Source organism: Paralichthys olivaceus, chromosome 11 (assembly GCF_024713975.1).
Source record: "Paralichthys olivaceus isolate ysfri-2021 chromosome 11, ASM2471397v2, whole genome shotgun sequence".
In the NCBI taxonomy this organism is placed as follows: Eukaryota; Metazoa; Chordata; class Actinopteri; order Pleuronectiformes; family Paralichthyidae; genus Paralichthys; species Paralichthys olivaceus.
Window position 1 is genome coordinate 14,235,060 of NC_091103.1, and position 61,328 is coordinate 14,296,387.

The 61,328-nt window shown below is 39.9% G+C and overlaps 4 protein-coding genes across 6 annotated transcripts in view; 1 reads left to right on the plus strand and 3 right to left on the minus strand.

The window, feature by feature from the left end:
- Nucleotides 1-10,437, plus strand: part of LOC109648207 (trafficking regulator of GLUT4 1) — a 13,672-nt gene extending 3,235 nt beyond the window's left edge. The window contains exons 2-3 of the mRNA XM_069534193.1: nucleotides 9,142-9,268; nucleotides 9,853-10,437. Coding sequence (XP_069390294.1) covers nucleotides 9,142-9,268; nucleotides 9,853-9,863 — 138 coding nt within the window. The 3' untranslated portion in view covers nucleotides 9,864-10,437. The remainder of the gene's footprint in view (nucleotides 1-9,141; nucleotides 9,269-9,852) is intronic.
- A 4,085-nt stretch (nucleotides 10,438-14,522) lies between these two features.
- gosr1 (golgi SNAP receptor complex member 1) lies at nucleotides 14,523-33,978 on the minus strand. Of its 3 annotated transcripts, none has more exons than XR_011244515.1 (9): nucleotides 33,890-33,978; nucleotides 33,134-33,245; nucleotides 32,536-32,623; nucleotides 31,900-32,007; nucleotides 31,725-31,816; nucleotides 25,714-25,788; nucleotides 19,274-19,303; nucleotides 15,710-17,536; nucleotides 14,523-15,159 (listed from the first exon to the last, which is right to left on the minus strand). XR_011244515.1 is itself a non-coding variant. In XM_020087898.2 (9 exons), exons 1-9 carry the CDS (start codon nucleotides 33,921-33,923, stop codon nucleotides 15,035-15,037), a joined length of 747 nt encoding a protein of 248 aa, XP_019943457.1. In that variant the 5' UTR covers nucleotides 33,924-33,978; the 3' UTR covers nucleotides 14,523-15,034. The 3 variants fall into 3 exon arrangements, 1 of the variants encoding a protein (XP_019943457.1); XR_011244516.1 differs by having other exon boundaries at nucleotides 15,710-17,583; XM_020087898.2 differs by having other exon boundaries at nucleotides 15,710-15,792.
- Nucleotides 33,979-35,741: 1,763 nt separating this feature from the next.
- cpda (carboxypeptidase D, a) lies at nucleotides 35,742-54,236 on the minus strand. Its single transcript, XM_020088332.2, has 21 exons — nucleotides 53,440-54,236; nucleotides 51,835-52,082; nucleotides 48,639-48,781; nucleotides 48,327-48,496; nucleotides 47,440-47,852; nucleotides 46,853-47,044; nucleotides 46,375-46,542; nucleotides 45,800-45,909; nucleotides 45,521-45,623; nucleotides 45,050-45,192; nucleotides 44,790-44,959; nucleotides 44,385-44,687; nucleotides 44,065-44,260; nucleotides 43,680-43,815; nucleotides 43,400-43,546; nucleotides 42,566-42,664; nucleotides 42,413-42,477; nucleotides 42,063-42,194; nucleotides 41,567-41,752; nucleotides 38,839-38,941; nucleotides 35,742-38,170 (listed from the first exon to the last, which is right to left on the minus strand). Exons 1-21 carry the CDS (start codon nucleotides 54,093-54,095, stop codon nucleotides 37,944-37,946), a joined length of 4,110 nt encoding a protein of 1,369 aa, XP_019943891.2. The 5' UTR covers nucleotides 54,096-54,236; the 3' UTR covers nucleotides 35,742-37,943.
- A 2,447-nt stretch (nucleotides 54,237-56,683) lies between these two features.
- cryba1a (crystallin, beta A1a) lies at nucleotides 56,684-59,982 on the minus strand. The gene is made up of 6 exons (XM_020088180.2): nucleotides 59,891-59,982; nucleotides 59,353-59,419; nucleotides 59,077-59,195; nucleotides 58,692-58,833; nucleotides 57,955-58,097; nucleotides 56,684-57,211 (listed from the first exon to the last, which is right to left on the minus strand). Exons 2-6 carry the CDS (start codon nucleotides 59,389-59,391, stop codon nucleotides 57,064-57,066), a joined length of 591 nt encoding a protein of 196 aa, XP_019943739.1. The 5' UTR covers nucleotides 59,392-59,419; nucleotides 59,891-59,982; the 3' UTR covers nucleotides 56,684-57,063.
- Between the last annotated feature and the right edge of the window lie 1,346 nt (nucleotides 59,983-61,328).

Sequence of the window (61,328 nt, forward strand, 5' to 3'; positions counted from 1 at the left end):
TTAAACACTGTCTAAATTCTGCATATTTATAACTATATGTATATGTGTATATATATATATATATAAATACATGACACGACCTCAGACAAAATATTAGGTCTAATTTGGTTGCCACCATCCCTACAGCTAAGTGCTCAACTGTTATATTAACAGAGGTACTCAGAGATGAAATTAGTTTTTCATTGTGAGCCTTTTTTTTTTAAAATTGGAGAGAATCAAAAGCCAAAGGAACGAGATAAAAGGCTGTGAGCTGAACATCCAAGTGTAAAATTACTTTTTCGCTTATAGATCATCAAGTTCTGCACCAACCAAAACAAAATGGAACATTGTGTCTCGTAATAACGTGCCTGCACCTCTATATGTAGCCGAGCAGAGGTGTTGCAACAGGGTAGGCAAAGCTAGGATGATCAGTTTTGCACAGGAGACTGCAGCAATACCATGGTTGGAAATCCCTAGCGAGGCCCCATGCATCTAGTTGGCCGATGGCAGCTCACTCTCTATTGAGAGGGCCATTTGTGTTTTATTTGGGACACTGCGCAGCAGCCGACACATCTACAGAGAAACAAGGCAGAGGCAAAACAGTGAAGCTATTAGTTCTGTAATATCATTCCTGTGGATGCGACACACCAAAGGGAATATCAGGCAGTGTCAGCCTGTACCTCACAGAGCCATCATCGTGATCCCACTGACATTCACCAGTCAGCCACTTGGTAATGGTGCGGAGATCTCGAGCATGTGTGTGTGTGTGAGTGTGTGAGAGCGAGAGAGAGAGAGAGAGAGAGAGGCTTTGACAGAGGGCATAAGAAAGAGGAGTGAAGGAGGGAGAAACTGGAGCCGGCCACTAACTCAATAAAAGGCGAGAGAAGTCAATTTAGTTTCTCTGCAGAGGGCAGATCGCAGCAGTTAGGTAGCTCTGTGGCAGCGCTCGACATCCTCCCTCTTTCCTGAGGGTATGGAAATGGGATATGGCCCTTCCAAAGAAGATCAAAACATCTCTTGCAACAAGGGCAGATGAGCGTGAGAGAAAGAAAATGGCCATAAAGTAGTTCCTCTCACTGGATTAGAAAGGAATTGAATCGGATACTGCAGTGATCCCGGATAAGTGCGAGTGAGTCAGAGCAGGAAAACAGAGGTTTACACCCGCTGTGGACAAATGAATCAAAAGTAATGTAGTTGATACAGCACGATTCAGCCCCAAAGATCCCTGCTAAGTGCTAATAATCTCCATGCCCATGTGAAATGGATACTTCTGGAAAGTCGAATAGAGAAAAGAGAAACTGTTCGACTGCTGTTAAAACTGTGTTAATGCTGATGTGCTGGTCAGAGGAAACAGTCCAGACTCCAGGAGACTGAAAACAGAAAGAGAAAAACATTTTTATCATAAACAGTTGTTTTATATGAAATGCTTCAGTAGTATATGTATTGTTAGTTGTGTCTATCCTTGATGAGTGTGTGAATCTGCATCCACCTCAGATTTAGTTATCTAAGCGTATACAGACATCCTCTTCCCCTCCAATTAAAAAAAATCTTTGTCCAGATGTGGACAGGAAAACAAATATAACCTCATACAAGCATGCCGGGCCAGGAGGTGGCGATAAGGTCTACATCAACTATTCGTCAAATACCAGAAAAGAACAGGTGAGGCACAATCACCTGAATAATCAGGTGAGGCCTGTGAATGCTGGTGATACTTCATTTAGATGCAAACTTGTAATAAGACATATCAGAGCTAATCAAACATACAGAAAACGGTATATAGCTGCCATTGTTGTTGATGTTTCTGGCTTATTTTCATTACACAAAGCAACATGGGCATGTCCAATATAAGCTTTAACATCAACATAATTTGACATGTACACATGGATACACAAAAAACATTAAAGTCCCCCCTATGAAGATAAAGATTTTTTTTTCTACTTTAACACTATGGCTGAAAAAAATGGATCCAGACAACCAGGGTTTGTGATGTCACAAACTTAAGAAACCAATCTTGCACACTTTGTGGGCGGGGCTTAGTAGCACTAAAATACTCAATTGTAGGTGAGGTGTGAGGGAGGGGGGATGGGGTGTATTAACTTAACTCCGCTTTCATCATCCCAGCAGCAGCATGCAGCTAATCTGAGCAACAAAAGCTATGATAAATACCCCACACACACTACCTGCCCAGCAACAGACAGACAGAAAAGGGTACCACGAAGCATTTAGCTCAAGAGCCATTTTGTGATAAGTTGTGAATATTGGTATTGATCAGATGTAAAGGACATGTTTGACATTGTAACTTGAGGAGGGAATAGTGGCCACAACAATCTGTTCATGTTAATGCAGCTTAAGTTGCTTACATCTAACTTCAAACTGACATAAATTACATGTTTTTTCATTCTTACTATCCTGTTCACCTCCACATTACAATATCTGCATTTCACAAATGCACAGAAATATATCTAACTCGATGAGGCACCACTGCAGGAAACAAACAAAGAAAGGAAATATAAGAATGGTAGCTAATGCAATGTATAGTGTATAATAGGTATTGGTAATGAACAGCCTCTTTTGAAGCCTCATTGAGCCTCATAAAAAAGGTCTTCAAAGCATCTTTCCCTACTAGCACATGGCTAACAACAGGAGCCGCCAAACGTTACATCCATCATCATCCACCGCCCCAGCCTCCACTTCCAGCAGCAGGACCACCGAAAACCCAACTTCCAGCTGGCTGCCGCCACAGATCCCTGACAGATGCTCTGGTGGGGAAGGCTTGCGGCTGGCAAATGCTGAGACTGTGCAGTCAATTATGAGGATTGGAGAGGCCAGGGTAATAGGTTTTCACTGCCTTCACCAGCCTATCCCAGTAATGGGGAGGCCCAAACTGCAGGAGCGTTATTGCACGCTCGGCAGATTTGTCTGTGAAATATGGTCTCGCAGGGCTGCACTGGATGGATGACTGTGTATGTGTGTGTGTTTGTGTGAATGCGTGTGTGTGCGTAGGTAAATGACTTCTTATTTGCAATCTAATACCGCAGACATAGAGGGAGAGCTTCATACGGCTGTTGCCAATTTTATGAAGCTTATCGCAGTCTTCCAGCCAAACTGCTCGAATTAAAAGAGAAAACAGGATAATGTATTAATACTCATATCAAACGAGCATAACTAATGTTTTACTCATTTAATTGTTCATCCAACTGAAGACATGGAAAGCCAACATAGGCCCTTTTGTTACTATGGCAAAAAAAGGAGCTGACACGAAGCTTGGATTTTGATATTTTGATGTTGAAAATTGTATCAATAAAACCCAGATAGTTTTTAAGGCACACTCACCACATTGTTGTTATTTTTCTACCACATTCTGGTTTAACCTTAAGATCATTTGCTGCATAGATGTTAACCTGTAGCACATAGTAGTGTCGTGCAAGAGCGTATAAATCCTGGTTGCCCTCATTTCAGTGGGGTTTTCGTCACTTTGCTTGTGGCGTATAGGAATAGCAAACCACTCTGTCGGACCGTCGATCACTTAAAGTTAGACTGAAGTAGTAATTTGATCACATAGACCGTATGATAGCTCCCAAAAAGTGAAGCTGAAACTTATTTATCGCCACCTGGTGGCTGGCTCCAGTTCAGGTCATAAACCCTGCCTCCTCCATGTTAGTGGATGGGACATGGACCAAATTAAAAATTCAAAGTACACATTAAATACATTTTTCTCAATGTGTTTTCTGTTATTCTAGATAGATCTTATCACACAGATGATTGTTTATTTTTCCAGTTTGGCTTAAATTAGTTAGTTCATCATATCCATATGATTACCATTTAAATTGCTTCTCATATTTATGTCCCCATCAGGACGATCTGAGAACCTGACTAGCACCACCATCACAGTTTCAAAGCTAATAGCATTTCCTTAAACCTCAGCTGCACTTTATTTTTAACGCTTATTCACCATACTTCCTGTATCTGATTTTTTTCAGGGGAACATCATGTTGAAGATGTTCTGACTAAGTAATTTTGTTATGACTAACAACTTTAATAGCAGCATGCTCTGATAACCTTCTGTGATTTGAGCTGTGAGCCACACTGTAAACCATACCCTGCATTATCTAAATGAGCCTGTTGTTCACTTATCAGTGATGAGCTAAATGGAATAATGGCCTGTGCCATTACGGCTTCATGTTTTTTGTTTTTCGAACACTTAGTTAGCTTACTTCAACTGTGGTTCATCAACTAACCAAGGTATAAATACAACTGAAATCTATGAGCTGCCCCGGCAGCTAAAACGCATTTTATAGCTGCAAGAATGAGAGTGGTGGCATCATGGGCCTGACAGATTTGACCAGCTGAGCGCAGAGAGTGGTTTGCAATTTTAATGGAGAGTCAAGTGTAACAAGACTTGAGTCTGAAAAGCCCTGCTAGCGGCCCCTAGAGGCTGTGAGGTTCATGGCACCCAAACAAACTTAAATGGAATACAAGAATCCGACCAACAGCCAAGTGCTCTCTTATAGTAGTTGAGAAATTACAAATTATCCACAGCCCTACTTTTTTTAAATGAAGGTTCATAAGGTAACAAGTAAAGTGAAATCAATCACTTGAAGAGGGTGAAATAAAATGAAATGGAAATAAAATGAATGTTATGCAGGGAACAATTGGTGCAAACAGAAGCATTTTAATTTGATCAAAATGGCGACTAGTCTCACAGACGTACAGTAGCTACACACACAGCTCCTGGTTGTACTGTCCCTCTCTGCCAGGCTGCTGCTGGCTCTCCATTATTAATCACAACAGAGAAAGGGAGCACTTACTGACTTACTAGCCTCCACCTTCCACTGCTGGAAACTATGGAGAGATAGTAATGTGTGTGCGTGTGTGTGTGTGTCTGTTTGTACGGTACGACAATGAACACTCCCATTCAGAAAGAAAATATGAACGAACTGTGAATCAATATAGACACTCATCAGTCCTCCAACATGCACACACACTTGAAGCCCCTGAGGAAAACATTGAACAGTGTTGGATGAACGCTGGCCCTTTCTTTTTCTTTTTCTTTATTTATGATTTATTTATTCATCGTTTTTCTATGAGCGGGCTAAGCAGGCTGTGTTTTCTGAAAGGGGCCTCCATTGATTAAAGGTGCTGATGTTACTCTTCTCTGTGATTTGAGGCCAGATCAATAAAAGGCTCCAATGGGATGGTGTTTTCACTTTGCAGTCCTGGAAGTATAAGAAGCTGAAGCCTGTCCCTGCGCATGTGTGTGTGAGGGATAAATCGAAATCACGTGGATTGATTTTCGATTTCGTCGTTTAAGTCACACTGACGTACAAGAGCTGATGTGAAATATTTCAATTCTATATCTGATTTTTATTCTTAGAATTAGCCATTTAAAGATGGTTAACTGTGACCATAAAGCGACAACTGCAACAATACTCCACAGGCTGTGGCATTCAAACAGTGATGGATTGCTATTAACAAAAGTGTGACAAGAAATAATTCCCCACACCAGCATACCAAGCTACCAGCCAGGGCTGTTGACTCAAGGCAGTTCAGGTCCATGGATTCATGCTGTTCAGACCAAATTCTGACCTGATTCATCAGATCAGGTTCATTTTTTTCAACCCTGTTTTTGAGTCTGTGTCACTGCAGCTTTAAACCTGACACGGTCTTGTGTTGTTGTTGGCTTTGATTCTGTTTATTCTATGATTTTATTTTGCTCAACACAGTTATAAAGAGTGGTAATCTGAGTCACTGTAGCTTTAGCTCCAACTAGGGACTTGTTGTGGATTTTTCCACTATACTGAGTAAAACTGTTGTCCATGCAAATGTCATAAAATGCTTCTAAAGATGGACGACATGACAGCTCCCAAAAGAGAAGCCAAAACATCCTGATGACAACCTGGTGGCTGGCTGCAATATAGGTTAAAAAAAAAACCTGGCTCCTCCATGTTAGTGTGTGGGACATGGACCAAACTAAAAAGTCATAGTACAAGGTCAGTAGCTTTGTCTCAAATTTTAGGTAGTTCTCATCACACTGATGTTCATTTTTAATAAGTAACTTGTTACAATGTTAAAATGTCATTATTGACAATATTGGTTGAGCGCATGTTTTGGCTGGACCTCAATACCACGGTTCCTTCCCCTGATCACTAAAGCACAGACTCTTGCTCCGAATGACATTATCAGCTCAAGATGGCGATGTCCAAGAAATTTTGGCTTCATTTCTGGGTAGGGGGAGGAAGATGAGACGCGTCATTCATCGTTATTTACAGTCTAAAAAAGTCCCAGGAGATCAATCGACCACCAATAATCTAGTATTGCAATATCAGTTTATTAACTGCTCCTTTAACATAGTTCCCCAGGCAAGAGCACCTGTTTCAGTGGAACACCCCAGAGCTGCTAGGTCCTCCTCCACTATGTACAACAGAGACATTCTGGAGACAGAGAGGCTCATGGGAGCCAGGATGAAGTAACAAGTCAGGGAGGATGGAGGGAGGTCTCTCTCTCTCTCTCTCTCTCTCTGCAGTGTAATCTTATCTGATATTGAGGCAACCCTAACTCTGTGTCCTCAGCATCGACTGACTGAGTGAGGCAAGGCACACACACTTACACACACACACACACTACACATTGTGATTTAATACATAGAGTGTCTTGGATTATGTAACGATTGATTTAGTCAGCTGTGATCAAGTAATCACTTGTTGTTGCTCAGACAGTTGCTCTGGTTGAATAAAACACGCTCAGCACCACAGACAGCTCCTTAAACTTAATCAGCCTTCAAAGGTTAAAGAGGTCACATGACGAGCGTCAGACCATCACCTTAATGCAGCGTCTTTGTTTGATCTCTCTGCTGTAGCTCTCGGTTTAACACAGTGTCAGTGATGCTTTTCAGATTGTATTCCCTCTGAGTCTGACCACTCCACAGTGTCAAACCCACCCTGCAGGGATGCTGACCCAGTCTGTGTTCATTAGATGGCAGACAGTATTTATACTCAAGCAGACGGGGTACAACTTAACCTGCTTTCAATCTTTTTTCCCCCAAGTGCTTTACGGTTGTGTATCTGATTAAAACAAACTCCACATGCAGTCCTGTGGCATTCAAATGCTAATTGTTCAGTTGCTTGATATGTGTTACGTAAACAAAAGCAGCACCACCCAACCTGCCACCGGCCTGCAGTGTTGTCATGCTGCATGAACATTGTAACACATCTCCAGCAGCCAGTGTTTTTTTGCTTTTCCTCAGTGCAACCTGTTATTGTTGTAACGCAGCTCTGTTCAGTCAGTAGCTGTTATTCTGCAGTCGTGTTAACGTCTGCACATTTTTTCTCTCTTTTAAACTAACCCACTAATAATATGATGATCCATTGATCATCATGACTGAGATGACACACACAAAAAACCCAAAATGTTCTGGTTCCATGTTAGACCAGTTTGTTGGACTGTCTCAGACAGAACAAATTATGTCATCAGCTAATGAGAATTGAATTGATCCATAATTTGCAATTATTATCCATATTGTTTCATCACCAAGCTCTAATGTAGAATGACGGATTATATCAAATAATTGTTATCTGAACCTCAATGAGCTTCTCAGTGTTTTGAAACACTGGCTTTTGACTGGATGTTGTCAGGGTGGACATTTCGAATTCGATGAAACTGTAGATGAAGAAAAGCAGAACCTGCATTAAATTAATGTATAAATTACATACATTCTCTAGATGTTAAAAACAAGGTTCTAGTATTTCCTCTCCTACATTTTCACCTATTCAGTATGTTTTGACAACAGGGATAATACTTTTAATCCTAAATTATGTTGTCAGTTTATTTTAAATTAAGGCATCCCTATTGTCCTCTATAGCTTTGTACTGTACACACTAAGTGCACTCTATCATATATTATTTAATAAACTACCTGAAATAAGTTTTGTAAAATAAATAATTGCGTTGTAAAATATGAAATAATGAGGAAATGTCTGGCAGGAAAACATCAGATGTTATGTCTGTGTATTTGATTGTTTCAGCCTACTTATATCTTTGTGAGGACCATTTACAGTAAATACTTTATAGACTGAGGGCATCCTCATATTTTGATCGCTGCGAGTGTTGTGATTGCTTGTATGCAGCATGTGTGTGAGAGATTCACCCACGAAAAGCTGAAGATACAATATTTGTTTCAGTGATTTGTCATTTTAGAGACTCTCACACATGAAAACATTTACACACATGCATCATTCTGTCTGTATATCAGCGGCCTACATAACACATTATACAAACAACATTGAGTTGATATACAGCCTCTTCACACGGCTGCACCCACATCGTCCATCCACCTGCTTCTAGAACATCACGTCCTTCCATCAATCCCAGTCCGACAAACTCATATAGACAATTTCACCGTTAACAGCTAGGAATAAATTATTGTCTGCTTTTTATCCCATGCGACTCAACTATTGATTAATGGAAAACCACATAATAAATATTTCAACTGTCAAGATGTTTACTTCCTCTTTACATGTTCACTGTTTGTCACATAAATATGAAGGTTGTGTTGCTGGTCACTGGTCCTGATAAACTGAAGCTCAGTGGAGAGTTGTATTTCATGCTGTGGATATGTCATATATGAACATCACTACTTTGAAAGACAGAAAAGGTGGAAGTAACACTTATAACCCACACTGAATAGATATGGTGATAAATAAATTGATAAATTAACTAAAAAGTGTTTCTAATTTTATATAATATTTTTTTATATCAGGTCCAACAGCTTAATTCATTAGGATATGAAGTAGAACATATCAAGCTGTGCCTGTCGGGTTTTTCTTTCTGACTTTGTTGGAGAAACAGCTGTTTGTGTGAAATCCACATCAGGGGGCCGATTCAGGGTTTGTTTTTTTCACATCCTTTGACAAAGATAGAAATAAGACATTTCACAACATCTTTACTGATTTCTCAGAGAATAATTCATGAATTTTAATGAAAAAAATCAAGTATATTGCGAGAAGGCCTCAAACATTCTCGACAGGAAAAATGAACCCCCTTAATTTAAAGGTTTATTTGGAAACTCACAATCTACATTTGATGACTTGCAACATAATGCTTAATGCTTAACATTAAGATGGAAATGTGTCTCTCACTAATACCTGGTGCATTTCTGTTCCTCCAGTCCAGAAACAGTCTCCAGGCGGGCGACATGGACGGTGCCAGGAGGCTGGGTCGACTGGCTCGTCTGCTCAGCATCGTCTCCATCATCCTGGGCGTGCTCATCGTCATTGTCTACATCTCCGTTGCAGGTATGGAAACAAAGACAAGCAGGACAGATTTAAAGATGCAGTGTCATCAGTGATGTCAACTCACCAAACTAATTTTGTAATAACGTCTGAAAATGTCTCATATACAGTATTCTGTGCAGAATCGCTAACTTCTAATATCAACTTTATGCTCATAATAACTTATAAATATATGCAAAGAGATATCAGTTGAAAATGATGTGTGATACGTGTGTTTGCTCACAGAGACACACACACACACACAGGGCTTAAACAACAAGTGTTCAACAACGGAGTATACTTCCTGCATTACGATTACAACGTGATATATGACACTGCAGCACAAGAATGAGATGTGTGTATTTCTATGTCCAAACTCAGCATATTTCCATGTGTGTGTTAGAGTATGTGTATACTGATTTAGCACTGCACCAACTGTTGTGAATGGGCTGACTGTGCAGCAAGGGCAGCTACCCGACGGCTCACAGCCTCGACACCAGACCTTCACCAGTCAAAACATGAGCTCAAGGGTGAATTTAATTTGTCTTTTTTTGTCCAACATGACTTTTTATGACAGCGCCATCTCTCTGCTCGTCTCTGTCTTACAGCGACCCAATGACATGGAGAACCTGAGGGAGAGAGGAACCCGTGAAACCGTGAAAACCAAACCACGGATGCAACAAGAAAAAAAAAACCATTCCTAACATTATGCTATATTATTATTACATCAAGACCGCCCTCAGAAAGTGAAAAAAAACACACAACAGGCGTCATTAGGTATCGCAGCAAGTAAACAAATTTTAATAAAACAATCACTCAGAGATGCATGCTTAAGAATTCAGTAACATTTGCTTGACAAAAATAACCTAAAACCTGATGTTAAAAAGTTCAGGTTAGAAAACAGAAGGGGAGAAAATGCAGATGAAATTGTGGTTACAAGAATAAAAGTTTCATTTTTGGAATAATGGACTTCTTGAAATGAAGCAGATGATTCGCGTATGAGGAGAGAGTGAATGAAGACTTTTTCTACGTGCAGGATGGGGCTCCTTTGGAAAACAGACTCTGGTTTTGGACGTCAGACTTTGGACAGCTGCATTTATCCCCATATATTCCTTACTGAACCTCTTGCATTCAAAGCATATAAAGCTACAAATATTTGAAATATGGGATATATGAACATATATATATATATATAAATAAAGATGTACATTTTATAAAAATGTTTGTATGCCAAGTGGTGCTGGGTTTAAGACTGTCGCAATGGCTGCTTCGTTGGTACTTGGATTATCAGTGGAAACTCAAGGGGTCGATTAATTAAAGGGGACAGGGAACACATTTTTTTATATTTATTATAATTTTTTTTTTTTAACTTAAACAAATGAGACCAACTGCATGCCTGAATGTAGATAACCAATCTTCTGCCTTCGTTTTGACTGTTGTTAGTCGTCTCTGTCATTATGAAGGAGTCAGGGAGGCTGACAGGTTTGCACATGGAGGAGTTATTTGTGTACATTGTGAGTCCAGCCACTGTAGAATACATATTCCAACCCTCTGAACTTCTCCTCCTGAACCTTGCCTTGCTCCGGCAGAGACAGAAACAGATGCCGAACCTCCCACCATCTTTTAATTCCTTCTTTTTCTGTCTCACGCCCCCATTCTTCACCTTCAAACCTAAGTGGCTGCTTTAGTTCTGTCTCTTCTCCTTTATCTTCTCAAACTCTTTTTCTACCCTTCCACACACATCGCTCCCAATTCCCATTCTTACATTGTTATACATTGACTGTTAAATACCAATGTTTCACTGAATGTCTTTCTCTCTGCTCCTTGTATTGGTATGCAATGTATTTATATGGGAAAATATATATGCAATATGTACGCATGCTACGGGCCAAACCGGCTCACACATTTATTTTTTGTAAATGAGCAAGTCTGAGTTTGCCCAAGTAACAAAAAGCATTTAAAGAAACTCTCTTTAAAAAATTGAAGCACGACAGATCGCCTGTAATCGTCAATTTTATCAGAGACATCGCTGTGTTACGCCCCCTAGTGGACACACAGGACTGTTGTATTGACTCATCACAGGCTAATGCTGCAAGCACAGGTAATGCCACTGTGTAAGATCACGTAGTGCAGTTAAAGCCACAGCTTTTTTCGGGGAATTAATGCTTGTTTTTTTTTCTTACATGTGTAAAATCTAAATCAGGAATCATTTGGACTGAGTCCCTTTAATGTGACGTGATGACCATGTGTTGAGTTCCAGTTGTTCTTTCTTTAAGGGCTCGTACAAGTGACGCAAGAGAAAAACACCAGCTAATTAAGGACAGATGGGAAATGAAATTTGTCAGACTATGCAGCTAAAGTGATTCTGAATCTAAACATCATTAACATCAAAGCTGAACAACTCCAACAAGTATTAACTCAATATAGCACAATGTTTTGTGCAAAATGGGTTTACAGTATATCAAATGTCCATTCCAATTCATAGTTGTACATAAAATAATTACATTCTGTGTCCAAACATCTGAAAGCAGCAAAATCCAAAGATTCCTCATGTTTACGAAAAATGCAAGAAAAAAAAAAGAAAACGTCACATTACATTGCTACCAAATGACAACATATCTGTCATCACTGGAGATCACGCCACATGTGGTAGTGTCAATATTCAAATTGTCCATCTGTGACACTGGTGGTCAGGAGTCAACTGTCCATAGCCTATAAGCACTGCTCTGTCAGTAAAACAGTTCAAAACGTACATCTCATTTTGTATACGACTGTGTTTCTTTTGCAGTGTACTGTATGTGCCAGCTTTCATCTCTGTAGTGTACATTTTGCATGTCTGGAATAAATGTTACCATGCATGGCCCAAGTGTTGCCTCTTGACAATACTGTTTATGAGGAGGACGGAAATATGCAGAACTTAGTTTACAGGAGTTGCAGCCGTGTTAGCTGCTCGAAGTCGACAACAACACACAGCGGTGATTTGAAATTAATAATGATAATAAATATAAAAATTTTGCTATGTCATCTAAGTTTAACATTGTCCATTTAGATCTGAATACAACATACAGCTGAGGATGAGGGGAATGTCAAGTCCTGCAGGTGTTACATTTTTACCTGATAGGTAGGGGACGTAGGTGATGCTACAGGAAAAAAAATGGCAATCCGATTGATAGTAGTTGAAATCCCAGAATGACGTGACGTCTTCCCAAGAGTGACAGCGCCCCACCTCCTCCATGTTAGTGGACGAAACATGAACCAACCTAAAAAGTCAAATACCTTATTCATGTTAGGTAGTTCGTGTCACATTGCGTTAATTGTTCCTGCAAGTTTGGTTTTGATTAGTTATTTGATGCTAAATGAAGCAACAGCTGTGACTGACTCATGACTGGTTGTGTATCGGTGGGACCTGCTGTTCCATCTCCCGATCACTACTTCAGACTCTCCAGATGTGTAGGATGGCAGTGTCCATTTCAAGGACACTTTAGCTTTTTAATTCTGGATAGTGAGAGGAAGCAGAGAGTATCATCCCCATTTATATAGCCTATGGTTTTATATTTCTGGCAGCTGGCACGAGAGGTAAACTTGAGGCATCACCACAGACGGAAGGCTTCAGTCCACTGTGGATCATGCATGAACAAAATTTCAAGGCCATCCATCTGATAGTTGTTAAGATCTTTCAGTCTGGACCAAAATGATGGATTTGAATAACATACTTTCAGAGTCACGTGTGGGTTAAGGTTCGCCTGATGGTGAGGCCTCTTTTTAAACACCTGAAAAAGAAAATTATAAATAAATCATGCAGACTGTGGGTGATAATTGACCATGGTGATGATCCAAAAGAGGCAGAAACATCAAAAGTGCAATTTCCAACACTTACCTTACACATATTGAGGGAATAGACACAAACACAGCTGTAAGATGTGATTCTAGGAATACATTTGTAGATTTAACTTCTTTTATTAAGACTGAATGAAAGGTACTGATTTTGCTCCACGTTAAGGCTGCAGTGGATTGCACAATGATGACATAGAGCTGTTGCTTTTATTATCTAAACCCAGGATGTAGCTGTATAAACAGCAAGTCCTGATACACAATTGTGCCTCTGAGCACAGACACATCATTGATCAGGGCCGCCACAGGTACAGATGGGCGAGGAAAAAATTAATTCAATGAAGAATTCATGTCAGATTCTTTTACAGCCCCCTCCCTTCACACACACCACAGAGTGTAGTGGCCTGATGCAGCTCTGAAAACATGGCTGTGTGAGGGAACCTTAGTACAAACTATTAAAGGTAAAGTCTCTGACTGCTTTGGTTATAAACTGTTTTTCAAAGAGGTAATGGTGCCAGCCAGCAAGGAGACGTCCGATGCTTGAGTGTCAACCGAACAGCTACGATACACTTTAAAAAACAAACAAAACAAGGGGCATGAAAACTTTCAACGCTGGCGACGCTGATCATGGAAATCACGTGTAAACCAGTGTCTCAATTGAGTGAGGCCTTTGCAGCCCAGGCAGCCCACAACGACCGCCTACTTCGTGGGCAGCGTAGACTGTGTTCATCGAATTGGGACACAGTTTACAACTTTTATGTGATTTCAGGGGGAAGTGATAGAGGCTGTCATCAGACATCATCCCTGCTGTTCACTTGAAAAAAACAGGGCTTTAAATAGCCGTCTGATTTTCTTCACAGACACAAAGCACCAGACCGTCTTGTCTCAGAATAACCAGACTCGACTCGACCTTTCAAAGTGAGAGGACCGGGTGCTTAGTTCTGCTTCGGTGCTGTTCAGTTTGAGCAGCTGAAATATTCAGGAGCTGAATGTATCAGCACCTCTGCTGTCTACAGACATGTCTGAAACAAATGTAGTCCTCAACACACACAGGGGTTTCCTCCTGAAGCAAGTGAGATATTCTGGGAAACTGAAAGTGCTGTGAAACAGAAAAAGAACTCCTTTAACAATGTCAGATTAATTAAGTGGTTTCATTTGTGAGCAAAGCATCAAACAGAGGGAATGAGGACAAGAGACCAAATTTATCCTCTTCAGTGGATTCAAGTGAGACAAAAACACATTGATGGTTCTCACACAGCTGCCTGGATTTCACATTTCTACACAATATACCAATAGTCAGACTTTAACCTAGAGTTTAACCCTGTCCTCTCCCAAACCACTGAAATAAACAGAATAAGGCTTCAGAATGTTTTTCAAAAATTTAAATGTAGTAGAGAGCTGCTGTGCCCTCGTCACAGTTTATCTGACTCAAGAATGAGAGGCTCGATTCACATTTCAAATGATATATTTTGAAAAATTAAATGATTTATATGTATTAGTGTCACACACTATACTTGCACATAATGATATGAATAATTTATTAATTCACATTTTACAGCCCACAGTGAACTATCAATCCCACTCCATCAATTAAAAACGATCGATCAACTAAAATTCCTTCCACCAGTGAAAAAGAATTATGCATCACACACAGTCTCTTCACACTTTCAATGCCACAGACTCTCTCTCCAAGTGACTTATCAATAAAATTCTTCATAATCTAGTCTCGTTTGTATTTTTGGTCGCCGTTCCTGTTCCCGTTCTTGTTGGCAGAAGAGCATCCCAACCACCAGCCCCCACATCTGTCCCACTGCTAAATACAAGTTCAGTAGTTCATGCTGGTCAGATCTGTTCCTGTCCCAGACCTGGACCTAGAGAGTGTCTTTCTGCTCCGCGGGGTCCCACGCTATAAAGAGCCTATCGGTCCTGCTTCCTCAAAGATTTCACTGGCCCCAGCTTTCAGTGAAAAGCGTAGAGGAGAAGGAGAATGGTGCAGAGGCCGATCACTGAGCCGAGGATGAGGGAGTCCCGTCTCTTCCGCAGGTTGATTCGCTGGATGAGGTTGTTAATGGTGGGGAAACGGTCTTGGAGAGTCAAAAGTTAAGGAAGATGATGAAAATGTATATTTCTACTTAATATGAATTTGGAATTAGAATACACAGAACATAGACACCTTTTACAAAGTGGACACTGATTTGATAAACAAGAGTAGCACGACATCTTAGAACAAAGAATGCTGTTCATCATAAACTGTTTATAAAAACGGAACACATGACAGCTCCCCAAAAACCAAGCCAAAGCATCTTGATGGCCCCCTGGTGGCTGGCTGCAGGATACGCCATAAACCCACCTCCTCCATGTCAGTGGATGTAAGATGGGCAAAATTAAAGTTATAACACATTTCAAATACATTTTTCTTACAAGATGATTTCTGTCATTTTAGGTAGAACCTGTTAAGAAGTCATCAGCACAAGATGGCAGCTCTCATATTTTGGCTTCATTTCTGGGTAGTAGGAGAAAGTGAAGACGTCTTTATATACAGTCTATGGTTTCATATAGATCTCAATCTGGTGCATGCTTTCTTCAAGTTGGTTCCCCACAACATGCACACACTCTAAGCATCATGAAGGATACTGGCCAATGTGTTGACCCTGCTTTGAATGGATTTCAGCATCCCCCTTTGGGAGGTCATGTTCTCCTTGGTCGCCATGGCAATACTAAAAAAGACAGAATGAAACGAGTTGAGAGGTGACAATCCTAATAGTCAATAGTACCGTAAAGTACCTTTGGTTGCAAATGAGCCAACAACTTAATGGAAATTTAATTACACCAGGGGATGTTACAGGAGAAATGAGCATCAGTTCAAAGGGTCAGATGTGCGTTAAACTGTCACTGAGGACACAGTCACTTCAAATAATCAGTGCTTTTGGACAATATTCATTTTTCATATGTTGCAGCCTTGTGCTAAAACAAAAGAACATAATTTCCCCTCATCCATCGAAATGAAATACCCCATAACTACAGTGAAAACAGAAATTAAGACATTTAGGCATACTGAAAAATCACATTGACTTCGGGAAATAATTTCAGACCCTTTGCAGACACTTGGTTCTCTTGTGACCTTATAATCCTCCTGTACTGATTAAAATGGGTACTGAAAGACTACTTGCTTTGTGTATGGGAATCATCATGTACTCCTGCAGCTTTATGTGCACAGGTGTAAAAGGTAAAGAATTGCTGTGATATTGTACCATCATCTCTAACTGGGGCCTCAGCAACTTTTAGAGCAGGAAAGTTCAACCGGGCAGTTGGCAGGAAAAGTTTAAGGCTCTGTGGTATCTATTACACTAAATAATCAATAGGAGTTATTGAGCCCACTTTTGAGCCCATCACTTCGACAGAGGGATCAGGGTATTTGACTTGAGGGAAATTCAATCCAACAACCATTCCACATCCATCTGATCTACATGTATCTATCTAGAACATCTGAGGCTTTAAATCATGATTTACAGTTAGATGTATCAGGTGATAACAATAATCTAACGTTAACACGTAATACAAACAACATCTTGATAGCTTATTGAGATTTATTTCTTTAAACAACTGTTGCCAAGATGTATACTGAAATTAGAAGTAGTTCTAAAGATGAATTCTAATATATTTATGAATCTTTTAACACATGAATCTGTATCTATGGTAAGGACACTGGACAATCTCCTATACATCCACAAAATATTGATGCTCAACAAACAGTTGATGTAACAGATGTTTTCTTCGCTGCACACAGGATTATGTAACACCTGAACAGCAGGGTGACAACCACAGGGGACAAACTCCTCCCATCCCGGAGTGACAGAGCCCCACAGGAGGCAGATCAAAACAAGTAAATGAAAACACTTCGGGGTGTTCACTCTTCTGGATGATGAAGTTGATGAGCAACAGTCGAGTGTGTGTTTAATGGGCTACCTTAGGGACATAACTAACTAAAGACGAGTTAACTGGGGACTGTTTGTCCAATTGGGGCCAAGTCCCTGATTTTTGGGTCATTGGTTAAAGTTGGGTTAAAGATCAGTGGTGGGTATGTTTTGAGTAAACTTTTCAGGAAATAAATACCAGTCTATGAAAAGTCCCCCAAAAAGACCAGTGATGATGTGTGGTTTTTCTGTCAAATTTTTTTTTTTGGGACCAAATTACAGAATTAAAACCAGTCAATTGGGGACAGCTCCTCCAATCAGTAACAAACTGGTTTCTGGGTTGTGTGTGTATGTGTGCACTCGGTGGATGTCAGAATCTGCAGTGTGTAAGTGTGAGTGTGTGGAGGGTGGGTTGAGCGAGTGAGGTAATGGCATCTCCTGCGGGTGGAGGTTGCTGAGGGGACAATCCGCAGTCTTGGCCTGGATCAGTCTTTTGGGGATCATGTTCTCCTCAGTCAGGAAGAAAGGCTCTGCTGACTCCAACAACCTGGAAGAGCCTTTATCTCAGTGTGAACCAGCTCACGAGAATCAGAGCTGGAGAATAGAGATTCACTTCACACAGTTATAAGTGATAAGTCACTGATCGCTGCTTAAAAATGAACTGGAGAAGAAGGCTCAAGTTGTCAAAGAGCCTGTTGAGTGAAGTCAGTTTGTAATTATCATTTAAATCTAAAAATCACAAATTACAGGGTTTCTGCCAGTTTCAAAAAGTTAAATTTAGAACTTTTAAAGACCCATATAAGACCCTAACAAATGAAATGAATACCTTTGTCAAGTACAAAAAATGTGAAGGAATATCACAGTCCCAGAATTATTCACACTCCCCACATAATTGAATAGCAGGTGAAGTAACCTAAACCGTGAAAACACCATGTTATCTAACAAATTACAGGCTATCCATAGTTTTAGCCAAGTGTAGCGGTTCAGTGTTGATCTTGTTTAAGCTAATATTGGTATTGTTGAGACAGAACCACAACACATGGAGATAGTATAATCGATGCATGCTGCCAAAACATTTCTCTTAAAAATACAAATTATTTTAGAGCATACCTATTTAACATGTATTTTAATGTAGTCAAGACTTTTATGTCATTTTTAGACTTTTTACAGATACATTTAAGAGAAAAATCACAGCTAAAAAACCCCATCAGAGTAATGAGACAGACAATTTGCATAGCTTGTTTGTATAATCAATCTAAATAGAGTAAAGTACATTTTAGAAAAGTTATTCGGTATAGTAGCATCAGATGGCTGCTCAAGACAGTCCTCAGGGTACCATTGTTTTTATAGGGGCTGAAAATGTAAAAGGGAATTGATGGGGGGATGGAGGAGGTAACAATCTCAAACGAAGGACGTTAAACATGAAAGCAGCATCAATAAGGTGAAAAGAAGTACTGTGTCATCCAGGGTCGAGCGAGTCCTGTTCATTTGATGCACAGATTCAATTAAGTGACCAGCAGTTGGCGCAGTTACAAGCTTTTGATGTGAATGAAACTCGGGTAGTTGAATCATCAGTTCACAGAATGAGCGATGGCATTGACAAGTGAAGCGATAAAATTCAAGGTCCAAAACAAGACACATTAAAAACCCCAATTATAACTCCAGAGAAGGAAGCCAGTGACAGACATATAATGTTTGATGATAATAGGATGAATATAAAGGTTGGATAATATTTCAGATTCTGGATTGATTCTAAAATAATTCAGTGGTTATATATACTGTCCTGACTGCAACAGGAAATCATTTTCAGTTTGTTTGATCAGTAGTGCTGGCTGACTAGTTTGTCATTTCTTTATCAGCGGGGGCTGAGCCTCAAGGACACAGTTAGATTACAGATGTTATTATAGCAAACTGACGCAAAGAGATAATTTCTCTGAAATGAATTTGAAATATTTATAATAATGGAAGAAAACATAAACACAATACTAGGATTGAATTATCCAGGAAAAGAAGAGAAAAAAAAAAAAGTATTTTTAATTTAGAAAATTCCTGTTTTTCCTATTCATTTATAATGGCTATTGAAGGATGACATAAAATGGCAATTTTTTAACAGGTGTCAAATCCTTCAATCCAGATATCTAGGCCATGTTAGCTCCATGAGGATGTACACTGAATGTTTTGAGTCGAGTTCAGCAGGTAGAATAGACAATGAGGAAGGGTTGAGGGCTGTCACATGCAAATATATATATATCTTCCAATATGTGCAGGACAAGGCAGGTCTTACCTTATTGTGTCATCCATCAGTCTGTCTGAGCTATAGGTAGTGAGAGGAGGAGGGGGAAAAGAGAGAAGGAGGCTGGTTAGTTACTGATCTGAGGCAGGGTAGTAAAGTAAACCTGAGGGCAGTGGTCAATATCAGTTTCAGATTTGTAGTGATCAATACAGAGTTAACTAGCCCAGCGTTCTGATCACATTACTTGGGGAAACTGATCCAAACACAAAAGTCAATGTTGGTTCTGCATCTCAATCCTATCAAGCAGTAGCATTACATCAGTGTGGTCTCTGTGTGTATGTGCTACTCGTCCCTTTTAAAATCTTGCGTGAGTTATTTAACAACTAAAACAATATGTTAAAAACACAGCCTTTTAATTGCTGCACAAACTCTTTGGCTATCAGCATGAATTGTGTATCAATCTGAATTCATGCCATTTGTCACACAGAAAAAAAACTCAACAAACAGGCCCTGTTAATTTCTAGCATTAACACACAATGATCTATCACAAGTGAATATCTCGGAGCATCCGAGACACATTGAGAACACATTTGAGATCCAATCTCTCAAACAACATTCAGACATGGTCTGAGCCACACATATGCAGGTTGTGCAAAACATACAAAAAAGACAACTCAGTTGACATCTCCTGACGACAAATTTATAATGAAATAAAAATATTTTTGACACTTCCTGGTGATTCCCATATGTTGATTTATTTGTGGCGACACACCACAATATTCTAAATACACTAAATTCAGATTTAGTTTTTACCATTTGAAAATGCACAGTTTTTTTCAATTTTACACTTGTGCTTTGAGGTACTATGTTATAAAAAGAGGATATCTGTAATAATATCCAGCCTCACTTACATATGTACATGTGAGGGACAAAGAAACACATCACAAAACAATGTTGTCCCTTACAACACGGATATGAACTAAATAAAAAAATATTTAGGTTAATTTACAGACTTCAGATAATGTCACAAAAGTTATTTCAGGGCTATTGGCATTAGATTGCACTGCTGTATCTAATAAAGTGACCACTGATTGTGTATTACCTTCCACAGTCTGTGGTGTGTATGAACAGTTGAAAGGATAAAGGAGAAAGGTTTGGCAGTTGAATTTGGGGTTTTTGTGAAGCTTCTGCATGAAACATTGTGACTCTTTATTAATTGGTTTGTTTAGTATTCTCCTCATGGGAGTCTGGACTAAATAAACCCACAGAGGATTCCACCACTGAGATTCTGTATCTTAATCTTTTGCATAACGATCAAACAGGGAGTGTCAGATGTTTGCTTCTGACCAACAGCTAATACTGGAAGAGAGAGAGAGAGAGACAGAGACACACACACACACACACACACACACACACACCTTATGATGTAACACCAGTTTTGTGTCTCAGGTTGCTCATAGATAACAATGCTCTCAGCAGTTTCTTCGCTAATTGGAATCAATTTAGATAATGTTCCAAAGAAAAACCAAACCAAACAAACTAAATTGCAGGGATTGTATTTCGCATTCTCATTGTCATGCTCAATATGTGGTTTCTGTCCAGCCAATAGTGTTCTTATGTAGCCAACAAAAGGAAGAAGGGGGGAGAGGGGGGGGGGGGGGGTTCTCAATGCCTATCACTCTTTTTATTTATTAGATAACATGTTAAAAATGTCAAGAAAGATAGATGAGTGTCTCTTTACGTTTAATGGTTTGACTCCTCCCTGCCCTGCAACCGTCAGGGGAAAACATAACATTAAGCACTACATATGCACATGCATTGTTGGCAAGGATGTGAGCTAATCCAGCAGTTTATAGTAATCTGAAAGCCCTCAGAGTAAGGCTGTACAATATGATGATAGAAAAACATCTATTGTTTCATATTATGCTCTAGCACTTACTTTTCACATTCTATACAGCAATATTTTTCTTAATTTTGTTAGTGATATATGGTTTTCCACATGAAACAGATGTAGGCAGGAAAGCAACAGGAAGGCAACACAAAAAACATGGAGTGAATGTGACACAGAAGCAAATGTATGTATTTGTTGAATGTAAACTTTGGTCAGCATTTAGTTACCAAGGATTATAGGAAAGATATGAAGAATAGAGCACTACTTATATAATGGGAGTGTTGCGAGACTGAGACTGTGGACACTGCGAGGGACACTGGACAACCTACTGTTCTTGGATCACAGCTCACAGCTTGGCGGCCGTTTGTAAAAGCGTATCTGGTCTTTGTCACACAGAAACTGAAACGTTTACAGGAATAAAATCATTTGGTGAAACTGGCAGAAAATTCACAATGAGGACTGGCAGGCAGGATTGGTACAAATGGATTGTGGGAGAATGTGGGTGCAGCAAAGAACAATATAAATGGGTAATTGTGATGTACAAAAATAATAAATATATATTTTCCTATAATAAGGCTCATTCTAATAGTACCCTAACAACGGCTGTGTTGAATGTTGAAAGAATAGAATAACACTGTGGTGGACTGACATATAACTGAAAGAGAAAACAAAACCTTTAACTGTCTGTCTGCCAACATTGTTCACCTTATAAATCATGAGCTGAGCAGTGAAAAGAAGAGCGGCTGTGAGCTGAGGTGAGCCCTGATTCATGGAGGTTTTACACACAGGGTGGGGATGGGGGAAATGATTTATGTTTTGTTCCCTCCCTCCATCATCAAGCCTCAGCAGAAGCAGTGTCACGTTCATGTATATTTGCACCAGTGGGTTCCTGCCTTTTCTCCTGGTCAGTGGTGTTTTTGCTGCAGTCATTAAATTGCTAATTAGCTCCAAGCTAATTGCCTTTCCCAATATGATGAATAAAGCCACCCTGCCCACAAGCTTCCTTGCTTTTTCGTTCCATTCCATTTGTTGCTCACATGCATGCAGCCATTTTCTGTTTGCTTTCGCTACGACTAATGGCAAAATGTCTGCATTGGTGTTATGCAAGTAGCACTCCAAGTAACAAATGACTTCTAAGTTTTCTGCTGACTTATCATTTATTACACAATTTAATTGGTATTGTGAAAGAAAACCCCTGAGAGTAATGCTCTGTCGGGTTGGCTGTATGAACAATTTGAGGCAATCCACCACGTAAACTGAAACATTAATAACTTGGTCATGAAAGCAGAAAAACCCTTACAGACAGCAAACCGTGTCAGTAAAAAGCAGATGAGATTCTTATTCTTTTCTTTAGAGTAAAGCTGCTTTTCACCAACCTTCATGGATAATTAAGCACAAGATAGAAGACTTCTTCCCTAGAGATGCAAAAAAATGGACTGTGGTGAATAGACAATCGGTAACAACTAGTGAACTGGGAATTGGACGTGTACCATTTCAAAGAAGAAAAGCAGATATTTGAAAACCTGCCACTTTCATCCTGATCACAATCATCACAATTGTAAAACCAGAGTTAGCAAACAACTGATCGCAACAACATTCAGGTAATCAAAGCCACAAAAGTAACAGGAGAACAAAAACCTGCATGACAACATTGTTTAGGTAAGGTTCATATTTGCCCAGTCAAATTAAATTGAATAGCATGTGTTGTAATCGACAAGAGCTATTCCTCCATTTTGGTTTTGACAGTTCTGCTGTTAGGGCTGTCATACAACTGCGACTGGACAGCAGGGACAAAACACTACGGTGATTTCGAACATTTTGCTGCTCAATCAGCGAATATAAATATATAAATGACCAGCAAAACACTTTAAAGCCACTGAAGTAAATTACAAGAAGGCACCTTCCTTCACTGGATCTAGATGATCATAATGTCTCGATCTCAATCTTGATAATGCCCTCTAAGGAAAATGCAGTTCAATAGATCATTATAGATTGCCACATATGAGCAGTGAACATGGTTAATGCAATCAACTAAAGTTGTGCCACTCAAAGTACTATAAAGTTCTGACCTCTTTGTCAGCTGGCTTAGTGGCTGACATTTTTCTTCTTAATCGGCAAGGAGTGAAGCAGAGAAATGATTCAGATCTAAAATGGCCAAACACTTTTCATATTATGTAAACTTCTAACTGAACCGCTAAATCTTCCGAACTGAGACCAAACTTTGGTCAGTCTGAAAGCTCAGGGCAGCACTTCACCCTGACAAACCCTGATGAACCCTGTTGGCAATCAACTGGATGTGACAGGCATGTTCTCCACAGCAACTGCTGATGTTCATTTGTTTGTCTTGATGACAAATAAAAACATAGAGCCAACACACCACGATATGCAAGGAAATACATGTATATGTCAATGTGAGGTGCAAATTCCCTTCACTTCACTGTTTGACAGGAAGTCCTTATCTAGGTGGCCACTGCCATTAGAGCTGGTCCAGCATGAACATTTAATGGACTTTCCCCTCCCTCCGTCCCTCCCTCCCTCCCTCTAGTTTATTTATGAACACTGACCTTTATGGCCTTAAGAGATGGAAAAATAGATACTGGTATGTACGGAGAGAAAGAGATTTCACTGCGAAAACAGCATCAACAACACTTATGGTCGCTCTAAAAGCTAAACCGCGTCAAGTTAAAGTTAACATTAGGGATATAACGATTCTAAAAATCCATGGATCGATTCAGATCTTGATTTTAAATTGTAACTCTTGTATCTCGTCATATCCAACAAGACAGCTTTCAAATCTAATATGTAGGGAACTCTGACCACACAATGTTCATCAGTGGCAGCAAAGACTACGGTGGAGGCTTCTTGAAAAATTAATCCCGGCATCTGTCTGATTAGGTTCTGCTGAGAATGAAAGCAAGTTGGCAAACAGGCCACCCACCACAGTCATTTGTAGATTGACTGGCAGTGTCTTCTTTTTTTTGTTTGTTCAGAAATGATTAGTCTTAGGTGATCGGTCTGATCAGTCTGGCAATGCTGGTACCATCACTTGCCAAAATATTTGACACGCACGCACGCACGCAATCACGCACGCACGCACGCACACCCACCAAAGAGCATTTTAGCCAAAATCTCTCAAGTAGTCAAGTCAGACTTCAGACCACTGCTCTGACCACTAACACATTTGAGCGCTTTTCTCCTCAGGGCGTCTTTCCTGATTTATGGCTGTAAGAGGATCAATCAGGGTAACTTGATCTTTATCTCCAATCCCCTCTATCTCCTCCCATCTTTGTCATTGTTCTGGGGAAGCCCTTTAATATGTTTTTGTTTGTAATGAGATAATTTCATTATCAATATCCTGTTTAACTCTGCTGGAGTGGCACGAGAGCTTAACAGCTGGTGCAGCTTCCTGCAACAATGTTCTCACTTCATGTTTGGTTTGAACAGGAGCGTTTCACCAAACCAAACTGACCAAACTCCCAAAAAAAACATGAAACATGACAGTGTCTTCAACCAAGCCTAAAATTATGAAGGTTTTGGCAAAAAGGTATTGTGTCATGGGGCCTCATTAGAGGTTTCGATCCATGGCAATATTCTAGTCTCTGGCTGGTTAAAGATCAAGGTGGCTGTTACATCAAAGAAGAAAAAGAATTTCCCTTTTGAATGCTGTATGTCAGAAACACCTCCAGGGAATAGTTTAATATTTGCTACAAATTTTTACTTGGACTCACGGATGAACTGATAAGACTTTAGTGGTAAAAAGTCAATGACACTGTGAACATCTTTGGTACAAAGGCTCAAAGATGAACTGATTTTTTTAACATTTTAAATATTTCTCTGGGACTGGGAGTTATTTTATTAGACTGAGTTGTTTTTTTGTACTTTCCAGGTGTTCGTGTTGTTGAGTAAGCTCTATACAGTGCATGTATATATTTATACATACCAGGTATGTCCATATTATAAGCTGGGCTCCTCAAACCTGTGCAATGTTTTTGTTGTGCAAGTGTATGTACTGCTGACATTTAATTTTACTTTCCACATGGGGTGCTTCTCACACACACAGGTACACACAGATTTTGCAAACTTTCCCGTCTCATGCTGTTCTGCGGTGCTTGAGAGTCAGCCAAATAACAGAAGGACACTAATTAGGTTGCTGGCAGATCATGGTTTGTCATACTGTGTCAGTATGAATAAGTATACCAAACTTTTTGCCACATAAAAAGCAAAGCCATGTCATAGAGAATAAAATAAAATTGAAGACCCCACCACCCCAATTCTGCCCCATCTGATACTTTCTGATAAGCAAAGCACAACTGAGTTTAGTTTTAACTACTAATGAAACCACTTAGATACAATCAACTCTATTTTCTCTATGCTAAATTATACATCAACCTCTAGATAAAAGAATGCAATGTAATGAAAACGTCTCCCATCTGTTTGAAAGTAGAAGCATACAGAGATGAAGTACTGAGGAGTGGGAGAGCTTCAAAAGCCACAGCAATGGTTTCTACAGTTACCAGCTTTGTTTTCCTGATGTGAATTTTAAACCTGGAATATTGATACATTCAAAATCTTAAACTTGGCAAAGTTACTGGAGTCTTACTTTCTCAGGTGTTCATGCTCCTTTAGAAACAGCTCTGTTCTTCTGTTGTTGACCCCGGAGCCGCTCTTATAGGTCCTGGAAAGGGAAAGCAGATACATTATTATAAATTAAAAATTCCTTCGGAAAGATTAGAAATACCCACAGAAAGGACAAATATCTTGAGGTGATCTTTTATTTTAACGTCTGTTATCCTACTGAACAAACAAATGTGTATGTATGTGCTTTACTACGTGGGCAAAGGTTTACACTACAGGCTCAATCATTTGCTGAATTCATTGCATTTACTGTCACATTCACTTTTTTCCCCATTTTATCAAACCAGGTGCTCTGCCTTCTAGCTAAAGTTAAGAAAAAGATTAAAGAAAGTGATCAAACAACATTTGGTTTTAGGGGAATGTGACAGCAAAGAGAAACAATAAGAGAACAGCACTTTTTTTTTTTTACATCCAGACAATGACGCAAGTTATGTCATTGAAGTCAAAAACATTGCATAGATCCAGACTTCACAGCCACAGCTCAGACAGCTCCAACTACAGTCTTCTGACAGATTGAGCTGACAGTTGTTAAACATGGTTGAGTCCTTTTGATGAGGAGCCAAAACTCTGACACGTCTGTTCACAAAAACTCTTGATGTGGATGTAAATATATCAATACCCTGAAGAACATTTATTCAAAGCTGTACTTGAGTATAATTTTGAGTTTACTGGAGTATCATACTTAATACTTCCATTCCATTCAAACTACACTGTAGAAGAAATGATTGCTCCCTCTACTCCCCTACAGTTACTGGACATCTTTACTTTCTTGTTAGTTGAAAGATGAAACTTTTACAAAATGAATAATACAGCAAGCTTTTAAAATACAACACACTGTTTAAGAACTTTTTTGGTGTTTTCCAAAAAAGCAGTGTACTGTCAGAGTCACATTTCAGAGGGCTCCAAGTTGCTCATGGCTTTTTCCCTTCAACCTTCAACCTTCTCACATGATTTTATTTTGTGTTCAAAGTATCCAACATTCCAATCCAAAAATTATAAAACTGACAACAGATTTGTGTTTCAAAACTTCTTTGTTCCTCCCCTATTAATAATTTCACCAGCCTTTAGATTTATCTTGGCAAAACTATACTTTAATATTTTAATTAGCTCCACCTCTAGAAGCCTCTATCATATGGCAGACCGCCCCAATGTGACAGCAATCCCTGTACTTGCTTTACAGTAAAAGCCTCCTGTGGTTCACCAGTGGAAAGCTTTTAATGTGAAGCAGCAGCAGGAAATATTCAGTTTGCATTAGGAGTAACTTAACACAGCAAATACAGCACCAGAATGGCTGCTGTCGAGCAGAACAGAAAACAGCACAAGCAGTGTGTGTTAGTTGAGAGTAAGAAGAGGTGGTAGAGGAGAACGAACAGCAAGAGCTGCCAACATAGTGAAAATAGAATAAAGCAAAAGTTATTTTTAGTCACCTGCATGACCACATATGTTGAACCTATGAGCAAAAGTATGTCTTGGATGGGCAGAGTCATCTTGTTATTGAGCAGAGTCATAGCAAGACAGCCAAGTTCTCCCCTGTTATGTGGCAGCAAGGAAAATGAAAAAATAAAAAAAATAAAAATCACAGCTCAGCATGTTACAATCCTGGCTAAAAATGCCATACTGAGCTTGGACCGACCTCAACAGGCTGGGTTACTCACTCTCTGGTCTTCTAACCCTCCCTTTAACTCATCAACTACCCACTTCAACTGAAGGATTTAAACAGCCATAAATAATTAACATGGAGAGTATAGGAGCAGAACCACTGACTCAACAAAGAACCATTAAGTTACCCGTTATTCAGTGTAAAATAATGTTTAAAAAAATGTTAGCGTCTGAATTACATTTTGTAAATGGGCACCACATCTGAAAGATGTTTCAGAATGAGAGTGTGAGGGTTTTAAAGTGGTTGATAAAACATTGATTGCATTATCTTTGTAAGAGACCACTGATTCTATCCACAAATTGACAGCACCACACAACCCCAGGTTAGTAAAAGAGATCTGAGCGATTTGCTAGCAAAGCAGTCAAAGTTAATGGATGGCTTGTTATACCACTCACAGAGTAAACACATCACGCCACCCAGTCTCTTTCACTCTTTCATGCAACTCTAGCTCTCAGCATCCATGAGCAGCTGACTCCCAGCTCTCTCCTGGGTTTCTGGTCATTTAACAGCCCCACCCTGGTGCTGGGAGAGAATGAGATAGAGAACAGGGAGGAGGAGGGGGACCTGTGTAAGAAAAGAGTCTGCACACACATATACCACAAACATCCTACCCCGCCCAGATAACTCGAAGCGGTCCAAGAGCAAATGTGCCTACTTCATACCCAGTGCACCATTCAGAGCCACTGAATGGAAATACTATATTCAGTGCACACACAGCACACTCCACAGTGGCTGCCTTCAGCCCGGGCTGCATGGCTGTCCCATCGCCAGGGCTGATGCTTTTGTGGGGCTAGAATTGCCTGTAGTGACAGCTTCCTCACTCTATAGCAGTGCTGTTTAAAAGGGCACCAAAGACAATCACATGGTTAGCTGTCATTTTTGTTGCAGGCATTTTAAAATGAGAGCATGAGCAGAGGGAGATTTAGGTCTGAGCTCAACTCAGCTCCATATAACTGTTATAAATGGCACAAGAAATGTATACGTGCATGTGTGTGTGTGTGAATATGTTTCGTTGACAGGGCCTGCAAGCTCTCTCAAATCTTGTAGCCCATTGCAAATTAAGGCATTTGCACAAATTAGACTATGTGCACTATTTCTTTTAATTGGTGTGGATTTTTGTGTGTGTGCATTGTAAACAACTTTAATACGCATAAACATCTACAATGAACAGCTTCCTGGCCATGTCTACTTCATGCCCAAGATCTCTACTGCCCTCTACCTGACGAAAAGGAGAAAATGCTCAGCCCTGACAGACATACATCCCTTTATCAATGACATATTTCAAAACTGGGTGTGGGTGGACACACATTTGAACTGGCCATCATATTTTGCTTTTCAAACACAATATATTCTGTAGTGTAATATAATGGACACTAGTATACGGAATTATATTGTTATGCTGCTGTTATGATGGAGGTCCTTACTACACTGCTCAAGCCAAAAACTGACCGGTCTCAGACTTAATAATCAAATAGTGAATAGTGTTTGGGTACATATTGTTTTTCAGAAGAAACTGTCTCAAGTAAATCATGACTCAACTCATTGCACTGTCCCGTAACAGCAGCCATTGTAATTCTCTCACCTATGAGCTCAGATGCTTCTCTCATTAGCAGCCCCCAGGCACATTAGTCATCGTTAGGCTGAGCACAGGGTCAACAACACTGGCTCATTTCTATGCATTACAATCATCAGCACTGAGCTTATTAGAGGGGTCAGTGGAACTCCTCAGCGGGGTTACTTAATGAGAGGATTGAATGAACCGTTGCATGTAGTGCTGACCTCATGGGATGTTACTGAGGAGATGCAAAGTTCAAATGTGTTTGCTTGGGTGCAGCGTGACTTTGAATTATCAAAAGATAAAGTCTGTTGTGTAAAAGAAAAGATGGTTAAAAACATAAAGGAACTTAAAGGTTATATTTATATGTGGATTAGGAATTCATTTGCTCATACATGTCTTTCACAAACTATATTCACCAACTTACAGATTCATGCCTCTGCATAAGAGTCAAGATATAGGAAAAATGGTCCATTCTTCCCTTCTGTTCCTGACTCTAGTGTTTTATGACTCTAGTGTGTGTGTGTGAATCTGACCTTAAACCATTTCCAAATAAATGGATTTGATTCATCATTTTATCCCATACATTTTCTTACAATCAGCATATGCTTCAGTTATGGCCAAAATGTCATGTTGAGAGGTAACAGTGACCTTGACCTTAGAAGACAAAATTACAATCAGTTCATCTTTGAGTGAATAACACATAATGCCTCCTGTTGCTGGCACAAATATGCATGATAAATACTGAGACAACAACATTATCATTCTTAAAACGTGGTGTTAATGGGATCCTACTTACTATTATACTAATAACAAGAACTAGAATTGGACTCAGTAAAGATCACAACTCCGCCAAGGCTCGACAGTCCCCTCATGAAACCACATTTTAATGCACTAGATCCAGATTTGTATTTGGATCAGCACCAAACTGCACACAAACATAAATATCTGCCCCCTAAGCATGTTCTACCATGACTTATACCACATCCTACCACTAAGTTTCATGGTAATCAGTCCAGTAACAAAAAAGAAAGAAAAAAAAAAAGGACAGAAGAACACAGATGAAAAAATATTCTCCTCGGCGGATGTAACAATTTTAGAATATAGGACAATAATACCAGTAGTACTACATTAAATAGATAATAGTCTAAAGAGGCACTTTAGTCAACGTGGGGAAAGGAGCCGCGTTTATATCCCGAAAATCTTCCATGTGCAAATTCATCGATGACCACATGTAAAAATAGATTTTTAACGGTAAAAAAAACGATGAAAATTTAATTCAGTAAATCAAGCCTTACAAGCTACCATGAAACAAACACACTTGGGGCTCAGCTCCATTTTAATTTTGCATTATGTGAGTCTAATCGGAAATAATGATCTAATACAGTGACTGTGAGGTCTGTGGAACGTGTGTGCCTGCATGAGGCAGCCGCATACCATTTGCATAAAGGATGGATGGAGGGGGATCAATAGGAATCCTGCAGTCCTCACCGTTAACTCTCCACTGCGTCTTATAGATCAATAAGCCATTACAAAAAAACGACAAGAGTCATGGTCTGGGGGAGCTTCCATCTTCCATCTCATTTCAATACACTGACTCACAACTGAGCCAATCTGAGGAGAGCACACACTTTCTCAATACAAGGCCAGAGAGCCCATAACTCTTCTCCAGTTTTAATAACCAACATTTTTCAAGAGTGTGCCAAGTGGAAGTCAAGGTTCAACTGTCCCTCTAAGGAATAAGGTTTACAACACAACAGCACTATGAATAATACTTTACAGTTTTTATTCTTCCATGGCCGCTAACAGCTTTTTACTGACCGTCATGAGATGCAGTGCCTAAACTGAATAAACAGAAAACTATGCTGACAGTGTTCTTATAATCTGGATCATATTGGCTTCAATACAAGACAATATTTTTTCTAAATGGAGAAAACATTTAAAAATGGAGGTTGTCTTATATTTCACAAGCAAAGAATTATGTATAAATTCATTACAAAAGATATTCTTTTCGAACAGAGCGACTACCAGTGGAACTATTGTCTTTTGTAGTGATGCATTATGGGTCATTTGTAGCCGTAAAGTTGCAACCTTTGGTACATTTTTTCAAATCTGTCTAGAGAGTCTGTCTGTGTTTGGTCACTCCACTTTAAACCAAAGGTTGGTGTATTATGTTCTGCTGCCACAAAGGAAATAAATTCGTGACAAGTGAAAGGACTTTTTAGTGTCTCCTGACATCTTTACTACAGAAATTAAGTGAAGAGGGAAGCTGTCAAACAGCCAAGAATTTACTCAAACTGTTACAGCTTTACACAAAAAGAGTAAAATGTTAAAAATGTAAACCTTTAGAGAAAATACTGATGTAAAAGTAACTCAGTTGTCTAGACTAGTGGCAGCTCTCTCTACAGCTGTCTAACTGGCACGCTGTCAAACACTGTTACAATATCATATGGTTCAGGGTGGATCAGAAAACTGCATTCAAATCTATTCCCTTTCATTCTTGCTTTAGCAGTTTGCTCATTAATTCACAAAAATGCGGAGATGACTTAAGGGCATATCACTCACTTCATCAGTGAACATACTTGTTTCACTTTTCTTCTTACCAATGTGAGTGAACACAACACAACACAACACAACACAACACAACACAACACAACACAACACAACAACCTGTGTTCTATTGTACTTTTACCAGTCAGTACATATTATACATCTTACAACATATTCCATACTACACATGCTGGTGTGAGTGAGTACTTACTCGATGTCTTTCCTGACGGACCCGAGCAGGTCTTCTCTCTCTCGTATGGCCAAGAAGTTTCCTTTGGTTTTGTGGAATTCATGTGTGTAATCCTGAGAGTTAAACAATCATGAAAATGAAGAGTATTGAAAATAGAAGGATTATAGAAACATTTTAATGGAATCTGAGGCCAAACCTGTAGGATGTCTCTGTGTCTCTGTAGCGTGTGCATGAGTGCGGCATTGAGAGAAGACGTTCCTGGGGCATTGGTGTACTCTGCCATCTTGTCATTCACTGCAGTTAACTGACAGAGAGATGCAGAATAAATGGGTAGCCACACCAATGGAAAAGATACATGCAGAACAGTCAGCAGACAAGGTTAAAAAAAACAAAACAAACAGAAACATGAATCTGAATACAACATGGAGCAAAACATCATAAAACTGTGCATGTTAGGTTACATTTTTTCACAATTTGAATGTAATGTCTATATCATAGGAATGTCTTTCATGTTCAATATTTAAAGTATGGAACACGGTACAAAAAACACATCCTTTTGGAGTCCAAACTAGATGATTTCTCTATTAAAACACAGCCATTGTTTAGACTTAATATTTTCTATTTGCATCATTGCCTTAAGAAATTATAGGATGAACGGAAGAATGTAGAGTTTTAAGTTGAACTCAAACGTATTTAATCATTCTGTGTCCAATATTAAGCCACATAAAGAAGCAGAGTCAGCTGTTTGCTTTTTGCTCGTTGAAAGACAAGAACCCTGACATAAATCCAGTGCTGTCGCTTACCATCCACTGGCCCATGAGAATTTACTTACTTTGGCCAGCAGCTGTTCAATCTCCACTGACATGGTTTCAAACATCCTGTCCTGGGTAGAGTTGTTCAGCAGTGGGGTGGTGTCTGACCTTGAAGAGTCGAATCAAAGAAAGAAAAATAATTAGAAAAGCTGTTTATATGAACTCATTTCAATTGAGATAAGTATAATCTCTTCGGGATGTTCTGGGTTGACCCTGGGTCTGAAGTAAATGATATACAGATGACAGATTTTAAAGAATCAAAGTTTGAATGTGCTACAGCTCAAAGTTTCATCTTTACAGCTTGTGTGAATAGTGTCTTAGTTGTAAAAAAATCAACGTGTGATAGTGTTATGATATTAAGATCTACATCTGAAAGTTATCCCTCATTATCTCACTTTACAACTCTTAACTGTGAAAGCAAACTTCCACCACTATCTCCAAACCCTGTCCCTTCATGATCTTTGAGATTCTTCATTAAATGTTGGAATAATATTTGTGTCATTAAAAAAAAACAAAATATATTGGAACATCTCATGCCCTGTATGACTGTGAATGTAAACTGACTTAAATCTTAAACTGCTGTAAACTCTGCAGGTGTGACAGAAGACTTAATCTCACGTGTCTGATCTGCGTCCATCCCTGGAGCTGCTGTAGCTGGTGCACAGTTTACTGAAGGAGACCAACTTCAGGTCAAGTTCATTCTCCAACTGTCGGGCCTGCTTTCGCAGGTCTGAAACACACACACACACACACACACACACAAAACAATTTAACACTCACTGGAGGAAAGTAACCATGTGCATTTACTCAATTTTAATGTTATGCAACTTAATACTTAAACTCTGCAACAATTCAGTGGAGAATATTGTATTTCTCTCCTCTATATGTATTTTGTCGCTGTAGTTGCTAGTTACTTTGGATATCATAATTTACGACAACTATGTTTGGTGTCACATTAAGGATTTTATAGTAGAAGATGTGATCTTTCTTCTAAGGATGTGTGCTAAAACAATATCAATCAGTCATTGCAACATAATTGTCATCAATAGCAACATAACGACGGTTTAATATATGAATGGATATATAACTTGTGCATTGTGTTCATTCACATCTAATGATTTAACTCAACTTGTACCGAGCTGCTTCACGCTGTGAAGAGGCCACACTGATTCAACCAGTAACTTACGCGGCGACGTGTTAGCCACCGTTAGCTTAGCCCGCCGTTGTAGATGTGTACGCGTTTAAACCTTTGACCTATGAGACTAACATGGCGGCAGCTGCGCTCACGAACACACTGTTAACAACATGAAAAGTCTCCCGGGCGGTGTTGTAGAGGGTGTCGTGAGTGATATGAGTCTCGTGTGGCTCTCATACCTTCCCAGTAGTTGCTGCTTCCTAGTCCTGCCATCTTTGTTGTTCTGCGACGTCACTAACTTCCGGGATGTGTCACGTGTCAGTAGAAGACGGTGCATTTTGAATAATGGTTTTGTCGCCCTCAGCTGAGTCTGTCAGGTAGTACACCACCTGAACTCTACCTGTACCCTCAACTGAGGCTGTCAGGCAGAACACCACGCAGACTGCATGCACCAGTGCTAAAGATAGAAGTAAGTATTTCCTACACAATTCTGTCACTGAATGATCTCTTAGAATACAGCTCTCACTGTTTCATTGTCAAGCTAAGATAAGCTAAAAGATGTGAAAAACAAAAAGGATCAAACAACTTTCAGTGTCATTTGAACAATTGCATGAGTATCAGTAGCCTTGATTGAGTTAATTGACTTATGTAGCTTCTGCACACTTTTGTTCTCCTACAGGGAAACGTTCAGAATAGGCATGTGCACAGTGAAATAGAAACAATATTCAGACAGTTCAGGTATAACCAGTACACAGTATTGTCCTGTAGTAATTATAAAGTGCAGTAGTGCAAAGATTTAATGCGACAAACAAAAATACAGCACAAAATACATGTACTTGGTGCTTTGCAGCCTAAACGTTGGTTTAGCTGTGAGTACAGTACTCACTTTAGCAGGAGTGTGTTCACATGCCTCTCAGAGGGATAACAGACAGGATAAATGATTTCATTGTTCTGTTACCACAACATTTTTAACATTTTGTTAAGTTATGTCACTATTGTTACTGAGTAAATGATTCTGGCAAACATTAGCATTACCATAGCTGAGGATACAGAATCAGTCATGATTGTTGGTTGTTCTAGTGAGTTTCTTTCTAAAAATGTATGTACATTTGTTTTATTTTTAATGTGTTATAGATAAAATGAGTCTTTGCACCACTATATAAACTCACCCAGTAAAGTGCAATGCTTTGTTTCTATCAGTAAAACTGGATAATCATTGCACATTATTAAAAATCTCTTTTGTGTGACTGTTGGAAAAAAAGGGCAAAAAGGAGGAGTATAAACAGTGCCACCTATGGACCACTTTGATCAGTAAAAGGTTCCTTTGTATGTTCAGTTTATAGATTCATCCTGCAAAAGCATTGCAGCACTTATACTAGGTATTGACTCTTTTTCTTCTGATATGGCTCAAACATTGGTAATTGAACTGCACATTCAAGGCACTTTTAAATCTTGTTCACTTTCCATGCTGCTTTAACTCACACATGTACATGCAAAGAACAAAAACAAAAAGTAACATTTGAGCACAATGATGCATGAACATGACTTTTTATATTCGTTCCACAGATAAGTGATGTGGACGCTCCAAAATCACCTCATGAATAAAACATCTGATCATCACATGAAAAGCATAACTTCTTATCTCAACATCTCTGTCTTCATGCTCATTACCAGCACATGCTATCATTTAGACAGATTTACTCAGATAGAACTTTTCACTGTGCAAAACAAACCTATCGGTACAAAGCAGGTCTCTTCATCATATTTACTGGTATAAGAGAGTTGCAACTGAACATTTAGAAATAATCCCTCAGCTCTGAAACTGTTAGTAACCCTGACGGTCCAAGGCTGGAAGGTTCCGAAAGTGTCAACAGGAGAGACAAGAAAAAGGGTAAAAGGCACATTTTTCTCCAGCTAATCAAGATTATCTTTTAACAGTAAATTATTTAATCGGAATTGAACTCTTATTCCTCACAAGTGAATTCTCTTCTGGAGATTATTTTTCTGCCTTTTTGCTGGACAATTTGTATCAAGACGAAAATTTAAAAAATAGCAGCAGCACTGTATGAAGCAACACAAATACAAGAGACACATAGTGAAAGGTTTTATTTCATTGTGTAGATGAATCGTTGTGGATGTTAGCAGGTCACAAGCACACAGAGGTTCTTTATGAAATGTTTTGTGTGTAGATTCATGATTAACATGAATTTCACTTATATTCCCCTTCATTCACAATTGCCAAACCATATTTACAGTTGATTCCAGTTTATATAAAAATCCTTACACCAACCCTGCATGACCCTGGCGCAAGCTAAACTTTCAAAACTCATACATAAGCATTCACAGACATGGAGTAGGACAGAAAAATAATGCACAAAACAGTCTGTACGCAGACACCTGGTTTCGATTTACTGATATCTGCATTTGTTAAAAGTAACTTGAAATCAAGGCAAAGTCTTGTATTTGTTGAAACTACTGTGTGAGGACAAATGTCAGAACAAGTTCCACATGGATTTCTAATATGAGGAAAACCAGTTTCTTTTGGTTTTTGGCTCTTCCCTTGATTTGCAAGGTGAATTTCTAGGCTAGAACAGATATTTGAGCACAGGATTAACAACAGATAGCTGACCTTGACCCTCTGGTTTGCATACCTGCACCTGAACCCATTTCCCTGGATTAGTCCATACACCCTGGTCAGATTTTGATGTCAAAAAAGCTTGTCTATCATGAGACATTGCAAATTACTGCATTATTTCATACCAGACAACTCTGCTCTTTACAATCCATGAAGGCAGTCTGTTATCAACCTCTTTTTCAGTGTCCCTCACAACTGTCTAAAGAACTATGATGATTTACAACAGTGGATATTAGACCTTTAATGTAGAAAGCCTTTTCAGAACTTCAAATCACATCTTAGTCAAATGCATTTTGATTGAATTCCTCTGTTTGACAATACATTTTGTGAATATGACTTTATTTGCACTTTTAATTAATGTAATGTGGTTGGCTCTGACACTTTATCATTTATCATTAACGGATGGACAAAGCTGCTGTGACATTCGTGTTAAAAGTATCGCTTAGAAGACACACAGATGAAGACGATACTTGATAATCCTCACGGTGAGGGATTATATACTTGGTAAAAATGCGCATTCCTGGCGCAATACAGGGCACAGACTCGATGTGACGTGTCAAACTGTCATTTTGCACAGACAGTTTAATTATCCTAAAACAAACCTGTTAAATAAAAAATAAAAAATACATTCTTTTCAAAATTACCTGGCCAATGATATGGGAAAATACTCGTTCCAAGTGCAGATGGCATCCGTCACACATCAGAGGTTCCTGCACTAACTGAAGATGGTAACAGATTCTCCCTGAAGCTTGCATTAGGGTTTTGCCCACATCTTTGACTCATTGGAAAATAAAATATAAACTACTGATACCAGGTCAGGCAGCCCAGAGTCATCTGTGTAGATACAGTGCAACATTAGACTTTTCATCATCATGTCTCTTTTCCTACCGCCTGAGTATAGGGTGGACTGAGAATCATCTATTCACTACTTTCTGTTACATACTGCAGCCAGACCGGACTGTAAACAGAAGCTTTACAGAAGCCAAGGCACAGTATTGGATTCAGTCTTCCAAAAGGCTTGGACACTTCAACCTTTCAACGCCATCTAAAATAAACACATTTCCTAGCTCAAAAGTCAGTGAAAGAAAAGGGTGGTGATGACAGATATCAGTGAGGAGATCACGTGACATTAAGTACTTTCATTCAGAGTTCATTTACACATCCCCAAAAAAAAAAAAGTTTCATTTGGACTTTGTGGCTTGACTCCTCAGCCGAGTGGGACAGGTAGCAAGCTTCGAGGGCACTCTCGATGGCTCGGAAAACAAAAAATACAATAAAAAAATTGCGGGACTCAAAAACAAAAGGACGGATGAGAGCCACAGTGGGACAAACCTTTGTATTCGCTCCTCTTTAACACCTTCTCTCTTTCCTTTTGTTGAACCAGTCAAGCAGAGATCATCACAAAAAAAGCAAGCCCTTCACTCCAGACATCAGCACGATGTTCTGTTAACTAATAATTTGGTTGAACTGATAACTGTGTGACCAGAAGCAAGTGCTCGGAGCTTGTTGGTATAACAGAAGAAAAGTGTATTTACCCATAAAGATGGACTGGGATGGTGCCCAAAGTTCAACCTGTTCCTTTGGACAAGTTCAATTTGAAGGAGGGAGATCAAAATAAAAAAATTCTGAGCCAACAGCAAAAACCAGGGCCGTTGTTCTCAGATTTTATTGGCATACAGCGTCTCCTCGTCACTTTCGCTCTCGTCCTGAAACTCGTGGGCGAGCAGGGACTTCTTAGAGCCCATGGACGTGAGCCGGATCTCGTCGTCATAGTCGTCTCTGTGTTGTCGCAAACGGTGGAAGCCGTCCTTCTGACGATTAGACTTAGCTGCACACACACACCAGATAATGCACGCTGTCACCATCAGTGCTGTCATGGAGGCCGCTGCACAGAGGGAGAGAAATACACAGATTAGCATGTCTGTATACACACAACCTTAGAGCTGGGAGAGCATTTACATAGTGAACATTTCAAATGATAGTAAATCAGTTAATGAACATAAATACATATAGCTTTTAGATGATTAGACACATTAAACAAAAGTAACAATGACAAAGATCCCATAAGACTTGAGTGTTAAAGAAAAAATGTAGAGTTAAACAGTTTGCTCACAAACACTGAAAGTATAATTAGTATTTCAGAAAGAGGAGGCAGTTATTCAGTACCTATCATCTGTGTTCAAGAAACAGCACCAATGTACTAGATGGAGTCAAAAACCATTTAAGAACTGTTTGATTAATGGACTGCTCACAAGCAAGAGTTGTGGGATAAGAGCTACAAAGTATGGTACTGACAGGTACTTCAGTGCTTTTTGTGCCACATTTTTCTGTCCCAGACCTCAAGACATGCATTTGGTTTCATTGTGTCCAAACCCGACCCAAGCCTGATGCAGTTAGACTTAGTAGTTAGTAAGCTGCACTGAGTTTTGACATGTGCAGTGTTAAAAAATAAATAAATCAGCAAAACCATTGTGACCAATCCACAGCCAAATTTCACTTAAAATCTAGGGTTCACCCTTTCAGGTGCCGAAGTATCTACACTCTGATGCTTACCTGCACTGGCCACCACAAACTCTCTGGGCAGCCCAAAGATACTGTTGTCCATGTCAAACTCAATGATGATGGAGCTAGCAGCTTTATAGTGAGATACCACCACCTGGAACACAGAGGAAACACTTCAGCAATCCTTCAGTATAATGGGATGATGATGATGATTTATAGTAAAACACATAAATGTTAAAAACAATAATGTAGTTGGACAAACATTTCTGACTTGAAAAGTACTTGCATAGTGCATTTGAAATTCAAAACATCAAGATTAGTTTTTCTCTGTTTGAAGTTACAGTGTGTAGAATTTTGTAATTCTAGTGTTGAAGTTGCATGAATACCCCTCATCTCACCCTCTCCTTCCAAACATGTAAGAGAACCTGTGGCAGCTTTCAGTTGTCATAAATACTCAAAAGGTGTTTAGTTTGTCTTTGTAGAAAGGACCCCCTCCATGTAAATATAAAGTATTTAAATATAAAGGGCCTATTCTGGGGTAAAGAAAACTACAATTCATACAATTTTGATGAAACGAACTAGTGAAAACATCATGAGGATCATTCTACATTAAATTTCTGACAATAGTTCCCTTTCACCTAAATCTTACACACTGGACCTTTAAGTGGTATTTCTACTAATTTCACTTTTCAATATGCCCTTAATACTAGGACTCAAAATGCAAAAAACTACTAGAAACTACAACTAAAAGAAAATATCAGGTTTTACCACATTTCCTCCATCCAGGCTGCTTTTCCAAATGAAGGTACAATGCACTCAGCTCTGTGCTGAAGCTCCACACAGAAGTGAGGCTGTTAATGACTTCATTAACACCTCTCGTCTGCAGGTGAGACTGCTTAGTATAATCTAGTACAGGTTGTCTTGTATGAGGAAAATAGGATTTAAACACTGGCTCATAAAAAATTGGAAGTAATTTACAAGAATCTCACTTTTTGTATTCATAGTAATTATTGAAGTGCAGTTTTGAATATGGGGAAAGTAAACTCTAAACTCAGGAGAGGAGAATTTCTAACCATGTGGTTTCAGACCCGATTCAGTAATATAATGTGAACACACACCCAAAGAGTAAGTGCACCTTCAGATCCTCATTCCTTTAACTTTTTTCCTTATTTGAATTGTTTGTTGTTTTTTTTACAAAGAGTCACAAAAGAACCAGAAACATCCATTGAAACTAATGTGCCTTTGATTTGCAGAGGTGTGAGATGCGTCCTTATGGTCTAAGACGGAGTATTCGATGTCCTAAGAAATATGGGGATGCTATTAAGGAGAGGACATCTGTGTTGGCACCAAGTCACATTCTGGACTTTGTGCATGAGCAGAGGGAAACCCAGTCTCAGAAACCCCTGGACGACAGGTATATAAGGAACGCTGCTGTAATTCCCAATCTCAAACTGTCACCTGATGAAGGAGCCCTCTCCCCTGAAGAGAGGACCTCCACCTGTGTGTCATCCACTAAGCCGGGCTTTGTCATGATCCACGGCTTCACGGTACCAGAGTACCAGCAGACGTATCACTCAGTGGTGGATCCCCTGCTCTTCAGTCCCTGCGGGAAGCTCACAGCCTACAGTCTGGAACTGGGGCGTAACATTAAGGAGCAGATGTTCAAGGAGCTGGCCTACCCGACGCTTCAGATTTCAGAAAAGCCAAATGGAAGAGTAGAGGTGATGGAGAGGTTTTGTGTGCTCCGTCCTACACCTTTCATAGACATTGACAGTTAAGGAGTAAAAGAGTGAAATTCTTCCAGACTTTCTATGACAGATGCTAGTTTTTTTCTTGAGTCACTTGATATTTTGTTTTGTTAACTGTCCCTTTTTGTTTCTCTTGTAATGTAATGTGGAAGACAGATTCACAATTCAATTATGTCAAATAAAAAGTTCCGAAAGTTAAGTTATTTCTTACAAACTGTTGACACAGTCAAATTATGCTAAACCTCATCTGTGAATGCTGGACTGTTAAAAAGTTCATGTTCATCAAGTTCATGCTGTTACGTCAGGGCCAGAGTCAATTCCAACTTTCCATTAGCTATTGTCACAAAAATCTGTATTCAATCTAAAGCAAGACTTAATACATCTTTTTTTCATGCTTATGTATGGCATAATGTAACTAGTTAAATAAACCAGTGAACATCTGAGGCACAAATACAAAACTGAATTTAGTTGTTTTGTTATTTAAACATATCTGATGTAAACAAATCATCAGGAAAGAGTTACTGTTGTTTAGTGTTATTTTAATTTGTATTGTAAAACCTTTTAATCCTGTTTATCAATGAGGTTCCAGGCTTGTGTTTCTAATGTGTTGAACCTTTTATTTACACTTGGTTCATAGATCGTAAATAATTGAAAGTCTGCCTCTTTAACAACTGCGTGAGGTTGTACCATGAGACATATCTTGTGTTTTTTCTAATGTTTTTCATGACAGTAATGCCTTACAACTACAATAATGAATATGCATGTTTCAAAAGGTAAAAATTGATTTTATCTCCACATACGATTTCATGGCTACTTAAATAAGAGTAAAAATTAATGCCTGCTGCACACTAGGAGTTTCAGCCCAATTTTGGGTCTGATTAAGTCTTCCTGACGGTGGAGGTGGCGTTGCTGATTTGAGGCTGAACTGAACAGATTATCTGTATATAACCATATCCTCTTTTTGTCCCATCTTCCTGAGGAATATTACATTCTTAGCCCACATATTGCTTGACTTTGGTGTAATTGTATACCTCTTGACGTTGTTGTTGGTAGCCATCTGCAACAGCTTCAATAATGTGGTTGCCAGGAGCCAGCAGCACATGGAAGTAGCCGCCCTCTGTAGTAAACACTCTCACACTTCCGTTCAGCACAATGATTGCCCCAACAATGGGCTTCCCGGTCTTCTCCCTCACAACGCCACGCACACCTTTATGGACCTGAAGGATGTAGAAATGGAGGGAAATTACAAAGCAGGTGATGAGAAAATTATGCACCAGGTCATCAAAAATCTTAAATACTTGATGTGAAGACTTTACAATTTATACCGAAAATGACAATTATGTCTTAAGATGAGCACTAACTAATTTCATTTGTCCACATCTAAAACACTGCAGTTACAATGGTGTATGACATCACACAATAATTTAAAATATTCAATATTTTCCATTAAAGTGAACTCTACTGGATATGCATCCATGTCACAGAGATCCATTAAATTTGTTGTTGTGGTGCTGAGTTGCTTCGTACCTCCACCAACATGCTGAGGAGAGCCTTCTTGTTCTCTGCCCAGAGTGTAGCCAGCTGCTCCGCAGGAGGGAACAAACAGCAGCCAGTATACACTGTGATTTCTGGACAGTGGCCAAAGTCCATACTGAAATCCTGAGAGGACACGTAGACACGAGATGACACATGAAACAGTGAGTGAGCAGAGGCCTGTTGGACTTGTTTTACTTCTCATTTGATCTGACAGATCTTTCTAATCTGATCTCAAGATCGTTCAACTGCACTGAAAAACAAACTGTGCTTTTTTCATTTCAGCTTATATCTTGATAAAATAAATATACTGTGTAGTGAACAAAGGAACAGCTCTGACTCACCTTCATGCTCCCCAGGTGACTTTGTCTCTCTGCTGCCCTCATGACTCCATTGGGGATGTATCCCGCTGCATGACAGGAAAGTGTCATTAGCCCCAATTGTCTTATTATATGACTAAAATGACAGTATCTTCTTATTGTGTCTGAAGTACATACTCTGCCCATTATTTGAACATCTGGTGTATCCGAGGGGAATCTTGGGATGGTTGATGGCATAAACAGATGCCAAGTACCTCAATGTGCCCTCGTTTTCAACTGGAAAGATTTAAAAGTTGATTAAATGAAAGCATACAAAAGTGACGCTTAATCTATATTCAGAGTGAAAATGGTTTGTCCTACACTGAATATTATGAAAATGAAAAGACTTCAAGTCTGTGAGGAAAACTAAATTAGTGCTGTGGATGCATTTCTCAGCATTTTATGTTATAAAATAAAAACAAAGTCTAAAGCCCCACTAGTGCCATCTAAGTGTAATGTTTAGTGGTGAACACAAAACAAAAGTAAGGGGAAACTTATAAGTAAGAGGGTCAAATTAAATTGACTTGGGGATTATCGTTTCGGAAGCACAGCATAGCAGGTTCTAAATAAAATATACATGCTGTTGAGTATAGTTGCTATTCTGGTTCACAAGTAGCACTAAGAAGATTCATTGAGTGCCCAATTGGAGAGGGTTTATCTTTATGAGAGCATAAAGGTTTTCAGTAAATGTCATAGAAATACACTGGATGGTGTATAGACCAAATGTTAAGGCATCTGGCCACAAATTATCAAAATTATTTGTTTAAGACTCTTCTTCTAGGAGCATCCTTTTCCACTGCCCCTAAAGAATTGATTTCTAATATAGGCAATCTTAAAAGTGGCTCCACTTAAAATGCTCTACATAAAATTGATTTGTAAAAGATGAAATATACTGTAATAAAAAGACAGATTATTCACAAACTCTGAAAAAGAAGCAGCAGTAAAAATAAGTTATTTAAATAGCACTGTTACCCGGCTGGACGGGCTTGTCGTAAGGGTAGGTAGCAACAAGGGCGCCTCCATCGAGAGCTACAGAGAGTGTGTAAGTCCTTTCTAGAATCAAGTCCATCATTGCTCTGGTCTCTGGCTGAGCCTCTACTACATGCTGTGATGCATTTCCTTAAAAAGAAAAGAATTGGTGGACAGTTGTCAGAGCAGGATTTGCTTTCCATGGCAAATGCACATACAAACAATGATATATTCTTCTATAGTCTCAGTGTCTTTCACAAATACACAAATCCATAGAACTGACCAAAGAAATCTGTGTCCAGATCTTTTCCATTTGCATTGGTCAAACCCTGAGTGGAGGTGCACTGTTTTTCAACAGACTGCTCTCGTCCATCAGGGTTGATCAAAGGCACGATGACGATCCGGGTCTCGTTGATCAACTACAGAAGGGAAATTGAACAGGAGCAATTACAGATAGAGACAGATAGATAGAAGTATTTTAGCAATTTTATTCATTATTCAAAAAAAATGTATGCTAATAGCCTAATCTGAAATCTGGCTATAAAAAATCTTATCTGAACAAAGAATTTTATGTATTTCTATTAAAAATTTTAAATTTGATAGAGTTGATACGTATACAGTGTAATTTAAAAAAGTTCAAGATATCAAACACTTCCCAAGAGACTCACCTTAGTAATGGCTGGGTTCTTGCCATAGTTGATACACAGGAAGGCAGCAAACTCCAGCAGCAGCTCGGAGCCAACAGGGGCATTGCCATGGATCCCTGCTACAAAGCGAATCTTCGGCTCAGATGGTTCAGCTTCCTCTGGTTTGTTTGAGATTTCCAGGGCCCAAATGGTTCGAATCTCTACACTTTGGCCCAAACTAGACACAGAGAAGAAACAAAGATATAGGTCAGTATCGTAAGATTAGACAAAGCAGAGGTTGAAACAATAATGTGCCCTCAAGGGGAAATGATGTGCATCAGGGGAAGGGGACTTCTGCCTACCTGTGTAAGGATGTGATTTTTGGAAAGTTAAGTGTGAGACCCCTCATGAACCCGGACAATTCTTTGTAACGTTGGTAGCGGAAGCTGCTCTCTGTGGCCGTGCTCTTAACCAACTGATCCAAACCCTGCCCCAGAGAGAGCTCCTCGATTAAGCTCTGCAACTCCTTTTCAGACGGGTTCTGTGTGGGTTGGGGTCCGTTTTGAGACTGGCCGTTAGAGTCTGAGTGCACACGTGTGAGTCTGAAGTCCACCACCTCCGCTCTATCCTTTGAAACTGTGGCGTAGGTTCTCAGAGGTATGTATCTTGACGCAGAGAAGAATATATAAAAGTGAATAAATCTTATCTTTTGTTAATGATGGCAATGAATTTGGTTCCAGTTCTTCTTCTTGATATTCCAATCTTACCCTTGAGCAGAGGCTGTGATAGAATAAGTGTTGGGGGCCAGAAGTCTCCAGTAGTCTCCTGTTTGAGCTGTGCTGATGTTGTGGTCTATCTCTGCCACAGTGATGGTGGCATTGGGTATTCCTGTGCCATCCCTACTGTCAGACACTGTGCCCTTTACTCCAGTGTGGACCTAAAGAGACACACAACCACATAAGTACATGCAAAACTGAGTTAAAGTGAGAGGGAAGCTTGGGGCAGTGTTGAGATTCATGTTCATTACCTGGTGTATAAACTGAAGTAAGGCTCTTCGGTTTTGTTCCCAGTATTTAGGCAGCTCTTTGGCCAAAGGGTACTTCACACAACCCAACTCAATGGTCACCTCAAAACAGTTGGTGTTTAAATAGTTCCAGTCCTGCATCCCACCTGAAAAAAAGTTCAAGTTAAGTCCATCTCAAGTTGTAAAGTCTGATTAACTCCAAGGATGTACCAGATTTACTAACAATTTTCAGGACATAACTGCAAAACTGTACCAATTTAAAGCCCAATTTGTAGACAAAGCAAATTAACTTATATATAACACATAAATAACAATATTTAGAGTTTGAAATTGAAAGTGGCAACGAACAGGTGAAAGTAAAACTTGTTTTCTGTGAATGAACTTAAAAAACCTCAAATATAAAGGCTGATTCCCCTGGTCTCCTGTGAGAAATATGTGATGGGTGAGAAAGAAGGATTTGAGATAAAGACATACCATCAACATTGTACCAGTTTGCACCATTGGTGATTCCATCCTCAAAATATTCATCAGGGTACAGTTCCTCACAAGGGTGTCCATTGTGCATCAGAGGATTCTCCTGTGCACAAAAAAAACACACAAGTGAGAACTCAACAACGAGACCACATTTCATAAAAACCCCATGGCTTCCAACAGTGCACTCAACTCCAGAGTTCTTTTTCAACTACAACACTAAACCACGAGAGGACATTATCCCAGCGTGAAACTGATCTGACAGCAGCAGTGTCTGGTTACCTGTGAGTACGCTCTGGACATCAGCTTAAAGACCCTGTCATCAGGGGACTGGCTGTACTGAGTAATCCCATCTTTATCATCATCATAGGGGTAGTTCACCACCAAGGAACCTGAATTACACAACACAAAAATAAGACGACAAAAATAAAGCATCTGACTTTGTGTTTAACCTTTCAGAGTCCTGGGCTACTTCGGCCCCTTTTTAAAGTTTGCTTTTATACACCATATCAAAAAATGTTAACCTTGCCAATGCTTGGGAGTTGCCAGTATAATTCGTTTTTTAAACATTGCCTACATGAACCTTTTTTTTCTCTCTGTGACATTGTAAAACATTATATTGGACAAGACATAACCTGATTGAATCACTCCAGTGGATTCAAATAAATTTCAGCATTACTATTCAGATTTAAATTGTACACTTCAAACAACAGAAGTAATTATTTAAATGTTGAAGTAACTTCAATCGTGTCGATTTTCCATATCTCACTTGTGAATAATGTTAACAAGTCTATATATAAATATCAAAAGTTTGCCTGAAAGACTACAATCACTAAAAGTCCAAAATAACACCATGCCTCCATGGAGGTTGGCTGACAGGACGAAGGGGATTCTCTTCAGCCAGTTCATCACAGCTATAGTCTCTGGCTGTCTGGGCCCTGTGGTCGCTGTGAACTGATCGGGGAAGTTGCGGTTCAGGTCAACATTGTTGCTGTTGTTGCGCCCTTTGTAGCCCTTCACATCACCTGTGAACAAAATAAGAAATAATAGAGAGTTATCTGCAGTTATGAACACAGCTTCTTCCTGTTTGTAGATTTCATCTCCGCCTCTGTACTTCCTCTTTCTGTCAGTGGCAGCTAAGAGAAACTTCCCTATATTTATTCTTGATGGTGACAGTACACTGACACAACACAAATTTATGAAAAACTGCACAAACCATGCAGTCCGTAAAATACTTTCCATAATGTTGTAAGATGTAAATTTCACAATGGGCAGATAGTATCACTTTATTGTTGCCTAATTAAACTCTTCTTATTGTGTGTCCATTTCTTTTACCTTCAGTGGCCACCTCATACCCATCAGGGTTCATAGACGGCAGGATGTGAATGCGGGTGTTGTTGACCAAATGAGTGACCTCCGGGTCAGTGCCATAGTTACGGCACAGATACTCAATGAGGTTGAGCATCAATTCTCGGCCCACCACCTCATTACCATGCATGTTGGCCACGTACTTAAATTCTGGCTCACCTGGCATGGAGACAAGACAGAGGAGCAAAATGAAAATCCATACTAACACAACAGGAACTTCTTCATTGTGTGTAATCCAAACTAACTTATTATCACTATTGCAGTGTAAATATTATATGTGTATGTGCATATTTGATGGGTAGACATTGTAACTGTGGTGAAAGATAATTTTCAATACATTTAACTTAGCTGATGCTTTTATCCAAAGCGACTTGAGGGAATAAACCCAGAACTCTTTTTTCTATTTTGTTGTGAAGCGCACGCAGAGAAAATTGTGGAGACCCAGAAGGCAGTGTGGCTGCTCTGATAACATGGGCATCAACATGAAACCTTTGACATTTTCCAAAGCACACACACTGCTCACATATCCAGTGTTGTTTGGGTGTAAAACATACCGTGCTCATGAACAGTGGGGTTGTCTGAGATGACCATCACATAGAGCTCTCTCTCTTCCACAGAGCGGCCAATCGAGTAAAGATGAACGATAGAGGGGAACTCGCTGTGGTACTTGCGTAAGAAGAGCTCCATGTCTGCATAGTTGTGGTGACGAAAATCCTGCGGCTGGAAAGGTATATTTTCAGCTGGAAGCACTGGGGGGTTGTTCCCGTCTCCACCAGACACAGCTACAGTGGAGTAAGAAGCATCTGTAGTCGTGGTGGAAATATTTGGATCACGGCTGGATGGGACAGAGGACGTAGGCACAGTGCTGCTGCCTGCAGCCTCACTAACGACAGGTGCCAAGGTAAAATTAAGTTCTGTGGCCTTGTCCTCTACGACCTGGACACTGTGGACAGTCATTGGTGTGAACCTGTGTACACAAAAAAACAAACATATGTGTGAGGACGCAAGTCATTCTCCTCTGGGGATAATACAGAAGATCTGCAGAACTCAGTGCATGTCTGAAAGCAGCTACAGTTTGCTTTTTTTTTTTAAAGTTAAGCCCTCTACCAGGAAGTCCTTCACCAGTGAACCTTTCAAAATGATTCTTCTTCACCTCAATGACAAAGACTTACTCTCTTGCTAAATCGGAAGAAACAGATATTATGCTTTTCTGCCTGAGACTGAGCTTCATTGTTAGATAGTCAAAAATAGCTAGATTACACAATTTGCTTTGTTCATTGTGACCTGGCAACAATGAACAGGAAACAAGCAGCACTGAACGCACTGCTTGATGACTGTCATCAGGAATTGTGATAAAATGAGAAACCAGGCTAGTGTTGTTTTTCAATGCATGACGTCTGTTTTTGAAAACCTGCAAATGAAGTTCAGTGTTATTTCTCACCCTGGAGCCAAAGCTGTTATGTTGTATGTTCCTGGGAGCAGGAGGCGGTAGTACTCCCCGTAGTTTCCTGTGGTCAGGTTGTGCCGGATGCCAGCCACCATAATGCTGACGTTGGCAAGGGCAGCACCAGTGACGGCTTCTTTCACATATCCACGAGCACCTATATGTACCTGAAAGACAGGGTCATTGTAAACACCAAGGAAATCTTGCTAAACAGGAGAAATTGTATATCAGAGGTATCATGCAGGGATTGATTGTGTCACTATCCTTCAAAAGACAGAAGCTTTATTTTGTTTTACTTATGAGCTCTACCTTTTCCATGTAGGCTAGTAGGGATTCCCTATTCAGATCCCATTCCTTATGGAGCTCAGTAGCAGGAGGATACTTGCAGCAGCTCAGCTCAATGGTGATCTCCAGACAGTTTCCATGGAGGTAGTTGAAGTCCTGCATCCCTCCTAGGTAACAAGCCAGAAGTACCATAGAGCAAACATGTTGGAAATGGTTCAACAAATTAAATTATATATGATATAAAAGACAAAGAGTCTAAAAGTCTAAATACAGGGATTTAATTGATGTGTTCAGCACATGTGAAACGTCACTCATAAGATAAATTCTGAAACCTGCTCAGCTTCCAGGCCTGAGTCTGTCTTTGTCTCTTTAATTCCTTAATTTAAAGATAGTGTTTAAGGTGGCAAAAAGCCATGACATTTGCAGTTTACCAGCTGACCCATTATTCCACTAAGGTAAACAGAGTGAAACACTGGAGGCTGTTCAGCAGGCCGTCCCTCTGGAGCGACAGCCGGCAGCCAGAGGCTCCCTGGCTGGAGGGTTGCCATGACTTCCTTGCTTGGTGGCTACAGGAACCCAATAAACCAGCCACTATTTGCCACTTTGCAACACTGAATGTATAAGAACGTGCTCACTCACCAAACACTGACAAATAACCAGCTGAAAAAGAAACACGTCACCACACCAGGAAACAGAGAATGTTGGGATTAGCATGCAAACGTTTGTGATCCATGAAGCACCACGAAGCACATTCTGGATCACCTGAGCAAATACAACTAGCTCTGCAATTAGCTGTGGAAATTCCTACACTTATCAGTAATAACATGACAAAACAAAGCCCTCTCCTCTAGTCACTAATGGCACTTTGTCTTTGTCTTAAGTAAACATCTTCCACATGTCGATGGAGCCCGACAAACATGGCCCCAACCTTAAATATCCTGTCCACGTACCAGATCCATCGACACACCCTAAAATTAGCAGGAAACCACTGAGCACACAATACAGCCAAAGTCAGCGCACGCAGCTTAACTCTCTGTGTCGGGCACTGTGCTATGCAACAAGAAACTACATCTTATTTTTAGTCGAGTGTTTAAAGGGAGGATCCAGGAGGAAGAACTATAGACAAAGTACCACATCACATGTCTGTCGGCAGCTTGAGAATTGAGAAAGTTCAGTCACCTCCAGGACACTCACATTATCACAGCAATAGAAGTGCAGTATCATACAGCAAAATAAAAGTCTTGACCTTGTTCATTTATACTACATTCAACATAAACCATATCAAAATAATAGGGGCACTCAGAGAGCACATACCTCTTTTTAATTTGGATCTGCTTTAAAAGGGCAAATTATCATAAATCTAAGTCTCCTAAACATGCCAGATTTTTTCCATTAAGATCCATTTATTATTCTTGATAGAAATCAGCAAAAAAGACCCTATCTAGCAATGGTAAAGAAAGTGAAAAAAATTCCTGGATCTGCACCCTGATCTGGACGTGAACCAAAGTTTAACAGGTTCTTTCTTGACCCAAAGACCTTTCTTCCACCAAGTTTCCTGCTAACTATCAGACAAACAAACAAAATGAAAACTTACCCTCCTTAGTTGGCAGAAGTAATAATCAAAGCCTAGAGCTCTGAATAATTCAAAACAATTACACAAGAAGAGATTTACAGTTTTTGAATCATTATTTCAAAGCCCTCCCTGACTGGCACACAAAACATCCTCCTGTTCTTGACTTCTGGTCCTGGCTCTTTGCCCTGACCACTCATTGTGTTACACTATCTCCTGACCGTTTCCATCACCTGCCATTAGTCCAGTTTTAGCACTGACATTTCAGCCACTGAGACAGGTCAGACAGATACAAGCATTGTCTATTCAACTGATTCATACTTCTTCTTGTCTGTCTTCATCAGGAGATGAGAATCTTCCATCTGCTGCTGAGAGCTTTAATAACTGGATCATGTAACAGCCTGAACTTTGTCTGAAGTCTGACAAACCAGAAAAAGAAAACAGGTTATCTGGAGCTATAACAACTGTTCTCTACTCGATTTGCCTCTAGTTTCTGATGACAGTAAAAGCCTAGATTTACACAGACGAGTAAAAGCCAACTCTTGCTCTCATTGAAAAGTTTGTGCTCAGGGTTTTGGTAATGATTTACTGCCCCATTTCCTTGTGGTAATTTACACACAGTCTGACATGTGATGACATAATATCAAATGTCAAGTGACCTGCAACAGGAACTAGTGGTAGTTTTTAGGAATCCTGAAATGTAGTGTCCATTTTGGGGAGTGTTGCTGTAGGTAGACAGAAAATTGAATAAAAAGAGGTCTAACAGCCTGTAGATTACTAGATGATTGACTAGATGATTTGTGCGAAATCAGAGATAAGAGCATGCACTGTTGGCACCTGAAACTTTGCACAACAAAGCACGACTCAACAGGAGTACAGTAACCTAAATCTGCAGACATTACATCACCAACCCCACACTCAAACCGACAATGCACAATCAGAGGGTATTCTGATGACGTTTCTGCCTGAGGGATACAAATAAACCCTGTTTCTGAAGCTGAATGAAGTGTAGAAGTCAGGGAAACGACACAAGATGCATTTACTTCAGCTAGTAAAAGACATCGACTACATTTACATCGACAGAAGTGTTCCGATTCCTGAGGAATTAAGAATAAGAGATTATGTTAACTATGATGTTAAAGGTACAGTGTGTAGTATTTAGTGATATTGAGTGTTGGAGTTTCATGTTGCAGCTGAACACCCCTCACCTCACCCTCTCCTTCCAAACATGAAAAAGAAACTGTGGTACCCTTCAGTTGTCATAAAAACTCAATAGGTGTTTAGTTTGTCCAGTCTAGACTACTGAAAAAAGATGGCGGCCTCCGTAGAGAGGACCCCTCGATGTAAATATAAAGTATTTTAATATAAAGGGCCTTTTCTGGGGTAAAGAAAACTACAATTCATACAATTTAGATGAAGTGAACTAGTGAAAACATCATGAGGATTATTCTACATTAAATTACTGTCAATAGTTCCCTTTCACCTTAATCTTACACACTGGACCTTTAAAGTCTTTCTACAATAATAAAACTAACTAGAGCGTTCCTGGACAAACAACAGGATTTCACTAGATTCAACTGCAATAATTAGTTTACTTTCAATCACTAAACTATGTGCATTAATACAATGAAAAATTGATCATCATCTTACCAGGTACATCGTACCACTGAGCCCCATTAGTGATGCCATCTGTAAAAGTTTCCTCATTGGCATCGGGACAGTTGGGGATACCAGTCTTCATCACAGGGTGGTGCTGGGAATACGTCATAGCCAAGGAGCGAAACAGGCTGTCCTCCTCTGACCTGCTGTAGTGGCCTTGTTGCTGATGGACGGATGAGTCGTCGAAAGGGTAACTGGCAACCACAGTGCCACCATGCAGGTTCGCTGACAGAACAAATCTACAAAAACAAATTGCAGGTTTAGCTGTTTTAAAATGTGACTGATCCTCCTTTACACATTAGCTGTGACTTCAAGAGGGAATTTGGTCAGAGTTTGGGAGACAACTGGTTGATTTGGCCAATTCTGACTGGTCAATTAAAATGTTTGATTCAGCTGAATTTTCACAGGTAACAAGGACTGATCCTCAGCTTACATCAGTGTGCATGTTGAGATGCATTGTACTGGAATAAACTTTATAAAACGAGCCCTATAAAAAGTCATGAGGAGAGATTGTGCTCCGGGCTATAACAGAAATCAACATCGTAATTCAGTGTGAAAGAGGATGATTCCCCTTTGTGCAGAGCGTGCAGCCTTGCAGCCAACAGGCCTGTTTTATCCAAATTGATTTTGGTGAACATTGCAGGGTTGAAGTCTATAGTCATTTTATATATTATGACATTATGATGTCCTGGGACAGATGACTTTGCTCACTTTGTTATGAGTTCCACTAGTAATAATAATAATAGCTCAAATTTATATGGATCAAGAGATCTGAAGATGCTTTACATGTTAGTGGGTACAAAAGAGAAAAGCAAAGAAAAGAAAGCAATTTGCACAAAACAGGACAGAAATAATCAGCACTAATGGCAGGGTGGAGCGTTAACTGAGTCCAAAGGCCTTAGTGAACAGGTGGTGTTCGAGGAGTTTTATGAAGCTGTCCAGAGATGCAGCATTGCGGATTTCAGAGAGGAGAGACTATTGCCCTCTGAGGTGCTAATAAAGAAGGGAATGAGGGGGAACTGAGTTACTGTTCTTAAAAAGGAAGTTTTGTTTTCGCTCCTGTCCATGTGTTGGTTGATTGGATGGTTGGTTGGTTTGCTTATTTGATTGTTGGTTGATTGGTCAGCAGGTACATGCAAAAGCTACTGAACTCTGTATGAAGAGGCAGATCCAGGATTTTTTGTCTTTTTCTTTATTGTTTCTAGTTTTCTTCATCAAATCAAGTGGTCTTGAAATAATCACATAATAAAGTGAAATGATTGATCGATCTCACATCACCCAGAAGCTAAAATCAGTCTTTTAATTTTAGGAAAGATACATCATCATTATCGACTCATATGAACATTCTAATCTTGATTTCATTTTTGTCCATATCCTCCAGGCCTAATTGAAACTAGTTGTTTAACCTCTACTTCCAGCTGAAGCACAGTCACAGAGCAGTAAGTATGCTGAGATTACTGAGTCACCTGCTGCTGCCCCTGATCTATGAAAAACAAAGAGGTTTCTCATTGAGGGAAAAGTTTGTCACTCTTCCAATCCTCCACTAAACCCGACCAAAAAGTGCCAGAGGGAAACTCTTTAAGAGCCTCAACTCACTTTTTCTCCTGGATCCACCTGATCACAGCCATGACCTCTGGTATATCCTCTGGGGAGTCGCTGGTCCCGTCGAACTGGTCTGGAAAGCTTCTGTTCAGGTCTTTGTTGTTGGCGTTACTTCTGCCGCCGTTGTCTCCCATGCAGTCTCCCTCCCTGGACTTCTCGAAGCCGTCCGGGTTCATGCTGGGCATGATGTAAATATCCGTTGTGTTTACGAGCTCCGTGATGCGCGGCTCCTCTCCGTATTTCAGCAGCAGGTGCTCGGCTAGGTAGACCAGCACCTGCCGGGACACGGTCTCGTCTCCGTGCATGTTGCCCACGTATTTAAATTTAGGTTTCCCTGGCGAGTCCGCTTCGGGCTCCGTGGTGATGCGCATCACCCACAGCTGCCTGCCCTCCACGGACTGACCCACGCTCGACAGGTTGGCTATGTGCGGGTATCTCTGGGCTAAAGACCGCAGACGTTCCGTCAGACTCGTGTAATTGTAGTATCTGTCGTAAGTTTCTGTCGGGTCTTCGGCGGCGGAGCTGACGAGGCGTCGTGTCCGGTGTCGGCTGGCGTCACCAGGGCAGACGAGGAGGAGAGCGAGGAGACAGGCGGAAAGTGACGCTGGTAGTTGAAGCACGGCGGATAGACGCTTCCATGTGTCGGCCATGTTGACGTGTCTTCTTCCCCTACACCATTCGGACCGTGGAGTCAGAGGACAACACTGCTGTGTTTCAGTGTTTCTCAGCAGCTGTGACGGTTCTTCTGGCCTCTGCCTTGTTTCTATCTGCTTCCGCTAACCGCACCGGGGCGTAGCTTATCGCGATGACGTCGAAGTTTAAGGTGGACCGGTGGAGTTATAGCTCAGAGTCCAAAACTCTCCTGAAAAACAGTTGATGTTTTTATCCCAATAAAAACTATCTGAGACGTGTCTGCTTCCTGTAACACAGGAGTGTTTCAACTGTGAAGTATACCCTGATCCTCAGAGGCCCTTATAACGCCCTAGTTTACTAACTATAAGGTTATAATTTATATGCAGATTATTTTTGGTCTATATCTAATAACAAGAACCCCACTTAAAGGTCCAGTGTGTAGGATTTAGTTGAAAGGGGAAATAATCCGAGTGATGTTTTCACTAGTGTTGAATCATCTTAATTGCACAAATTGTTTTCTTTACCCTAGAAAAGGCCTCCTAGGGAGGCAGTAGCTCAGTCCATAGCGACTTGGCTTGGGAACCGGAGGGTGGCTGGTTCAAGTCCAGCATGGATGGAAGTTGGGGAGGTGCCAGTTCACCTCCTGGGCACTGCCGAGTTGCCCTTGAGCAAGTCACCAAACCCCCCAATGGCTCTCCAGGTGCTTTCATGGCTGCCCACTGTTCCGTGTGTGCCCACTGTTCCGTGTGTGCCCACTGTTCCGTGTGTGGTCACTGTGTTCCGTGTGTGTTCCGTGTGTGCTCCGTTCACACGGATGGGTTAAATACAGAGGTCAAATTTCCCCATGTTTGTATGCTGTGTGTGGGACCATAAAAGAGTCAATAAATAAAATGCCCAACATTATTCCCTGAGGCCCAAGTGCAAACTGCATTACAATCAAAAACCCAAACAGGTTAACTTACAAATATTCAAATTTGAGAAGCTAGGTATAAGAAGTTTTTTTTTTACATTTTATCTTAAAATGTATTTAAATTCTTGATCACTTAAATAAGATGTTGCAATTAATCTTCCCAGATTTGCACCCTCTGATGTAAATAGTATTGTTTTCTTTTTCTTTTTTTTAGAATCTACCCTTTGTTAACTTACATGATAAATACAAATTGAAACTTGATTTTGAATAGATTTACTGGTATACATGTATGGTGAAACGAATCTCTGCCCTGACTAATTTAGCCATTAATCTGAAGAATCTGTTTACTTATACCAGGGGTGTCAAACTCATTTTAGTTAAGGGGCCACATACTGCCCACTTTGATCTCAAGTGGGCCAGACCAGTAAAAATCATAGCATAACAACGCATACATAACAACAATAAATCTCTATGTTGAAATCATTGGTGAAGGTTTTTGGATGATAAACCCTATTTTAAGGTCTTTCTCCAATAAACTAGAAACATAAAGACCAAAAACTCAGACATCAGACCACAGTTTATCTGCCTGGGCTCTCCTCTGCAGATTTCAGCGAGCGCTGCTGCCTGTGCCAATGAGCACCTCTGCCTCCTGAGCGGACATCACATTTAGGCATTTAAGCATTTTTTAAACATTTATTGAAAGAAAGTTTCGAATTGTAATTAATTGTATTATTTTCATTGCTTTAGTTCCCTGATATAACCCATCTGCTTTAGTGTTTTTCTTTTCCTGTAGCCTCAGGGCAAATATTTTGTCCCTGTTGCGTTATGAGTGGTGAGAATGAAACAAGGGAAGAAGCCTCATGCCAGGGCAATGCTATTTTTGGACCCTATTTTAGAACATTTTCCTCTCACTCTTCACCCTTACATTTCAATACTCATCACCACCTCCAAATATGGCCCCTATACTTGTATAAGAAAGTTTTTTTTCTTCATTCACAAACCCCTGAAGTGAATTCTCCACTTGACCTCAAGTCACCCCAGAGTGCAAAAGAAGAACATTGAAGTAAACTGAACTCTCCCTTGTGTGGTTTAATTTGTTTGGTTTGAGGTAGTTACTGATTAAACTCACTAATGGCTAATTGTTTACTCAGATTGAACATTAAGTATCTGAGATACTTTCAGTGTTTGGTTTCCTTATTGCTATGTTATGCTGTTAACTATTATAAGCAAAGCCCAGTTCTATAATGGTTTTTATTGTGTGAACGGGTGGAGAAACTACAATACATCTAAGTTGTTTGCATTTCGACAATTTCACATAAAAGGTCGATTAGTATTTCGGTGTTTATTCTCTGTTACAATGATATCAGATGACATACTCTCACAAAAGAACTGCTGTACTTAACTTCTAATAATTAACCAGTAGCACTAACTGCATTTTGACGATCTGTGATGATGTGTGCATACATTTTGTGTCTCGAAATGCACATTTTATGATTTGGGGATTCAAAGGCACTTGTGAAACCCTTGTTATGTTTAAGGTATGAAGAAAAGGCTAACACTTCATATAAACCAACATATCATGTGAACATCTTGACTGTAAATAGTAGCAATTGTAGAGGCCTAGTGTAAATGCATATCAACGAAAAACTTCCCTAAGGCTACAGATAAGGAAATAAATCACAACTGAGTATCATGGAGTTTAGCAGCAGAGTATTGTATTTCTGTTTATTTCAAGTTGCCAATTCTCTCTCTATTGATCACTGGTTACACCATCTCAATTCATCTCTGTCATCTGAGTGACATCACCACCCTGATGCCGCCACGAGGGCTTTAATTCCCACGTCTTCTCTCCCCAGAGGGGGGTCCATCAGGCACTTCTCTGTGGTGGCTTTCCTTAATTCTTTTCTTTTAATTTTCATTTAGCAACAGAACAAAACAAAAGTGCTGTTAACATCTTGATGGTAAAGCACCAGAAAGTGCTGGAATGACTGGGTGAAGGGAGGAAGAGAAAGAGGAAGAGGTGATGGAGGAGGTAAAGAGTGAGTGGTTGGGGGGGGAAGAGGAGGCTGCAGGTCTCATTGCTGGATTCGACGCAGCGACTGCACCTGGAAGGACTGAGCATGGGAGCCCCACTCTCTGTAATGTTTGTACTCGCCACCATGACGATCGCACTCCATGATGTACTGGTAACCACGGTAACCTGGAAACTGGTAGCACACCCAGCTGGAGGAGGAGAGAGGGAGGAGGAGATTTATGATGAATGTGTGATTCACACAGCAAGGGAGGTGTGGCGCACATGATTTGAAATCATGTGAAAATATGAAAGGTGAAAAGACAAACTGTGGTTGGACCAGTTTAAACTATGCATGTCTCTATAGCTTTGATTATTATTTAAAACCTTCCCCTAATCAATGTATCAATTGGCTCTTAAGGAAACCAACTGCTAAACCTAATATTAGACAATGTCATCTAATAACACAAGGTAGGATACGTTTCATAAATCCCAAAGGGAAAAACTAAAGTGTCACGGTAAGTATCCTGACAAGATATGAGCATTTCCTGTGTAAAATTAATACGCTAAAAAAAAGACAACTATGCACTTTATAAAGATGAACCAGAGGAGTATGTTTCTGAAACATAAATAACAATAAAATGAGCAATTTATATATAACATAAAGATATTTTATGTGCATATACATATTCATTGGGCTGTTGGAGGATTAAGATTTGGCTGGAATGTTCAGGTTAGAAAAAGTCTATGTGAAAGTAAGGGTAAGGCATTTAGTTGTGATGGTTAATGTTAGGGTAAGGGGCCAGGAATGTATTCTTTCAATGAGCGTCCTCAAATAGAAACCAAGCTTTCCATTACAATTCTATATGGATGAATTGGGTTGGATTGACTGTAATGTTCATCTAAATCAGTGTTCAGTGTCAGAACCCTGTGGAGGTGGGATCCATATACTTACGCGCCACTCTGAACTTGCATGGATCCAATCTCGTTGTTGCCCCAGCCCATGGCCTGCAGAGATGGGTAGTCATCATTTACCTCCCACTGGCGTCCCATGAAGTTCTCCTTCTCAAACAGCACCATCTTGGACTCCTTGTGGTGCTGTGTAAAGATAGAGTCAGTCAGAGTTATTAAAAGAAATAATAGCAATGGTTATACTGTGTTTGTTTTGTGGGAGGCAGCTGGAGTGAGACAGCAAAGATGATGCTGCAAGGCGATCTGAAACTCAACCCTTTTGTTGCAGCAAAGTGTTTTGTATGGTTCATATTTGCAGATGTATTCAGCAGCAATAGTAGTAACAGTAATATACCAAATGAGAATCAAATGTTGGTTCAGTTGATGCTACAAATACTTTTGAAACCTTTTCTCAAAGGCTTTGGGTCATTTGATTTTTACTTGTTTTTATGTTTCTGTGTAAATCACCTTAATTCCTTGAAAAATAAAAATATATTATATATAATATGTATATTTTAACCATACTCTTAATGTTGTGGTATGTGGAATAGTGCATCACACTGCAATACAGCTGTGAAAACCACTTCATCACTCCAGGGGGCCAGGGCTCTCATCCCAAATTAATCAGTTTGATCCATCAAACTTCATCTTTTTAACACATGTGGGATTTGACAAGTCACAAGTCCAACAACAAGTGAGATGGAGGGAAACAGAAGTTGTTGAATTGGGACGGACACTCACAGCAGAGCAGATGGGGCGGAAGGACATCATCCTCTCGATGTGGTAGGCGTTGCTGCCGCTCCAAGACTCCCAGTGAGGATATTCTCCTCTCTCCAACACAAACTGCTGTCCACAGAAACTGGAGTGCTCATATCCTGCCCAGCTGTCCCCAGCAAGCACACACAAAACATATATATAATGACGTGTGTACAGCATCATTGGATCATTTAGAATAAAAATATACTAATTATCAGATATTAAGTGGGTGTTCCTGTTTTATGTCTTGTCAGCCACACAGTAGGTACTGCATGTGAGGAATTTTAAAAACACACATCACTGGTTTATCTGTACTTCAGTTTATTTCCTCCAGTGTAATATTTCCTGCCAAGCATTTTGATTGACTCACGCTCCACATTCCACTTTCAGCGAGCGGATGTTGTCCACGCCACACTCCATGATGTTCTGGCACGCTGAAGTAAACTCCAGACGCTTGCCCTGGAAGTTCTCCTGGTCATAAACTGTGATCTGGTGGGAGGGGAACACAAATGCATACATGTAGCATTCACATGCCAAAAGCACACACTGGTATATGCATACATCATCATCATGGACACCTTCAGGCCAGACGTGAAATGTGTATTTGTAATCTTTGCTTTTGTCAGTCATTCATTACAGGACTCACCTTCCATGGTCCCAGTGGGTTGGGATTATTCAGAGCCATACTATTGTGTATCTCAGTGCTTATTTACCTTCAGAGTAAAGAACAATGAGAAGATAAATAAAAATATTACACAGTTCAAACACAACCTGCCACCTCCTCCTCAATGACTAATGCAACTCAGCTGATATTTATCATTTATTGCCATGTATGACTATCTTTAAGATCTGTGTGTATGTCTTGTTAAAATAGATATAGAAATGTACCACCTTATGTTACAGCTTCATTGCATGACTTAAAGTCTATATAACAGAACACATGACCGGTTGCATGTGTATATCTGTTGGAAATCTGTCTTGAGGCCGAGTACACACTCACACTTGTTGGAGCCAGCAATTGATGCAGGCACAATGCATGTTTGTTCTCCCAGTGCACGGTCAGTATGTCTGACCTCAGTCTATACATTTATGTGGCTCAGCAGAATAAACAAAGACAAAAGACACACAAACGTAAAGAGACAATGGTCTGCAGGATGATGAATGGATTGAGATGGAGGGCTTACCTGACCGGCCCCAAAGAATAGCTGTTCAGTGCTTGCAGGGGGGCTCCACAAAAACGATGTCCTGGCCCCGGAGTAAACTGAGCTATTTATACATGCTGGTACTGAGGAGCAGCAGGCCCATGGGTCAGGGCAGGAGTCAGCACATTGCTGGTCCCCTCATTGTTCACTGCTGAGCTGCTGGGCTTTAGTTCGCTGCAGTGGTACTGGTCGCAGGGCACCGTGCCCAGTGCAGATAAGCACATGTTCCAAACGGGCCATGACCAGTGGGCAGGACCAAGTCCTGGAACGGCCTGGTGCAGGAAACAGATCATCCCACATGAGGATTTTCTTGCCAGTGAGTCTGGTGTGAAAGAAAAAACAGTGACTCATTGTGAATAAAAGAAAAGGAAGGAGAAAAACACAACATTTAGAATCTTTGGATCCAAAAAGACCCTTCACTCAAAATGACAAACATGTAAAAAAGTGTTATCATTAAGTTCTCTCCACATTGTGCTCTATGTTCTGTCTCTGGTCTCATGTCCATCTCTACTGACCCCACATCTCTGGTCCTTTCACCTTTTCACTGGCTCCTATGGACACACATGCTCAGTCATACACACACACTGTCATGCAGATGGACATGCAAAAGCACATTCAATGAACACAAAGAAACACGCACACCTAACCATTTAGATAGTGATGAATGACGTGAGTACCTGCATTCTATGGCTCATCATTAAACAGTACAACTAACATAGATAATGTTTTCTTCTCTATTGAAATAGCATAACTGTTATTTTAATTTGTTTACAATATTTTTAGTCAATTACAAATGAATATAGGTAAAACTTAACAACTAAAGGTAGGTAGAAGTTTAGTTTACGAACGGTCAGTGCCCTTCCCTGTATTTAATCAGCCAACTTCAATTTTCAAAAATATCATTTCCTTTCTAAGCATGAGCAAAAGTGCTGAAAGTGTATCACAGCTCAACAAAGAACATGTGTAAAACATGAGAGATCTAAACACAGATCTAAACCTCTGTAGCTGCAGTTTTAACGTGTATGAGTAAACTGACTGTTCAGTGCAACAGACAGATGATGAGAGGTGTGATTTTGATATTTCATTGGCTACATTGCATTTGCTGTAAACCAGCAAAATACTACATAATGACAAATGTTGTCACTGGAAATGCAGCTCATTTTGCAAAGGTAAGGAAATCTCCCAATCCTTGCGACAAAAAAATCAAAAACATGAACCAATGAAAATGTGCCACTGCTCTTGTTTTCAATACAAATGCCCCAGGCCCCAGATATTATCTTTGTTCTAGGAAAAATAAAAGAGGACATTTCCTCTGGGTTCTTGTACTATGCTCTAATAATTCATTTTCAAGGTTCATCCTGTGATCATTTGCAGACTTTCATATGAGAGCTGTATCTGAAATTCCATTTGAGAGAAATCA

Bases quoted from the DNA above. Each gene is read 5' to 3' on its own strand.
- cpda (XM_020088332.2), bottom strand. From the start codon at position 54,095: ATGGCCGACACATGGAAGCGTCTATCCGCCGTGCTTCAACTACCAGCG. The intron at 48,497-48,638 runs GTAGAGCTCATA...CCTGTCTTTCAG, and splicing joins TACTAGCCTACATGGAAAAG to GTACATATAGGTGCTCGTGG. The intron at 44,960-45,049 runs GTAATGAACATG...GTGTCTCTTTAG, and splicing joins TACTTCAGTTTATACACCAG to GTCCACACTGGAGTAAAGGG.
- gosr1 (XM_020087898.2), bottom strand. From the start codon at position 33,923: ATGGCAGGACTAGGAAGCAGCAACTACTGGGAAG. The intron at 33,246-33,889 runs GTATGAGAGCCA...TGTGTGTTTCAG, and splicing joins AAGCAGCAACTACTGGGAAG to ACCTGCGAAAGCAGGCCCGA. The intron at 15,793-19,273 runs GTAAGACCTGCC...TGTCTTTTTTAG, and splicing joins CTGATGGATGACACAATAAG to TATTGCCATGGCGACCAAGG.
- cryba1a (XM_020088180.2), bottom strand. From the start codon at position 59,391: ATGGCTCTGAATAATCCCAACCCACTGGGACCATGGAAG. The intron at 58,098-58,691 runs GTGAGTGTCCGT...ATCTTTACACAG, and splicing joins TCCGCCCCATCTGCTCTGCT to CACCACAAGGAGTCCAAGAT. The intron at 57,212-57,954 runs GTAAGTATATGG...CTCCTCCTCCAG, and splicing joins ATGCAAGTTCAGAGTGGCGC to CTGGGTGTGCTACCAGTTTC.